This window comes from Pipistrellus hanaki (assembly GCF_964339955.1).
Source record: "Pipistrellus hanaki genome assembly, chromosome: 5".
NCBI classification, from domain to species: Eukaryota; Metazoa; Chordata; class Mammalia; order Chiroptera; family Vespertilionidae; genus Pipistrellus; species Pipistrellus hanaki.
The window spans coordinates 36,502,907-36,574,995 of NC_140507.1; positions in this window are offsets into that span (position 1 = coordinate 36,502,907).

The following is a 72,089-nucleotide window of genomic DNA, read 5'->3' on the forward strand; positions in this document are numbered from 1 at the left end:
TTTTTTTAATTTCAGGATTACTGTTCTACAGTCTTTATCTATCCTTCTTTCTCCAACGCTTTATTCTATCTCAACCCTACCTTTATGCCCTCACCCTCTTTCCAATCTTTTCCTTTGATACCCTGTTTATCTTAACCCTTTCCTGCTCTAGATTTCCCCCATTCCATCTGTCTACCCCCTCCTAAAATTTCACCCTACTTGTATATATCTAATTTCCAACTACCTACTCCAAACCCATTCACACCTCCCTCGCAATTGTCCTAAAAACAAAAAAAAAACCAAAAAAAAACCAAAACAGTCTTACTCTCTAACTCTGAAGTTGTATGTTGAATGTTAACTTTACTGAAGTTGTATGCTTTTCTTTTATAAGATTGATTTGCCTATGCTTTTTGTTTGATTGCATGTTTTTGTTAGCTGGGTTCTAGTCACCCTTATTGGTGGTTATTAATATCGCAAACACATTTCGATTCAGTGCCTTGTGTGTTGTACCTGGTTGTGTTGTATTTTGTGCCTTTAAATCAAAGCAGGAGAGAGAGAACTACACAACCAGACATCATAGATCATGGGGAGACCAAAAAACAGCCCGCATATGAAAGAAAAGCAGGCTTCACCAGAAAAGGAAGTAAACGATATAGAGGCAAGCAACCTACCAGAGCAAGAATTCAGAGTAACGATCTTAAGATGGCTAAAAAGAATGGAAGACAAATTTGACAATTTGAGTAAGACCCAAGAGGAAATGAAAAAAACCCAAGAGGAAATGAAGATGACTCAAGATGAAATGAAAAATGACATCGCTACTATGAAAAACTCAATAGATAGCATCAAGAGCAGACTAGAAGAAGCAGAGGATCGCATCAGTGAGCTAGAAGACAAGATAGAAAAAAATACCCAATTAGAGCAGCTTCTAGAAAAAAAAATTAAAAAGCAGGAGGAGAGCCTACGGGAGCTTTGGGACAATGCAAAACAAAACAATATTCGAATAATAGGGGTTCCGGAAGGAAAGAAAACCGAGGTAGACATGGAAAATGTATTTCAAGAAATAATGACAGAAAATTTTCCTGAGATAGAGAAGAAAAAACCCACACAAATCCAAGATGCTCGCAGAGTCCCAAGCAAAATGGATCCCAGAAGACCGACGCCAAGACATATTATAATTAAATTGGCAAACACCAATGACAAAGTTAGAATCTTAAAAGCAGCCAGAGAGAGACAGAAAGTTACATATAAAGGAACCCCCATCAGACTAACAACTGATTTCTCAACAGAAACTTATCAGGCCAGAAGGGAATGGGATGAAATATACAAAGTCATGCAAAGAAAGGGTCTGAATCCAAGAATACTGTACCCAGCAAGACTATCAATCAAAATTGAAGGGGAAATCAGGAGCTTCACAGACAAAAAAAGACTAAAGGAATTTATCTCCACCAAACCAGCAATGCAAGAAATGCTCAAAGGTCTACTGTAAAAATAAATAAATAGGAAGCGAAGAAGGAACACAGGGGTATAGAATAAAAATGGCATCAAATGAGTACCTATCATTAATAACATTAAATGTAAATGGTTTAAATGCTCCAATCAAAAGACATAGGGTAACAGATTGGATAAGAAAACAAGACCCATACATCTGCTGTCTACAAGAAACCCACCTCAGAAAAAGAGATGCACACAGACTGAGGGTGAAGGGATGGAAAAAGGTTTTCCAGGCAAATGGAAATGAAAAGAAAGCTGGAGTAGCAATACTTATATCTGACAAATTAGATCTCAGAGTGAAGGACATAACAAGAGACAATGAAGGCCACTTCATAATACTAAAGGGAGCAATCAAACAAGAAGAAATAACCCTGGTAAATATATATGCACCCAATACGGGAGCACCCAAATACATAAAAAAACTGCTGGAGGACATTAAGGGAGAGATTAACAGCAATACAATCATAGTAGGAGATTTTAATACCCCACTGTCACCCTTCGACAAATCATCCAAACAAAAAATCAGCAAAGAAATATCAATCCTAAATGACTCACTAGACCAGATGGAATTAATTGACATCTTCAGAACATTCCACCCCAAAGCCACAGAATATACATTCTTCTCAAATGCACATGGGACATTCTCAAAGATAGACCACATTTTGGGACATAGGCAAAGTCTCTTCAAATTCAAGAAGACAGAAATCATATCAAGCATCTTCTCAGACCATAATGGCATAAAACTGGAAATTAACTACAATAAAAATAATCCAAAGAAATCAAACACATGGAGACTAAACAGCATGCTATTAAACAAGGACTGGGTTACCAGAGAAATCAAGGAAGAAATTAAAAACATCCTGGAAACAAATGACAATGAAAACACAACAATCTAAAATCTATGGGACACAGCAAAAGCAGTTTTGAGAGGGAAGTTCATATCCTTACAAGCCTATTGCAAAAAACTAGAAAAAAGTGTAACAAATGATCTAACTCTACAACTCAAAGAGTTAGAAAAAGAGCAACAAGAAAAGCCCAGTGTAAGTAGAAGGAAGGAAATAACAAAAATCAGAGCACAGATAAACGACATAGAGACCAAAGAAACAATACATAAGATCAACAAAACCAAGAGCTGGTTCTTTGAAAGGATAAACAAGATAGATGGACCTCTAGCCAGACTAACCAAGAAACAAAGAGAGAGGACCCAAATAAACAAAATCAGAAATGAAAGAGGTGAAATAACAACAGACCCCACCGAAATACAACGGATTGTTACAAAATACTATGAACAACTCTACTCCAACAAACTGAACAACCTGGAGGAAATGGACATATTCCTAGAAAAATATAATCTTCCAAAACTCAATCAGGAAGAATCTAAAAATCTCAATAAACCAGTGACTTGGGAAGAAATTGAAACCGTCATCAAAAAGCTTCCAGCAAACAAAAGCCCAGGGCCAGATGGCTTCACAGGAGAGTTTTACCAAACATTCAAGGAAGAACTAAAAACTATCCTCCTCAGACTATTCCAAAAAATCCAAGAGGAAGGAACACTTCCAAATTCCTTCTATGAAGCCAGCATCACCCTAATACCAAAACCAGATAAAGACAACTCAATGAAAGAGAATTACAGACCAATATCCCTCATGAACATAGATGCTAAAATCCTCAACAAAATTCTAGCAAATCGACTCCAGAAGAGCATCACAAAGATCATACACCACGACCAAGTAGGATTTATTCCAGGAATGCAAGGATGGTACAATATCCGCAAATCAATAAACGTGATACATCACATAAACAAATTGAAAGATAAAAATCATATAGTCATATCAATTGATGCAGAAAAAGCATTCGATAAAATCCAACACCCTTTTCTGATAAAAACTCTTAACAAGGTGGGAGTACAAGGATCATACCTCAACATAATAAAAGCTATATATGATAAACCCACAGCCAACATTATACTCAATGGGCAAAAACTAAAACCATTCCCTCTAAGAACAGGAACAAGACAGGGATGCCCACTCTCGCCACTCCTGTTTGACATAGTACTGGAAGTACTAGCCATTGCAATTAGACAAGAGGAGGAAATAAAAGGCATCCAAATTGGAAAAGAAGAAGTAAAGTTATCCTTATTTGCCGATGACATGATATTGTACATAAAAAACCCAAAAGACTCCATTAAAAAACTAATTGACTTAATAAATGAATTTGGTAATGTAGCAGGATACAAAATTAATGCCAAGAAATCCATGGCTTTTCTATACACCAACAGAGAAACTGCAGAAACAGAGACTAAAAAAGCAATTCCATTTACCATCGCACCAAAAAAATTAAGATACCTAGGAATAACTTTAACTAAGGAAGTAAAGGACCTATATGGGGAAAACTACACGACACTGAAAAAAGAGATAGAGGAAGATGTAAGGAGATGGAAGAACATACCATGTTCATGGATTGGTAGGATCAACATCATCAAAATGTCCATACTTCCTAAAGCAATCTATAGGTTCAATGCACTCCCCATTAAAATACCAACAACATATTTCACCGACCTAGAAAGAACTCTCCAAAAGTTCATTTGGAACAATAAAAGACCCCGAATAGCCACAGCAATCCTGAGAAAGAAGAGTAAAGTAGGAGGGATCTCAATACCAGACTTCAAACTATATTACAAAGCCACTGTTCTCAAAACAGCCTGGTACTGGCACAAGAACAGATATATAGATCAATGGAATCGAATTGAGAACCCAGAAATCAACCCAAATCACTATGCTCAACTAATATTTGACAAAGGAGGCACGAATATACAATGGAGTCAAGACAGTTTCTTCAATAAATGGTGTTGGGAAAATTGGACAGACACATGCAAAAGAATGAAACTAGATCACCAACTTACACCATTCACAAAAATAAACTCAAAATGGATACAGGACTTAAACATCAGACGGGAAACCATAAAAATACTAGAAGCATCCACAGGCAGCAAAATCTCAGACGTATGCCAAAAGAACTTCTTCACTGATACTACCCCTAGGGCAATGGAAGCTAAAGAGAAAATAAACAAATGGGACTACATCAAAATAAAAAGCTTTTTTACAGCAAAAGAAACCATCAACAAAACAACAAGAAAGCCCACAGTGTGGGAGAACATATTTGCAAATGATACCACTGATAAAGGTTTAATCTCCAACATCTACAAACAGCTTATACAACTAAATAAAAGGAAGATAAATAATCCAATTAAAAAATGGGCAATGGACCTAAATAGAACATTTTCAAAAGAAGACAGAAGGAAGGCCAAAAGGCACATGAAAACATGCTCAAAGTCACTAATTGTCCGAGAGATGCAAATCAAAACAACAATGCGGTACCATCTCACACCTGTCAGAATGGCCAACATCAACAAATCAACAAACGACAAGTGTTGGCGAGGTTGCGGAGAAAAAGGAACCCTCGTGCACTGCTGGTGGGAATGTAGACTGGTGCAACCACTGTGGAGAACAGTGTGGAGTTTCCTCAAAAAACTGAAAATGGAACTCCCATTTGACCCAGTAATCCCACTTCTAGGAATATATCCCAAGAAACTAGAAACACCAATCAGAAAGGATATATGCACCCCTATGTTCATAGCAGCACAATCTACAATAGCCAGAATTTGGAAACAGCCTAAGTGTCCGTCAGCAGATGATTGGATCCAAAAACTTTGGTACATCTACACAATGGAATACTATGCGGCCATAAAAAATAAGGAATTCTCATCATTTGCAGCAAACTGGATGGAACTGGAGAACATCATGCTGAGTGAAATAAGCCAATCAATGAAAGAGAAACACCACATGACCTCACTCATTTGTGGATAACAAAGAGCATTATAAACTGATGAACCAAAAGATAGATATAGAGACAGTAAATCAACAAGTAGACTGTCAAATTACAGCGGGGAGGGGAGGAAGATCTGGGGGAGATAATAGATCAACCGAAGGACTTTTATACATGCATATAAGTATAACCAATGGACACAAAACTCTGGGGAGGGAGGGGATGTGTGGGAGGGAGGGTGGGGGGCAAAAAAAAAAAAAATCAATAAAATATATTAAAAAAATAAATAAATAAATAAAATAAAATAAAATAAAATAAACTTATTCCAGATGGCCAATCTGATATGAAGAGTTGGGAAGGGGAAGAGATACAAAACAATTCAATGGAAATAAATTCAAATATTAGTCACTATAATAAATGTAAATGAACCAAATGTTCTAGTTAAAAGACAAAGAATATAAGACTGGATTTAAAAAACAAAAAACAAAAAACAAAAAACAAACAAAAAAAAAACAACAAAGAATACTGGATTCAGCTGGCTATTCCTAGCTTCTGGGTGCATGGTAAAAGATTCCATTTGGGTGTTCCCTGCACAGATGCTGTGTTTATAAGGAAAGCATTTCAAAATATTAAATTAAAGAAGTCACACCAGAAAAGCCCTGACATAAGCTTCTCACCAGATCATTCTTTCTCGTCTGTCACCACTGAAATCTTCTTTAGAGGTTTCAAAATCTTACTTCTCGTGATACTACAAACCCAGAAAGTGAACATTTTGCTCAGAACCTGGGGTATCACACAGGTGTTCTCACTTTCAAACTATTGTTCATCCTACACAACACACATTCAGCAATATCCTCACAATTACACACAACAAAGCAGATATGATCCACATATAAGAAAATAGCAGCCCAACCAATTAGAATGATCGTATGTATATACTAGAGGCCCAGACACAAATTTGTGCACCAGTGGGGTCTCTGCACCTGGCCTGCAGAATGAGGCTGAAACTGGCTCTCCAACATCCCCAAAGGGTCCAGGATTGCGAGAGGACACAGGCCAGGCCAAGAGAACCCCACCAATGCATGATCAGGGCTGGGGAGGGACATGGCAGGTTGGCCAGCCAGGAGGGACCACAGGAGGGCTCCAGGTCATATCTGGCCCATCTCGTTCAGTCCAGATGAGCCAGACCTCAGCAGCAAGCTAACCTAAAGATACAGTCAGAGTATCTGCCCCCTGATGGTCAATCAATGTCATAGTGAGCAGTTGAGTGGCCTTAGTATATCATTAGCATATTACGCTTTGATTGGTTGAACAACTGACCAGACACTCAGCATATTAGGCTTTTATGATATAGGATCTTTACTGTGGATTTAACTCTGGGAGTAGTTCTAAGGATTTCTAAGGTATTTCATTGAGCATAACTTTTAAAAATCTTTTAGAGACATTTCTTCCATCTCCTAGGTTCTATGACAGGAGCAAAGATGTCCCATTCACATGGCCCCTCACTGCTTTTCCCTTTTACCCCTTCATCTGCTCCTCACTCACAACTCTCCCCTTCCTCCTAAAGGGAAATGCCATCCTTCCCTGAGCCTGACACTTTTACAGCAAGTGACAGCCACCCTCTATAATTAGGGCCATAAAGTCTCCATCATCTTGTTATGTAGACTTATATTTATGGTTATCATATACTAGAGACCCGATGCACAAAGATTTGTGCAAGAATAGGCCTTCTTTCCCCTGGCTGCCGGCACCCGCTTCCCTCCTGCACCCAGGACCCGGGCCTTCCCTCTGACTGCCCGCTTTCGCCTTCGCTCTGACTGCCACCTTCCACCTTCACTCTGACTGGAGTCGCCTCCTGCCTTTGCTCTTGCCCTGCTGCCCTCCTGTAGCTCCCTCCACCTCCCTTCCTCCCCCTCATAGCAGGAGTCCTGCCCTACCCCGGCCACTCTGCGCCTGCACATGTGTGCTGTCCAGAGGTCCTGAGTGGCTGGGGTGGGGCTGAATGCCTGCATCGTCACCATGGCAATGACACAAGCATCCCAGCCCAGCCGCCGCCATCTTTGTCACGTCAATTTGTATATTCCCTCCTTTTTGGCTGTGGGTGCCACCATCTTTTGTCATGGAGTGACAGTCAATTTGCATATTCCATCTTTATTAGATAGGGTTTAAACTCTTTTCTATAAGAAATTAAAATGAAAAATAACACTAGTAACAAGTAACTATTTTCTCAGACAAAAGTCAGAGAATCTCTGCTCATTAACCTGGAGCCACTAAAACCTCATCTGAATTCTTGTTGACAATGAAGTAAAGGATACCACAGAGGACAGAGGGTATAGGCAGGGTCACTAGGGAATGTCTGTCTTGGAGTCAGCATAACTTACTGCATTTTCTCCTTATTTTTTGTTAGTCTTTTTTTACACATTTGTTTCCTCCACTATAGCGATTTTTCAACCTTTTTCATCTCATGGCACATGTAAGCTAATTACTAAAATTCTGCACAAACACACTATATATAGCCAATCTAACACAAAAGAATAGGTCTCATTTTTATCCATTCACACCTGATGGCTATTGTTGTGTAATTTTTTTTTATTTGACAACCTAAGAAAAAGAGGTTAGTGCCCTGATAAATAGTCAGATATTGCATGTTTAAACATTTTTAGTGGCACATTTGTTGAAAATTGCTGCTCTCTAGATTGTGAGATCCTTGGGGCAGAGCATGTCTATGGATGGCTTGTCCCAGGCCTGGCATTTTACCAAGTGTAAAATGGCCACTAGGTGAATGTTCGGAAAAGAATAAATGGATGAACAAAGGCAAATGTCTATGGAATTTTTTTATTTTTATTTATTTTTTGTAAATATCGGATACAGGGAGAGCAAAAGGGGAAAGGATTGCCCAGATGTATCGCCCACTGGCCCAAGATGATGGCACCAGTCTGAGTTGAGCTGCATTCATGATATTCCTCCCTCCAGACTCCACCCACTCCTGCCCCTTTAAAGGTCTGTGCAGGGACTGCAGTCCCAGTAGAGCCGTCTCAATTCGCTGTCTGGGAACATCAGGCAGCTTTCCTTTTGGTCTATTGTTAGAGTTGGTGGAGGCTAGCAGACCTCGTCTGCGTGGCTCAGGGCTGTAAACCCCTTTGCTGGCCTCAGCTGTGAAGACACAGGCTGGGTAGAGAGCCATCACGCCCACTTTCCTAGGCTGCTTGTTCCTGGAAAGCATGCCAGGTCTCCATCATCTCTCCTGTGAATAAATAGCTTGTCTACAGGCACATACCAGGATGTCAAAAGGAGCACAAGTCAGAGTCTCCTGCACCTGAACTTCCTCCTCCTCTACCTCCACCATCACCAACTGACACAGGCTCTTCCTTCACACTGAGAGCTGACGGATGCTTCCCAAGCCACAGGCTCAGGAAGGCAAGAGCTGATTGGCAAGTTGGTCAGTGGCTGGAGCACCTAGATTGTAAATACAGCTTTGAAATCGCAAAGATTCTCTAATAACATAAACAAACACTATAAACTTTTCAAGAATTCCATCTCCCTTATCTGATTGAGATTGTTCCAGGTTATCTCAACAGCTCAAAGGCAATGCATTTCAAATGAAGCTGGGGGCAAATCTAGATACTGAATATGAACACAGGGAGAGAACTGGGAGAAAGAACACTTCCTAAGGCCTTATCTCATATACAGTCCTTAGAAAAAAAGCTTTATTCTCAAAGAAAAATGTTAGCTGACAGAGTGACCAGTTGATAATTCTATGGCTTTTCATAAGTGATGCACCAAATTTTGGCTTTAAAAATATGATGAGATAAATTTGATTGTAAAATTAAGTATAGTTTGAGCTAAGATAAACTGATAAACATAGCAAAATAACTCCAAAGGTGCTCAGAATTGCTTTCCACTAATATAGAATAAAAATGAGATTGAATAAACTAATTTGAATTTAGTTCAACTCACAAAGAAGGGTTCTTCTTTTATATATGAAGGGCTAACTAAGAGCTGCATATTAAGTTGTGATAGATACTGATGCCATTTCAACGGTTTCTCACCTGGATGCATAACAGACATACTTTGCCCCTGGGAATTCTGAAGAAACAGGTTTTCTGTCTCCTATTTTTTTTTTTTCCTAATCTAAAGTTAATGCTACATTTTATACAGAGGCAGTGGTTCAATAAATTAACAATTACCTTCATTCAAAGACAATTGTATGGTAGAATGAAATGCATCGTATAGTTATTATTGAAAAGGCAGAATTCAAAAGCCAATGATTTTTAATTCCAACGTAATTATATTCTAATATAAACTAGTTTATAATCACCTGCTATGATTCGTGGCCATTAAGATAAAAATATTACTTTCCTAATAAAGTTATAAATCATCAAACGGGCCACACAAAGAAAACCTATCTAGTTGAAAGTAGTGTTGCCCGGCTGGTGTGGCTCGGTGGTTGAGTGTCGACCTGTGAACCAGGAGGTCATGGTTCAATTCCCTGTCAGGGCACATGCCCGGGTTGCAGGCTCGATCCCCACTGTGGGGTGTGCAGGAGTCAGCCAATCAATGATCCTCATCATTGATGTTTCTATTTCTTCCTTTCCCTTCCTCTCTGAAATCAATAAAAAAGAAAAAAAGAGTTAATAAAAACCCAGTGTATTTTTTAAATATCGGTTCAAAGAAATTGTGATCATTTTACATTTTTCTAAAGCTCGCTGGAAGCAGAGGTCATTTGTAAAAGCAACTTTGAGCCACACTCAGTGATATGAGTAAAAAAGAAGACTTGATTTGCATACAGCGCAGCTCACTGAGCAGTGTTAGAGAACTGCTGGTCTTTGGTGCAATAAAGAAGTAAGTAGTACAGTTTGGAATAAAATTCACAGAAATAGTCTCAGGATCTTTCATTGCCTACAAATTCTTATAGAGTAGAAAGCATTCCAAAATAGTAAATAACATCATAGAAATGAGTATATAACATGAGCTCTCTATCCAGGAATCTAAAACTGTCCTACTCACAAATCACTGCCATAATTCTCCCATTTTCACATTAACCTAATTCTTTGCTCTCATCTTTGGGTCTTTTATCTTTTCTCTATCTGCTGAAATTTTTTTTTAAGATAGTGTCCCCAACTCATATCTTTGTTTTATTGTCTATGCCAAGTTAAATAACGATATTTACTGCCCAACTGTAGGGCATTCAGTGATGCAGTAGCTCTCTGGACCAGTGTTCCTATAGGCCACTGCCATTCCTAAAACATCAACTGGCAGTTCTATAGCTTCCTGGCAGTATTATTCTTCATCATGATACCCTAGGTGGTATGAGAATCACAAATATTTCCATTCCTTCTCCAGCAATATTTTTATTCAGAATATAACCTGTTAGACTACATTCACTATTTTAAAAAAATATATTTTATTGATTTTTTACAGAGAGAGAGAGGGATAGAGAGTTAGAAACATCAATGAGGGAGAATCATTGATCAGCTGCCTCTTGCACCCCCCCTCCTGGGGATGTGCCCACAACCAAGGTACATGCCCTTGACCGGAATTGAACCTGGGACCTTTCTTTCAGTCCGCAAGCCGACGCTCTATCCACTGAGCCAAACTGATTTTGGCATACATTCACTATTTTTAAGCTATCCTAAACATATTATTCATCAAAGCAGTTACCAAAATAAACAATGTTGCACTGCAATATACTTTTCTCAATCCTTTTCCGAAGATATGTGTATTGGTTTGAGAGAGAGGAAGGGAGTGAGAGAAACATCAATTGTTTGCCTCCAGTATGCTCCCAACTGGGGATCAAACTGTGCAGTCTAGGTATGTGCTCTGACTGGGAATTGGACCTACAGCCCTTTGGTGTACTGGATGGCACTCCAGCCAACTGGCTACTCGGCCAGGACAGTTCACTGCAAAGTTTTATCATTATTAATAACCATTAAATTCAAAAGTTTCTATTCTTTTTTCTTTTCTGTTTCCAGTTTATTTCCCACCAAACAATGAGAACAGTTGCCTCTTTTCATGGGGTTTTCCTTTGTTTCAGAACCATCATGTTCCTCTCCTGGGAACTGCTAACTCTGTTTAGTTTTGGCAGTTAAAAAATATGTTCCCAGGACCCGTGGCCCATGTGCACTGTGAAGTGTCCACAATTCCCAGCTCAAAATAAGACTACAAGCTAACAAGCAGATGCATACAGCTGGCTTTATAAAAGACTTGGCAACGTTCACTCTTTGTTCAGCTTTCTTACGATTAATCCTTACAGGATTTTTCTGAATATTTTACAGTGACCTTATTTTTACAATAACATTTAAATGGAGAAAAATAAATTAAATACATACACATGACACAAATATAAAAATTGTATGTCATGGCTTCTTTTTTTATTTTTATTTTTTAAATTGTGCCATTAAAATCTCAGTGTCGCCATTTCTAGAATTAAATATTGCAGATGCTACCCTTTACAGATTGAGTATTAGGAGGCATTAAGAAATGTCAGAAATGTTTACAAAACATGTGCTAAGTTAATGGAACAAAAAGCAAAAAGTAGATTTGATTTTGGCAGGCCAGCTAGAAAATATGTGAACGGGAAGAAAAGCAAATTTTGCAAAGTTTCCATTTGACTCTATACAAAAAGACTAGCATGTGGTTTTAAATATTACTGTGTTCGAATTTTGTGCTACATCATCAAAAAAAATACCTTTTACTTAAGGATTTATAATCTAATTGGTTATAACTTAAAGAGACAGAAGGGAGGAAAGGAGAAAAGCAAGGAAGGAAGAAGGAAGGAAAAAAGAAAAGAGACACAATGCTAAAATTTTATATTAACATTAGCAAACACATATGAAGGTCAAATAAATGCTAAATTCAAAAATATTATAGATAAATGTATATGTACATATGTATGTAGGTACACATATGAATGCATATATGCATGCATACACACCTGTATGTGTGTGTATACAATTTTATAAGCAAAATCTCTTTGGAAGAACCAAATTTATTTCTATTTCTTTTCATTTGTAGGATATATATACATATATATATGTGTGTGTGAGAGAGAGAGAGAGAGAGAGAGAAATTACTAAAAAGAGTTTCAATATTCAGAAATAATCCAATAAGTATAATTTTGTCAGAATTATATACAGGAGTTGAGTCAATTGATTCTGCACAATTTTTAATGAAAGAATCCATTGAGAAATCATTCACTATGAAGGTAACTCAGTGGTCACCATTTATATCAAGCTAGCTGTGTGACAGTTAAAACTTTTTTAAAACTATGATCAGAAATATAGTTAGAAAAACAATGATACATAAGACAGCAGAGGTTAAAGTTGTAGATTCAGCTCAAATGACCTGTCCCATCCCCTAAAAGACCCATGTTAGCAGTCTGGTCTGCTTCCTCTAAACAAGCCTGGAAGTTGTCTTAAACCTCTGAGAGGACACCTGGGTCTTTTGGCTCACAATTCAATTATTTATATAACATCATATGGCTTATTGCTCCAATCTCCTAACCAGTCTCTCCTCTTCCTCTTTAATCTGTGGTTCTCACGTTTGAGAGGCATGCTGAAGGCAGGAAACCGCATACTGGCGAGTCCCCATCTCCAGAGCTTTTGCTTCAGTAGCCACTAATCTAATATTTTCTCTACCAAGGAGAGAATTTAAAGCGAGGATTTAAAGACAAACACCCAAGGCTGTTTAAAGGGTTCTAATGTCATATATAGTCTCCACTCCCAGGTACTCCCATTCATAACGCAGGTCTCTACTGCACCAATTTCTTACCAGTCTCTTCCTTCAGGCTTCAGAGACACTCATATTAAACTGTGTTTGGGATTCTTAAATGTAATAGGCTTTCTTTCTCTTCAGGACCTTTATGTTTCTTCTTTCTCGAATGCTCATTTTCTCTGCTACCTGGAGTTTCAGGTGTCAGGTATTCCTGTTCAGGAAGCCTTTCTGTTTCTGTGGGAGGTGTTGCTCCTATGCATCCCACAGAACTCTCTTCCTGTGTTAGCCAAGCAATAAGTCATTAGCTCCTCACTCAGTTATAGTCTTTGATGGACAGAGGCAGCATCTGTTGAGATCACTACTATCTATACAGGACTTAATATGTGCCAGCTGCTCAATAAACATTTATTTGTAGAATGAGTGAATAATTTAATGAATGGATCCCTATCTGACTGTAAGCTTATGGAATACTGAATTGGGTGTCTGAATCTCTGTCTCTTTTTTTGTGTGTGTGGTAATATTAGATTTTAAAGATATATTCTTATTGATTTCAGAGATGAAGAGACAGGGAGAGAGAGAAACATCAATGATGAGAGAGAATCATTGATCAACTGTCTCCTGCATGCTCCACACTGGGTATTGAGTCCTCAACCCAGGCATATGCCCTGACTGAGAATGGAACTGTGACTTCCTGGTCCATAGGCCGACACTCAACCCCTGAGCCACTCTGGCTGGGCTCTTTCTCTTTCTTAGCATCGAAAATAATTCCTTGTATGTGGTAAGCACTGATAGTGGTGGTTTTGCTAAAAGAAGAGATAGATCGATGTAGGGAGAGATGGAGAAAGGTTAACAGTTGGATGGAACAGGAAAGCTTGGAAATAAGACACACAGTCAAATACCTAGAATTAGGTACAGTATTTGAAAAAGCTAAATGGAATCTTCTTATATTTACTAAAAGAAGAAGAATAAACGCTCTAAGAGATTCACTGAAGTTGGCCCATAGAAGGAAAGCCATGGCATATATCTATCACACAAAAATTGAAAAAGAAACTTTGGGTGGGTTATTCAGTCCTCTGAAAGTTCAAGATTACAAATCATTAAATCTTACTAGAAAAGTATCCCTGGAAGATGGATAGGGAGAGATGTTCCCAACAGAAACATCCATATTAATAGAGGAAATGGCAATATCGCATGACATTTATGTAAGTAAATGCCTAACATGAGAATATTCAGACGTTGGCTTCAGCTGAGGCTGCCATCTGGTAGGTCACAGTGTGGGAAAAACAAGAGCAGTGGCACAGGGGAATAAATCATGGGCCTGGGAACTGGAAAATCAGAACTCTGTTCTTGATTTTAGCGGCTGAAGGAACTTGAACGTGTTGAGTACTTCAGTTTTTTTCATCGATGAAGTGGGGCTAATAAAATCCTCAGTAAGACAGTCCGGTGATAAACAATATTGGTGCAGGCTGAAAGCCCTCTGGACATATTCCTATTTGGAAGAAACCTCAGACACTGCTTCTCCCTAACCCCAGTTTCTCCCTGTATGCAAGTATGGCTAAACTTCCTGTTATTTTTTAGGTTTAATGGAATCCTGTGTTTTATGTAAAACTGCATTTCCCCAGCTGCTGAGCACAGTGATTATTCTTGCCTTCAGTGAGAAATTCTGCAGATAACAGAAATAATTAGAATGGAGCAGCTGCTAGCTTCCCATTTCTTAAACAATTATGAATGGTTTCATTTTGTGCATTATTTGCTGTTCTTACATTCTCTTTTTCCTGCAGCCTAGAACTAAAGACTTTCTGTTAGAGAGCTATAGAAATTCAGACTGCAATTAAGGAACAACAGAACTTGTAGTTGGCCCAGCCTCCCACAAATATGGCAAAAACAAAATTAAACAAAAAAAAACATTGAGCACGGAAGACAATTTAAACCAGCAACCACCCCAAAATGCAGTGAAAAAATGGGGGAGAGTGGAAGGAAACATGTAGAAAAGCATTTAGCACACAGGAGAGATGGCCCAAGCCTGAGAGGGAAGTGAGCAACAGAAGCAGGCAATAATACATTCGCGCCTCACTCAGTTATGGTGTCTTTGATGGACAGAGGCAGCATCTGTTGAGATGGCTACTATCCATACAGGGCTTACTACCTACCAGCTGCTCAGTAAACATGTGTAGAATGTTTGCTGATAAATAACCTGGGCTTTCCCATAAACCTCTGGCAACTATATGGTTGTCTTTGGCTCCGTGGCTACTCCGGGTGGTGAGTCTCACAGAGCAGAGCGTTTACTCTAAGCCAGGCAGAGCTGCTCAGTGGTGGCTCTGCTCATGTGGTTCCCACAGCCTGGCATGCCTTTTCTTTCCATTTCCTTTACCCGGTATCTTCAGCACCTCGATGGAGATGTCTCAGACCCTTCCCAGGGGGGTGGTAGGGTATCTGTTCTGTCCTCATGTCTATAATCAGGCCAAAACCTCATTATATCAAGAGTCTCTGTTTTATCTCTCCAGGCTCATCTGAGCTTCTTGGCAACAGGGATCTCATTTGCCTTCATTTTCTGCATGGTTCCTCGCCCAGCGTTTCTGCCACCTGGTAGATACTTTGTACATGTTGAGTGGCCTCTCAGCCTTTGGATAGGAAGGCTGTTTTTAAAAAGAGAGAAATGTGTGACTCATGGCCACCTGACGTCGTGCGGTGCCACCATCATTACTTACCATAAGACTGAGTGCGCTTCCGTTTTATTTGGAGCGGCCTCTGTGTTTAGGGGAGCTCGCATGTGGCCTCCTTTAGATTCCTAAGTAGCTCTTCTCTCCTCATATGACTACAAAGTCAGAGCAATAAAAGCATTTCACATCACACACTTAGCATTAGATTAGCCCAGTGAGAACATTTTCCATATAAAGATCAATGAAGAAAAATCCAGAGCCATTACTAATTAAATGGAGAGAAAATGCTTTTCTGAGTCAGAGCCAGTTGATCATTTTCAGTTGTAAGATGTTCCAGCATCTCCATCCAGCAAAGGGGCCTTGATTTTCAGGGAACTAAAGATGTTAAATTTTTAGAAAGTGGTGGGGGTACCCAAATCAAAGGGATGGATTAGGGCAGGAAGATGTCCAATATTTGGCTAGGATAGTGCTTTGCCTAGAGTAGTAGGCATTCAACAGAACCTTAAAAATATAAGATCTAAAGAAGATAGATGTTTTGTAAGAACCTGTTTGGGCTGTACTAACATAGCTGGGTGATTTCAAATTGAAGCTACCAGATACATTCACCCTTTAACCAGGTTTTTATGACAGTGCACCATTTCAATTGCTGAATTGTAGAAGTGAAGATGCTATTTGTGAAATGATACCCACCAAATAACACCCTTGTTTTTTAGAAATAACTAAGTAAACAATAGCATAGGCAAGTTTACCAAAATTGCATCCTATCAACAATTTGTCAACAGAAAGAGGATAGCTAAGATTTTGTTTTTCAACATTTTTCCTACTTGATTATCTCCTCAAAATGCTTTTTGTCCTTTATCCAATGTATTAGGGCCACATCGCTCTCTTTTAAGTAATTGGATTTCAGCTAATGTCTAAAATATATAAGATCTAAAGAAGTTTGTTGTCTCTTTTGGTGCATCCAGAGAAATTCAGAATTCACCAAAACATTTTTAGAGACTCGAGCAAAGCAAGTGAATGGGAATGATGGTCATGCCTATGGGATTAACCCACATCACACTAGTTTCCTGGTGAGGTGAGAGGTGCTTATTTCTTCACTAAGAAGTAGAATGTACAAGGACTGGATTGTAGTTGAGAGATGCCTGGGAAGTACACAAGTAGAATGGAGCATCCTATCTAATAAAAGAATAATATGCAAATTGACCATCACTCCATGACAAAAAAAAAAAATGGTGGTGCCCATAGCCACAAGTCCTCTCATTCCTGCCTGAGTCCCCCAGTCTCAGGGAGGGCTGTGCTGAGAGCCTGCAGAGTAAGCGGCCTGGCGGAATGCTGCCCAGAGGCCCTCCTGACCATTCATAAAAAACAAAAACAAATTCACTTCTCACGGCCCAATCCCATCCCAATGGCAGCAGCCTGGGGTCTCAGCCTGGGAGGGGCGCGCACCCCCGCTGCGATCCTCTGCTGCAGTGGTAGCCTGGGGTCTCAGCCACTGAGTCACACCAGCCAGGCAGATATGGAGAAATCTTAAATGTTTCTTTTTAAATATATATATATATATATATATATATATATATATATATATATATAGTTGATTTTTTAGAGAGAAAGGGAAAGGGATAGAGAGCTAGAAACATTTATGAGAGAGAAACATTGATCAGCTGCCTCCTGCACACTCCCCACTGGGTATGTGCCCCCAAACAAGATAAAACCCCATCTAATAAAGAGGGAATAAGCAGGGGAGGGCATTTGGGGTGATGGAGTTGTCAGGGGAGGGCAGTTGGGGATGATTGGACTGGCAGGGGAGCATTGATCAGGCTGTCAGGGAAGTGGTTAAGTGGTGATCATACTGGCAGGCAGAAGTGGTTAGGGGCAATCAGGCAGGCAGGCAGGCAAGCAGTTAGGAGCCAGCAGTCCTGGATTGTGAAAGATTGACTGCCTGTTTAGGCCCGATCCCACAAGGGTTAAGGGCTATCAGACAGGCAAGTGAGCAGTTGTTTAGGTCCACAGAAATCGGGCCTAAACCAGCAGTCAGACATCCCCCAAGGGGTCCCAGATTAGAGAGGGTGCAGGCTGGGATGAGGGACAAATTTTGTGCACTGGCCCCCTAGTTCTTAAATAACTCTTTAAGGAGAATTCCTAGGAATGTAACTGTGGGAGACCTAGGAAATGCTTACTTGTAAAAAATTTGGTAAATATTCTACTTTTCTCTGCAAAAAAGAGGAATGATATACTCTTTCTATTCAGTTTAGGAATTTCATTTTACTTTTTTCCCCCCCTTTATTTGAATTTATATTTCATTTAAAATTACTTTTATTTATTTATTTTTGTTTGCAAGATGCAAGAAATGGTAGAAAGCTTAAATTTGTTCATGATATTTAGATACTCAGAAAACCTATTCTCCACATATTTGCTAGCTAATTCAAATTATTTTTGTAAAATTTTAATCTTAACATGCAAAAGTAACAATTTAATTGTCATGTATTGAATAGCTATGCCATACACATGTTTTTATATGTCTATGGCATCTTTGTATTTCTTTTCTTGGAAATTTTTGGACTGCCTATTCATCTGTTAGTGCATTCATCTTTTTTTTTTTTTCTGATTGACAGAGCTTCAGTATATTAAAACTATTAATTCTTTGCTACCATCTGTTCAATAAATATTTTACTAGTTTTCCATTTGTTTGTGTTTTTAGTTATCTTTACAGTATTTTTATTTTTTTTAAAGACTTATTGCTAAGTAATACACAACTTTTCCATTAACTTTGCTAACATATTGTATTATTATATACTAGAGGCCCGGTGCATGGAAATTTATGCACTGGAGGGGAGGTCCCTCAACCTGGCCTGCCCCCTCTCACAGTCCTGGAGCCCTCAGGGGCGAGAGGTGACCCGGTGATTGGGGAAAGACGATACCCCCATTACACCTCTGCTGCTAGCCTGCACCTCGGGCCAGCCCTGGGTGGCAGGGGGGCTGAGGGGACTGAGGGACTCTGAAGGCAGGCACGTGGAGCAGCCGGGTCCAGGGCGGGCCTCGCCTTGCCACACACCTGTCACCCCAGTCGGGCTGAGGGGACTGTGCACTGCCATCTTGTGGCTGTGGGTGCTGCCATCTTGGAGGTTGGGACAGTCAATTAGCATATTCCCTCCTTATTGGCTATGGGCACCACCATCTTTGTGATGGTGTAAGGATCAATTAGCATATTCCCTTTTTATTAGCTAGGACTAGCAATACTTAGTTTCACTTCTGGACTTTATGATCTGTTTTATTATCTCTTTGCTTTATGGTAGTGCAATAAAATGGTATTATTTTCTGTTTCTTTTATAGAAAGGTATTAATCTGTTCTAATGATCTTTAGAGTTATGTTTCACTATCAGTACTTTTCCCCCTGCCTTATTACATACTTAAAAATTTTTGGTTATTCTTATTCATTTATTATTTCAAGTAAACTTTTCAATAATTTTGTAAAGACCACCATCACCAAAGTCATATGAACTTGTTAAAATGGTATTAAATTATGAAATAGTTTAAACAGAATTGACACATGTGATATAGTCTTAATTTCTGATAATAAATTATGCTTTCTAGTTTATTCACATAAACTTTTATATCATTGAATATAAAGTTTGGAGTCTAGGATTTTTGTAGATTTCACTTTAATATTTACTTGCAACCAAAGTTTATTATGCTGCATAGCTAGCATAAAATTGAAATAATCTGTGCAAATGCTCAGGCTTCCTTACAAAGTTGACTAGTGTTGATATTGTTTATATGTCTCTGTAAATCCTTTCCTGTTTTTTTCTATTGCCCAGCAAGAATTCAAGAGCTATTAGCAAGTCTAATGTAATTATCACATATGAACATCTGCATATACAAAAAAGCTAAAAAAATCCCCTCTTTATAAAAAACACTTTAAAAATGTCATTGAAAAGCTACTTGTAGATAAATGTTACTTTTTCCCCCCTTTTAATCCTCACCTAAGGATGTGTTTTCACTAATTTTGGAGAGAGAGGAAGGAGGGGAGAGAGAGAGAGAGAGAAACATTCATGTGAAAGATACACATCAGTCAGCCACCCCTACCCCCCCTACAAACACACACACACACACACACACACACACACACACTCCAACCAGAGAACTAACCTGCAACCTTTTGGTCTATGGGAGGATACTCCAACCAACTGTCTCATTTAGGTTTGGGGCTTGCTAACTTAAGGTGCATCACTATTTGTCTTGGAAATCTTCCCCAGTTTATACTTTAATTCAGCACATGCACGGTATGTATGGCAGAACCTAAAGAATATGCTGCCTAACTCTTCACCCCACTGTCCTAAAGCCCCAGTGTCCTTTGATTTGGCTTTTTTTAAAAAACTGTCCCATGGCTACATTAAAACAAAACAAAACTCTGCCCTGCAATCTACTTTCACTTTACAACCAGTGCATCTTCATTTTTCCTTGCTACCAGTGCATCTTCATCTTTACCAGCTCAATAAAAACCTGATGAATATGCAAAATAGTAAGAGGAAAAAAATAAATGAGATGTGTTTCCCCTTTCCACAGAGTGCTAAAGAAGATGCATTGGGAGATTAATTCTTGTTTTCATGTGATCATATCTTTGGGAATCTGCAGTTTAGGAATGAATCACTTCCCCTAACTGTAACGTGAGAAGATTCTGCTGAGAGACACAATGCCACTCTGAGAATGGCAGGGAGCACGGGGTGTCTGGATGAGACCTGTCCAGAATCCTAATGTGTCTGAAAAACCCCAGCGCTATTTGGTGTCCGAGTGGGTGGCTAACCTGGTAGAAAGATTAAAGCCTACATCCTGAAACTCCCAGAAATCACCTTCTGGATGTGCCGTCGTTGAAAGCATTTTCTTTCCATGCTGTCATTTGAAAAAGAGCTGGCAAAGAACACGAAGTACACCATAAATCAAAGCTACGGGCAGGACGCAAGCCAGAGTCAGGCCATTGTGATAAGCATTTCCCCAGCAAAAACCCAGTTCATCAGAATTCAGCTGGATGAATACAATTACTATGAATACTTGAAGACAAAATGCTTCTGATTTCCCAACTAGTGCTGTTACTCGGAATTAGACCTCTGTGAAAATAAGCATCGTATTCCGAGGAACCCCAGGCACAATACAATACATGAATAATCCACTCGGGGAAAGAGGTGGGAACTTGCATCTCGGTGAAGAGCCAGGTTTCTTGTCTTTTTCATCTAAACTCTGTCACTTACTGAAGGAAATTAGCAGAAGCAATTTTCTTCATGTCTCCCCACCCCAAATCATAGGAAAACACAATAATTAAAAATAGCCAAATCTGCCTTATCTCTCAAGGAAATTGAAGAGAAAAAAAAAAGAAAAAAAAACTACCGCATGCTACCTACGGGTTTAGCTTTTCTCAAGAGCAGTAAGAACTCTGTGGACAGCCAGAGAGATTCCAGCAACCCATGGCCCTGGTCAGAATACAGTTTTTAGCAATGAAGGTGGAGGGCCATGCAGGGTGAGGTGCAGAGGGCCTTGGGCACCTGTCTTTCTGTCTGTTCCCTGTAGTCACCTCTGAAGAGGGCCTGGTGGAGCCTTCCATTGTGTAGGCCTGAACCAGAGACCAGAAAATACTGTTCTGTAAGGAGCCAGGTAGTAAATTCAGGCTTTGCGACCCAAATAACAGATAGCAAATGACTCTTCCACATAATTTTCTTTCATGTATTTGAAACCAGAAATATAGCTATCTTGTTTTCCATGACTCTCTTCTCTGGGATAATTATTCCCAGTTTATTCGGGTATTCTTCATTTACTATGGCTTCTCTGGAGACTCTTTACCTTTCCCATCCCTTTCTTCTGGATAGTTGCTAATGTCCCTGGTAAATATAAGACCCCAAACTGAAATTGTTAATAAGAATAAAACTAAGAAATAATAAAATAATATCCTTCATATGTGGATCCTCTGTATGTATTATCAAAAACTAAATTAGATTAGGAGTCAACAGGATGTGTTTGTAAATGGCCAGGCTTTCCATAGGCGAGGCTTTGAGGTCCATGAAGTTCTATTGCGACACTCAGTTCTGTTGTAGCATGAAAGCAGCCAGAGGTAATATGAAAAGGAATAAGCTGTGTTACAAGAAAACTTTACTTACAAAAGCAGACAGTGGGTATTGGTTTGCTAATTCCTGCATTAGATATTTATATGCTTTCAACTCTGAGATTCTTTTCATATCATGCTTCTAAGCGATAGACCTCCATTGTTTACTTTAAAAAGAAGTTGTTTTTACTCCTGTTAAAATATAGTATGATTTCATTTAGCCCATACATCTAATATGCCACAGTTGTTTGGATTCTGACTCTGTTAGTCATTACATGTAAAGAGCCCTCTTCTCTACATCATGCCACTTGCATATCAACACTTATGCCCTTTCTTTATTCTAATGCACACTATTGGTAAAAATTTTAAATGGGACAGGGCCAAGAAAAGAACCTTTTGTAATGAAACACCAAGTTAATAGAAATATATTAATAAACATTATTTGGTCACATTTCTTCAACCAGATATTATATATTAATTTTCCCAACCAGCCTATATTTTCACATCATAATAACAAGAAACTCAAATATCTTTAATGGACTGCAATAACAATATCTATGTCACTCTTCTAATATTATAGTTTATTAACTGAACAAAAGGATCTTAATTGAAGCTTTCTTTGTAACCCAGTATGAAATTGCTCAGTAGTCTGGTATGTACATTTTTCAATTTTCCTCACAATGCAAAACTAAGTGTAATGTTTAAAATTTCAAGAAGTCAAATTGCAGCTTATACAATGAACAAGTTTCTAACAGGTATATAGAATTAGAATGGATTGTGCCATAGGAAATGGGGTTTCCACTCGACTGTATTCAGAAGATGAAGGATTATATTTGAGAATGACTTAGATTCATGTATCAAATAAATAGTGGAATAGATGACAAATAAGACCATGCCTGTGTCTCAGAGTCATGAATCTAAACATTTATTTGGCCAAATAACGATCAAGGACTTAGCAAGGCAACAGTCTATTGTCTCTCTACTGATATCTTCTAGCTGGAAGGAAAGTTAAATACACTGCAGATAGCTACATCTCCTACCTCGCTTTCATTATCAATCCTTTTCATCTACAGCTCCTGAGATTTACTGGCAGTGGCCCCAGAAGATAGGGTATAGAATGAGATTTAATTTCTGACAGTCTGGAAGTCATGAAATATTTATTTTTACACAGGAAAAGAAGTGAAATAATTTATTTATTACTCTTATAAGAAATATAGCCATTTAAATTATGCCCTTTTTCTAAACAGGATTATTCCACAAAGGATACCAGACAATCATTCTTTCTACTTTATGTAGAATATTTCCCTGATTAACACTTGTTTCAAGGATATTGCACTATTTTAATTAATACCACAATTGTCTGTACTGTGTATAACATTAAAATGTGAAAGTTTAACTTACGATTATGTATAAGAATCTAACTTAGACAATTATTTCTCAAAGCTATTTTCATCAAAAACCCATTCATTGGGCGAAAAGAGCTTTTTCTAAAAAGAAAACAAACAAAAATACAATCATTATCTATGCCCTAAAATTATGACAGCATTAAAAAGGGACATAAAGCCCTAGCTGGTTTTGCTCAGTGGATAGAGCATCAGCCTGTGGATTGAAGAATCCTGGGTTTGATTCTGGTCAAGGGCACATGCCTGGGTTGTGGACTCAGTCCCCAGTTGGGGGCATGCATGAGGCAGCCAATCAATGATTCTGCTTCCTCACTGATATTCCTATCTCTCTCTCCTTCTCTAAAGTAAATAAAAATATATATTAAAAAAGAAAAGGAAAAATATCAAAAAACACATAAAAATGACTAACATGAGCAGGAATATAGTTTTATCTGCTTGGTTGCTGTCATTATTTTTATTATCCACAATTAATCATGGTGCACATTTTCTGATGGATAAAATCTTTGTTGCTGTTCTCATTAATATTTTTTCCTCCTCCCACCAGAAACCTGTACCTAACCTCTTCAGTGTTGCTACAGATCAGAGAAATCATTATTCATAAGTTTTATGCATAGAGTTTGGGGTTTGATTCTTGTCATAATGACAATGATGGGGTGGAAATGAGGAAGAAATCATGCAGAATGAGAAGACTATATACCTTCTCTACTGATTTGGCCATGTCTTTAATGAGCAGGACATCACAGTTTCTAAGAATGATGAACATGATTCTGTGAGTGTTTATCATTCTCTAAGCTCAGAACAACCTTACTCTACTTTGGAAAAACTGTTTCACCCTTCTTCTGATCATGTGGCTGTCAGGCACAGTTCCACTGTGGGCACTGTACTTTCTTACCCTCGTGATTATATAGAGCGTGGGTAGATGACTCAGGTTCTACTAATTTGAATTTATTCCAGGTCTTTATGAATGAGGAGGCATCTCTTAAAAAAGAGACCTGTGATCACCACTAAGAGCCATGAATCACAGTTAAGATGCTCTTGACTACAATCCAGAGGAAACATATAATTCAAATTCGTATATGTAAGGTGGCAGATGAGAGGTGACATCAGTGGGAAGGGCAGAATAAGAACCTCCAAATATTATCTGCTCAATGAGAGCAATAAGAATGCTAGCAGAATTTTTAAATCAACTTTTTAGAAATGTAGAAATTGCAACAAAAAAAATCATATAACAATTGGGGAGTTTTTATTTAAGAAGAAGATGCTGGAACCTAAATAACAGCACTGAGCCTTGTGGCTTTTAGCAGTCCAGCAGCCACTGAGAGGGGCGGAATGGAATGAGAGTTCCTTCAAAGCCTTGTTTCCAGATTTCCAGATAAACGGTCATTATTCAATCCATCCGGAAGTTCTGAGGAAAATCCCACCCCAAAGCTTGCCTGTATTTGATCTGAATCTTAATTCATGTCCTATGAACAACCTGATGGAGATCATATGCAGCAATTGTTTAACAGCACAGTTGCCTGATGTAACAATTGGGGCCAACAATACAGTGACCAAAAAACTTTAAAAAATACTAGGGAAGAAAATGCCTATAGGGGGCTTTTTAGAAAGTTCCAACCTATGCCTGGGAATCTAGAAGGCTTTGTGTATGCCCAGGAAAGATGAAGAGGGACCTAATTAGTCACCTCTGGCTGACCTTGAGGCTCTGCATGAGCAGTAAATGATGGCCAAGGAAGGGTTGTAAACTGGTTGATCATTGAGGGTATGCCCCACATGCATACAGAGCCACTCAGCAAAATGAGGGTTCTATTGATTTGTCGCATTTAAGGAAGTCTCTCTACAATCATTAGCTGATCAGCAAACTAACTGTGCAAAGACTTCAGAGATTATGTACAACAACGAATACCAGTGTTAAAGAATTAGTTCAGGAAAGTCACTAGCAAACACATAGCCACAGTCACAATAAGTGGCACTAAGGATAAACATTGGGAATGGGGGCTTATCTAATTTCCAGAGTTGCCAAATCATATTATTTTTAATCTTCAAGCAAAAATTAGGCATGGGGGGAAACACATACACACGAGAAAGAATGGATTATACACAAGAAAAATAAATGACAAGGGAATAGAAACTGTACCTGAGGAAACCAATGCTTTGGATCTACTAAACAAAGATGTTAGATCATTATTTTTAACATTTTCAATGAACTGAAGAAAATCACGTCTAAAGAACTAAAGGAAAATATGAGAATGATATCTCATCAAATTGAGAATAACGTTAAGTGTATAGAAATTTTAAAGATAGATCAAATGAGATTACCCAGTCTGAGTGTCTATTGTGTTTGGGCTGCAACAAAAATAACACAGGCTGAGTAGTACTCGTACAACTCCATAATAAAAATACCAAAAAAAAATGGGTGAAAGGAAAGAATAGATATTTCTCCAGAGGAGATATGCAATGACCAATAAGCATATGAAAAAGATCTCAACAGTATTAGCCACAAGGATATCCCAAACAAAACCCCGAAGAGATACCATCTCGCCCTAGCCAGTTTTTCTTAGTGGATAGAGCATCAACCTGTGAACTGAAGGGTGCCGGGTTTGATTCCAATCTAGAGCATATATTTTGGTTGCAGACATAATCCTCAGCCCTGGTCAGGGCGCATGAGGAGGCAACCATTGAATGTGTCTCTATCATCATTTATGTTTCTATCTCTCACACACTCCCCCTTCCTCTCTGAAATCAATAAAAATATTTTAAATAATAAAAATAAAGGACATATTTTTTAAAAGAGATACCATCTTATACCCACTGGGATAGCTAGAATAAAGATGGACAGTAACAAATGTTAGTGAGGATGTGGAAAATTAGAACCTTCATACATTGCCAAGGGGAATGTAAAATAGTGCAATAGATTTGGAAAAACACTTTGGCAATCCCTCAAAAGTTAAACATAGGATTCCTATGTGATCCAATAATTTGATTTCTTGGTACATAACCCAAAAGAAATGAAAACATACTATGTCCATTCAAAAACTTGTACACAAATATTCGTAGCCATATTGTTCATAATAATACAGAAAAAAATAAGTGTTTTCAGCTAATGAATGGATTAACAAAAGTGGTATATCCATTCAATGGAATATTATTTAGCCATAGAAAAGATTTAATTTTTTTATGCAAGCTGCAATATAGATGAGCACAATTTATAGATGAGCACAATTTATGTGTAAAAACAATTTATACATAAAAGGCCCATGAATCAAGAGGCTGATAGTATAGTCAATCTGCGGGTCCCTGTGTTAGCAAGTATATAATTTTGAATCTAGGGGTAGAGGTTGCAGCTCCAGATCCACATAGATAATCAAGCAAATCTGGAGAGGGTGGCATGGGGTGGGTGAAAACAGGGTCCTAAGAGACTGAAAGAGGACATGCAGCTAGAATCAGCAAAAGGGGGATAGGGAGGAAATGTGAGACTGAGACTGGGCCCAGCTATTGCATTCTTTTCCATGGTTTAGTTTTCAGAGCCAATAAAGTCTCCCTTTTCTACTTAAGCCATCGGGTTGGATTTCTGTCACTTGCTAGTAAAACTCTGGAATAATAGACGTACTTAAAGAAAAACACTACTCCAAGTGGCTTAAGTAATTATAACACTGAAAATAGGAATATATTGCGTGGCGTTGAGTGAAAGTGAAGATACAAGAGTGCTGTGTTTCAATATCATTGGCCAGAAAGTTGTGAATGGATAATTGAAGCTCAAATACTTAATACAGTTTTGAAACTTGAATAAAAATGTCTGATCGGATCAAAGCTTGGAATGTTCAGGAAGAATATGACTGTGAATTATCAAGGCTGATTGACTAATCTCTCTGTTTGAATGCTGTGAGCAAGTTCTTAGATTACAGCTGCTGAATTCTTTTCTAGGCCTCAGAAGAAAGCCCAAACTCTTTTACCCAAACAGAATAAAGCAGCCCAAACAGCAGATATTTTTTCACATGTATAATATTGGCGCTTATGTCAGTTGTTTGAGAAATGAAAATTTATTTTTGCTGACTATTATTTTCTTTACTAAACTTTTCAGATTTGATGTATGTTTAAAAAAATCTTTAGATACTTTTGCTGTTAATAAAATAGTTTAACCTAGTAAAATAATGCTAGGAATTTTCATTACATTTTTTTCAAAAACTATATGGAAGGGGTCATGATTATAAAATTTATTATTTTAGTATCTACTAAAATGTGCTTGAGGAATGTAATTATAAATTATTGACTTATAGAATAATTTCCTTTAGGCTATTATTAATTTTAAAGGATAATTTAATTTAATTGTATGTCTTTACCCTCCAAGAGGAATCCATATATCTTAAATTGACCTGATTAATTTTCTGAATAAATGGGTATATAATAACTTCCTATCCCTACATAAGTAAATAACTAATGAGATGCAAGAGATGAGTAAAGTATCTTAGTTGAGAAAAGAAAATGCACAGCATACACAACCATTGACCTGATTCTAAATTATTGCTAGAATGAGCAATCACTGATAAGTGAATAGATTAATGCATAGATGCACTCAGACACACACAAAACAGGGAAACTTATTGCAGATAAAATTTTAATGAACTATGGAAGTTCTGTGGAAGAAAATTATCATCCAAAAGTATCTGGATTAACTGAAGATCATAATCTAATTCCTAAGATTTGTTTGTATGTGTGTGTTTTAGAGAGAGATAGCAACAGAAAGACTGCTGAGAGCTGCCTCCTCTTGTGGACAAGTGCTCTGAGCAGGGATCCATCTTACCTGGAATTGTACAGCAGTCCCCAGGCTAACAGAGAAGACTCTGTGGTGCATTCATGTTCCAGGACTGCCTCTGGGGTCAGCCTGAAGCTAAAGGCTGGTTAACTCCAAACCCGGCTCAACTTTCTCCTGCCTTCCTGCTTCCCTCACTTTCTTTCTCCTGAGTCAGTTTCCCCAATAAAACCCCCCCAAATCATCTGTTTTTAGACTGTGCTTCTAGAGAACCAGCATAGGCATCATTTTCTGTCTGTCTCTGCACCTTTTCACCCAATAATAGTGTGAAATGCCTAAAATGTTCTTAGTTGGTCCTCACTGTGCCCAGCCAGTGCTTTCTGAGTTCTTGCCTCCCCTTGGCTGCATCCCTTGAATGCTTTTCCCACAAAAATGCATGGATCTTTTATAGTTTTGTTTTTTGTTTGTTTTGTTTTGTTTTTTGTTACCTGGTCTTTGACTTGGCTTTCACATTGCATTGGATTGGGACTGAGAGGGACACTATCTGTCCTCATGGACCTGGATAGGAATTTCAGAGATAACTTCATGCCCATTTCTTGGATTTAGGTCTGGTCTTTTGTGGACATAAAGAATAGCTCCTAAAAAAAAAAAAATAAAAAGATCAGCTCCTTAGCAAGTTTCTCACAAACAAAGACTGCTCAAATCATCTAAAACAGTGAAAACTGACCCACTCACACTGTGTCTGGCTCATTTTGCTGGAATCCAGTTCTTCAAAAGCCAGTTCACCAAACAGGCAATCTCCAAATGATGAATTTGACCAAGTACTTGTTTCTATCACTATTTGGTTTTAATTGGCTGGTTCTCATTTGGTATTCAAAGCAGGCCTAGGGGCACAAATAAAATATTCCTTATGCAATTATTATAAGGAAAAATGCAAAACAGTTCACTAAAATTGAATGCTTAGAAGAAATGAGTAATTTTTATAATTCCAAGGATTATACATGGCTCCTGGGAAAGTTTTGGCTAATTGACTTACATCTGTTAGATATCTAGGCTATATATTATTTATTTTTGTATTTTTTAATATTTTTGAACTAATTTCCGCCCATTCATAATCATTTAAATGTCCTTAATGTTGAAAACATTGGGACTTAATCCACCCTCAAATAGGTTCAATTTCCTGTCATTTTCTCTAATTATTAATATAAAAATCACTTCCAAATTAAATTTTTGGACATCCTGTAAGTAACTACTTGAGAAATCCAAAATAAATATTTTGTTTTATCCCTTAAGAATTTTTTTTCTTCTTAGATTTGGGAATTGCATTATTGTCCACTAATGATGGAACTAAAAATTACTATCAACTATCTTAAAAACAGGTTTGGAATATGTATCAAAATATTTTTTAAAATTACCTTGCCCTTTAAGACATTAACCCATTTTTTTAAAGAAATAATCAGACATGAGGACAAAGACAAATGCAGCATTTTTATGAAAATTTAAATGAGAAGAGCAGAAGTAGGCTCGTTTCAGAAATAGATGAACTCAGAATCTGATAATTGTCCTCAAGAATTCAGCCTTTCTTTGCCTCTAGAATTCTGTTCTGCTTCTTGCTTTTTCATATGGTGGCTCCCAGGACACTATTCCTGTCTTCAGTTCACTGACTCAATTGTGTTCAGATGCTCTTCCCTGAACAATTCCATGGCCACAGAGCAGAGATCTTGATTAAACTAAGTAGGATCTTCCTCTAGCACATAAAACAGAAACAATTCCACCCAATTCGTGAGTTGAGAGTAAAAGAGAATTGGTGGTTAAAAAGAAATGTTTCATAAGAAGGGAGAATGTCTTCTAGATGACAGAAACTGGAGATAACCACTCAATGATCATTTTTTAAATGTAATAAATTACTAGGTAGACATTAAAAGTCATACTGTTAAAAATATTTAATTACATGAGAAGATGGTTAGGTTAAAATGTTACATTTAGAAAGCTGGGAGAATAGCAAGTGTGACTGCCTGAAGCATTTGACCTGTGAAGAAGGAAGAGTTATATGGACTCTAGCAAAATGAAGGAGGGGGAAAATCTTTAGAAACAAAACTTGATAGATAGACAGAAACAAAACTGGATAGATAATGAAGGGTCTTATAGATCACAGAACTCATTTTAAGTCTTTTTTCTGAATTTAATAAAAGGTGGCATGGCATGATAGGGGTTTTAGCAAGCATTTAGCATGATGCAGTAAATTTTTTTAAAGAATCATAAGATGGATGTGTAGAGAATGGAGTAAGAGAGGAGAAAATATAGAAGCAGGAATTAAAAATACATCCTTGGAAAATCAGCACACTGGTATCTGTTGAGTTCTATAGTTAATCCATACGTGGTGCTCTTACTGCCCGTTATTACCTACATCCTGCTGTTTGGCGTTCACCAAAGACACATCAATTCCTGTAGGGATTGCATCCTTTTCTGTATCTAATATATTCTAGGCAACATGTGCTTGTGAAATTTTAATGTGTGTGAGCTTCAAGAAAAAGTTCAAGATTGCAAACACTTTGTAAGCATTCTATGTTCTGTTAAAACCACATCACTATATCTGAATTTTTTTCTCTCTTAACAAATACTCCATTAAATAACAGTGATTCCATCTTATTAAACAGACCCTTTGGGTCTTAAACTATTAATTCTATATTTCTTGAGAAATTTACTGAGCCCAGAGTATATTTATGAGAATGCCATCAGGAACAGTCTAAAAATAATAGCGCTCAAGTGAAATTGACTTGAATTACAATGTTCTCCCTGGAGTTTTACTATGATTCACAATTTTCTATAGACAGATCCAACATCATATCACTAAGAAGATAAATGAAACAGTTCATCTTCCACTGGTTCTCATAATGCTTAGGTTATTTTCCTGATATTTAAGTATATCTATAGTTAACATTTATATCTCTAAATACAATTTTGAGCACAAAAAAATATATTGAGATTATTTTTCTAAGTGAAAGCCAGTGGGGACCTAATATTTAGCAAAATGTTTTTATAATAGATACTGTTATTCCTATTTTTAAAAACAACAATGTAAGAGATGAGGAAATTGTTCAAGGTTATCTGCTAATTGATGGATTTAACCTTCATCTGTATATACATTGACAAATCATCATTTAAAATTTTAGTGTGCCTGCTGTGGTTTCAAGTATTTTCAGTGAGCATTAAGCATCTTTTATTCTCTAACAATAGATTAAATGCTTCTCTTCTGAACTCTTACAGCACTTTGTTTAAACCTCTGTCTTCTACTCGTTCGTTCTACCACATTTTAACAACCTATTTACTTTCTGTCTCCCTACAAAGTCATATTTTCCTTGAGAACAGGGATAGTATCTTGTTTCTTTTGTTTATACACATATATTTATTGATCTTTTACAGAGAGGAAGAGAGAGGGATAGAGAGTTAGAAACATCGATGAGAATCATAGCTGCCTCTTGCACACCCCCTACTGGGGATGTGCCTGCAACCAAGGTACATGACCTTGACCGGAATCGAACCCGGGACCTTTCAGTCTGTAGGCTGACCCTCTATCCACTGAGCCAAACCGGTTTCGGCAGTATCTTGTTTCTTAGGCACATAGTAGACCCTTAATAAATGTTTTTTTTAAAATGAATATTTATCCCTGGCTATTGTCACTTAGTAGTTATAGATTTGGCCCTCATACCTAAGGGTCTTGGGTTGGATTCCCAGTCAAGGGCATGTGCCTAGGTTGCAGGTTCTCCATCCCCACTAGTTAGGATGTGTGTGTGGGAGGCAACTAATTGTTGTTTTTCTTACGTAGATATCTTTCTATATATATCCTTTCCTCCTTCCTTCTCACTCTCTCTAAAAATCAATGGGAAAATATCCTTGGGTGAGGATTAACAACAATATATAAGACATAAATGAATGAATGAATTGATATTTAAAATTATTTATTTTTCCCTTGTAGTCAAAGGGAACAGCAAAGCCTTGTCACTATGGAAAACAGTGAACTAGAATAACATAATTTGCTAGTAATACTTCATGGAAAGAAGAATTGGGACTATTTCAACATAGACATATACAATGTTTGGAAACATGACCATTATTGTACTACTCTAAGGGACTGATCTCAAGCACATGATTTTGAAAGGAACAAAGTGGGGGTCGGGAGGAATGATGTGCCTATAGGCAAATTGGCATCATTTGTCTGGGATAACATTTCAGCCAGAAGAGACTCAGAACTGTGTTGACATAGCCAAATATTATTTAATGCCACTTGTGGGCAATTCAGAAATGTCATAGAAAATACAGTGCTCAGGTTTCTTATTTAATAGCATGGGAAGTTTCCAGTGATGAGAAAATGCCAAACCTATTTCAATTTTGAGGTTTCAAAATCTAATTTACTCAAAATCTTATATTCCTTAAAAATAGTTGCTACTTAAGACTTACTTCATACACGCATTTATACAAATAGTGCTAAAAACATTATCTACATAGGTAACCCCAACAACTCATTTTAATCTGAGTATTGTTTTGCATATACAACCAAATTTAATTTAGATGGGTTTGGTTCTTTGGGAAAAAATGTCATCTGTAGAAAATGAAAAATGGATTTATTATTGGGATCCTAGAAAACTCGGGTTTTGATGTTGAAGGCACAAAATTCAATTCAGCCAACAAAATACTGCACAACAGTGTAAGTTCAACACTTACTCAATTGTTGCATTTCTAATTTAGTCAACAAATGCCTTCTAAGTACTCACCTGAAAATTTGAGTACTCAACAGGTGTTGTGATCATAGAACCATGTAGTCCTTTTTTCACCTCGTGGTGATTTTGGTTAGATTTTATTTTGATCTGTTAGAATAAAATTGGATAATTGGTTGTTATATGGATGTAATACATTTCCTTACACAATAGCAATCGATCATTTTTTTATTCTACTGCTCCAAGTGACAGAGAAATGTCATCTAAGGTTTTTCTAGTAGCCACTGAGGAAGTAATTGGCATTCAACCTCTGCCAACACTCAACTTACTCTTTCCCTTTTACTCCCCTTTCTTCTCCTAGCCTTTGAAGGTTATTTGTTCATTTACCACTTTTCTATTTCTCTATAGATTATGATTTCTGGGGAATCTTGGATTAATATAATGGACTGTTTTCTATTAAGTATTATACACAGCATGGGTTGATCAAAATCATGAAGACATTCACTAGGCAAAGTCTGTTTCTAGTATTCTTCAGTTTCCTCAATATTTTCATGAGCTATCAGTCCTGGGGTTGGACCTCATGGTTCTCATGTTTTCTGTCCTTTGTCATCTCTGGGAGTTTCTCTGAGCTAATCCCACTTACAATTGCATATTACTCCGTTAGCTAGTATTGTTTCATGTATTTTACAGACTCAATCTCAGAACAGATCTCTTTTGTGCTGACTGACATGAGCAAAGGCTAGTGAGGAGAAAATTACAGGAAACAAAGCCAACACCACAGCTCCCTTTCTCTCCCTCTCCCTCCCTCCCACAGTTACTCTTCAAGATGCAACAATCCTCTTCACCTTTTGTGCAGAGCTGGCCTCAAATTTTCTCTAGACTCATCCTAAAATGAGCACTGTTTTGACTAAATAACTTAATTTTTGTCAAATCAGGTCACTTTGTCAAAGCAAAAGGCTCCTAGTAGGACACAATTTCTACTCCCTTTAATAATGTGTTTACCTCTGCACCACACACACACACACACACACACACACCTACCTCCTAATGTTTTAATGTTTTTACTGGTAAGGCAACCTGCCACTGCAAAGATAGGTAACTAAAGTTTCTTGTAATCCTAAGCAATGGTCTGTGATTCCCCTGAAATATCAGGGGAACAGAATCTTTGGAGGGACAGGGATTCTCTGGGTTCTCCTAAACTTCTTTCAAGGTATGTTTGCGCAGCCCTTGGAGGTTGCCACACACATTCATCCTTATTTGTTCAGTGGTTCCGTCTGTCAGCTTCCATAGCACCAGCCACAGTCCTGCATATTACTACATGAACTAGTATTGTTTAATGTATCTTAACTGTTGCTTTTTGGAGAGAGGCATCTCAGTTTAGATTTTGAAGACAAAAGAGAAGTTAATTTTTTTTAAATTTAGTAATCAGAAGTTAAATTTAAAGTAAACAAAATTCATCTCTATCTCTTTAAATCACATTATTGTAGGTATAATTCAGGTCAGCAATCAATGTAATAAGCACATTAATTATTATTTTTAGTTTTCTTTTAAAGGTTAAAAAAGAGTAATATGACAACTAGGAGTAAAATTACTGAGTTGCCAAATGGAACATCTCTAAGATGGATGCTGTCGCAGTTGGCTCTTATTAGTTTTCAAAATTAAATTGCTTATGTTCTCAGAGCCTCAGCATGCTTAACTGTAAAGGAAGAGGATGGTTCTGATGATTCGAAGAAATAATTTGTATTAAAGGCCCCTATAAAACTAATATTAGTTGTTATTTAGCAGATAATTTTAAATGACTAATAAATGGAAAGTACGGTGCTAGCCCTGCTAGCAAACAGAATGGTAGAAAGACATCAAGCCCCTTCTCCATTTATATATTGTATTCACGCTAGTGGAAGAGACAGAGGACATGAAATTTCTCAAACATAATGCAAGATAAATAATAAGAGGAGCTCTTTCAGAGGTACCATAAGCTGCTATGGTAACCAAGGCTTGGAGAGAGTAATATTTTAGGGGTTTCATGAAGGAGCTAATTTTTTTCTCCGTATTAAAGGGGAAGGAGTTATGGGGCAGGATAATAAATGTGACAATTACAGCCAGCAAGCCAATAATATCAGATTGATAGGAGACCACAGCTGACTGGCTCTCAGCAGCCAACATATCCTCTATTGTTATTTTCAGGATAATGCTGAGACTAGCATAAAGGAAAAGTTGAAGTGAGAAAAGTGTTCACTCATAGCATAGGTATATATTGAATTGTTAAAGGCTCAGTGAGTTCTGATAGAGTTGGTAGAAATTAGGTTTCCAGATTTAAAAGACTATTCTTACAAAAATTATTTGCCTTAATATATAGGATGCCATGAGGCATACAATATATTAATTAAAGCAAGGACACAGCAGCCTAAATTATATCTTTGGACACAGAGCAGAGGCTAGAAATAGATCTATTATAATCACATGATCACACACAAAAAATCATTAGTTTATTCACTAATGCTGCTTTGGTTATTTAAACAAATTTTTCAATCGTAGCATGTGTATACAATGATTTATTTTCATTCGTACTGAATTTTTGTCTCAGCTCTTTGCTAAGAAGCAACCTTATTTCTAATTCTCTAAAAGCCCCGTCTGACTTACACAACATCTCCCTGAACAGTCCTCCGGATCAGGCCATTTGAATCCCACGTGTGGAGAAAACCTTTCTATGTGACACTGACCTGCCCCTACCCAACCCAAGAGCGCAGGCAACATCCTCAGGGGCCGAGATCAGGGCTGAGCCGGAAATGTGGAGGTGGGGCTCCAGGATGCTGTTTCCGCTCCTGCTGCCTGTTGGTTCCGGAATGTATAGATGCAATCGTTGCTCACTATCATCTTAGGTCAGTGTACCCAGCATGCATCTGTGCGTATTGCACGAACAGGTGAAACTGGACACCCCAAAAGACTATCCTCAATTAAGAGCACTTCTAACTTTGGGGGGAGAGGAAATGCTGCCATGTAAAGTCAGACCATTGTCCCAGCCAGGTGGGGTGGAAGTGCAAATGGAGTCAGGTATTTGCTGCGTACAAACCTCTCTTCTTCCATTTGTGATGTTGGTCAGATTATGGAAAATGTTCAAATCTCAGTGGTCTTAGGTTATCATGGGCATGATATTTCCCCAGTAAAAGAGGGCTATTGCAAATAGGAAATGGTGCAATAAGGGGAAAGCAGAGCGCCTGTTACAATGCATTTAAGTTGGCGTGGGGAAAACCAAATATAAGTGTAAATACCCTTTTGAGGACAGTGATAACTGTAGGAAACACAGGACAAGAGATGACTTCAGGGAAGTTATCTGGGGAATGACAAATGGGGGAGATGCCCATTTGAAGTGGACAGTATTTTACCCAGATGTAGGCATTGCTTTAATGTTCTCTTCTCATCACAAAATTTACATAAACTTTTTATTGCCAACTAAAAGAATAATTCTATTTACAAAGCCTTTTAAAATAAATTCTAGTGAAATAAGAACATCCCTGGCAATGAGTGTAGAGATGAAGCCAACTTTCTCTTTGACCTTGAGAAAATAACTATCTTCCAGTTTCTTAAATTATGTAGATCCATGACTAATTCTAATTCATAAGAATAATTTCATTACTTGAATACTTTTTGCCATTGTTCTTGGTTAAAAGTATGAAGTGTCTTCAAATAGGGATGAGTTATTAAAAGCTTTGGACTTCTCCATATATTTCCTGCAAACACACACACAGACACACAGACACACACACACACAGACACACACACACACACACACACACACATCGCAATATGCTCAGAATGAAAATGTTAATGCAATCAGCATCAACATCTAAGAGTCTTCATTGACAATTCAGAGAGACAGTGCGTTGAAAATATATTAACCAGATATATCTCACTCCTTGTTGCTCAAAATACATCTCGTGGGGTGGGGGGAACCGTGACAAGAGAACTGGTTGACTAAAACCCTGAGAGAAATCATGCACAGCGGAAGTGTTCAATTTTCTTTGTTCTTCATGTGTTCTATAAATATTTCATGTATTTATTAAAGCTGTGTTTTTGCTGGAAGCTAGCCTTCTCCCTTATTTAGTTCTTCCCTCATCCTCGAAGGCTGGAAATGTTTGAAATATAGAGTCTGCATTCCATGTGCATATTTCCATGTTTTGTTAATAGACAACACATGAAAATGAGAAATGAAAATTTCTTAAAGGGAAGGGAAAGGGAAATATTTAGGATGACTGGGAAGAAAAAAAGTCTTACAATCCGGGGGGGTTGGGGAGTGGCTGTGATCTTGAAGCACTGGCCTTTATCAAAATTCTGTTGAAACTGAGTGGTTCTAATAGGAGCGGTAGTCAGCTTTTTCTTCTCACAGCTCTGTTTGTCTCTTTGGCCCATGTGGCAGGAAAGTCATGGTCGGAGAGGCTGCAGCAGAGAGCTGCCTGGGGGGGTTCATCACCAGTTGTATTTACTTCACTACTCAAAGGTCAGGTTTCCTGTTTAAATAGTATGCATCTCTGAGGGCAGGGGACCACTCTTGGAAACATCAACAAAACCACCCTGTTCACTAACAATTGAAACCCAGGAGCTGGAATAATGCAAGGAATCAATAAACCAGAAGTCAGCATGACTTTTCTTCCTTTTGGGAGCCCAATGACCCTGTTGTTTCCATCTTGTCTGAGCTGCGCAATGAACAGAAACAAGTGGAGACACTCCATCAGGTCTTTGGAGGACACAGCTGGCAGCTTCTCTGTTTCACTTATGCACATAACAGAGACTCTCTGCCATCTCATTTCCTCTTGACATAATGCCACATGTGATCTAGGACAGAGCACTGATAAGTTGAAAAGTTCCCATTTGCTTCACTTAGGGGGAGGGGGAGTGCAATACAAAAGTGGATACCAAAAACAACCTACACAAATTAAAAAGTGCAAAAATTGATGAATTTCAAGCTGTGTCAGGTCTGCTGTAGAAAGGACCCCTGCTGTTTAATAGGTGCCAGCAATGTGATAGGCATTGAGCGTAATTTATCTCGTTTTACCCACAAGCAATTTATGAAGGAAACTTGGGCTCAGAAAGGTTGAGTCCTTGTCCAAGTTCACAGAGCCAGCCTGAATTCCAACCTCTGCTTGTCCGATTTGGCACTGAAGCATTTAGCCACCATACATTCTCCAATTAGAAATTATATGGCTTTACTTGTTTGTGAACAAACCTGGTTCAGCCCCTGTTACCAGAGTTCTACTAAACATTTGTCTTCACTGATTGACACACTAATGTCCTGGAATCATAGAATCGCAGACGGTCTAGGGTACTTATTGCTAGTATTGTAGTCCAACGCCCAGTCTTCCAGACTGAATGCTTTGTGAATTGAAGAATGTACTAAGATTTTGCTAGGAAAACAGGTATAAACTAGGACTAGTCCCACAAACTGAAGTACATAATACATGACAGTCATACTTCAGCATGGTTTAGATACAAAAACATGTCATCTTAAAAGCTAATTTCCTACCAGTGACTAAAACTAGGGATGGCATATAGCCGAGACCTGGCCCCAGAGTTACAGGTGAGAGTCTTCTGGGCATGTCTAGGAAAGGTTGCTTTTCAATGTAGGCATCACATTGAACAGTGTTTCCAATGTAGGCTTTCCTCCCCCTTTGTTCCATCCCCATGCTTCCTTCCTGGCATGATGATGTGAAACAAGAATGATCAGCCATGGTATGGCTCTGAGACACCTGTTCATTTTCTCATAGTTAATCTTGGCCAGTCATCTTTTATGACTGAATTTTCTAGCATTATACTAATATTAAGAACTATAATTTAATGCTTGCTTCTAAAATCCAAATTTGTTCTATACATTGTCTCTATCAGCTGTACCAATTATTCAGGTAAGAATTATTATCTCCACTTTATAGATGAGACAACAAAGAAGACAGGTGAGTTGCAAAAGAGCCTTTAATTGTTAACAGGCAAAACTGGGATTCCATCCGGCTTTGAACGTTATCCATTATTACTTTACTTTTGTGTTCCTTGTATCCTATACCCCTAGGAAAAGCTGTAAGCAAATTGCTGTGCAACCTGTTTCTCAACTGCAGTCATGTCAAATTCATCAGTTCTCTAGGGAAACGTTAGTAGATAATCCATTTAAAACATTGTCTCAAGATGGCAGAATAATCAAATATGAGTATCTCCCATCCCACTTCAATTCTTAGAAATGACAGAACGTAGTTCTTTAAAGGGAATAGAAAAATGTTATCACTGGCAAACTATAAATAGTGCCACTAGCAGAATAAAAATTTGAGGAGTTATGAAAAACATACAGAGTAGATGGGATCCGATTGTTAAAAGAGCCACAACTCAAACCATTTTGGGGAAGGGCTGCTGCAGAGGTTGGGGTGACTTGGTACACGATACTCAGAGGCAAGAAGCCTAGCAGAGGGTTTTTTGGCAATTGTCAGAATGAGTCATTGGGGCTCTCATTCAGGAAAACGAATAGGCTGGTGCCTCCCTATGTGTTTTTGCTGATTCAAAGACAGCAGAGCCTCCCTTCCAGGTTAAGCAGTGAGGATGTGGCCACCTTGGAGGAAGGACAGAGGCAGGGCTGAGTTGCAGCTGGTACGGACCTTCCAAGCCAGTTGTTAAAATAGTGTAGGACTTCTCTTCACAGGTGTCTCAGAGCCATACCATGGCTGATCATTCTTGTTTCACATCATCATGCCAGGAAGGAAGCATGGGGATGGAACAAAGGGGGAGGAAAGCCTACATTGGAAACACTGTTCAATGTGATGCCTACATTGAAAAGCAACCTTTCCTAGACATGCCCAGAAGACTCTCACCTGTAACTCTGGGGCCAGGTCTCGGCTATATGCCATCCCTAGTTTTAGTCACTGGTAGGAAATTAGCTTTTAAGATGACATGTTTTTGTATCTAAACCATGCTGAAGTATGACTGTCATGTATTATGTACTTGTGTGATTGGACTTTTTGCTTATAAATACCAAACTTTTTAATCTAACCCTCTTAATTTCTTTTCTTCTTTCTTTTCTTTTCTTTTCTTTTCTTTTTTTTTTTTTTTTTTTTTTTTTTTTTTTTTTTTGCATAGTATGCTTGCCACAGGTAGAGCTTCATATGCTTTAGAACTCACAGCACCCTGTCAGGTCTGTACTTGATGAGAATGCTCTGTATATGTATTGTACATCCAAGTTCCTGGCAGGAACAGTGAGCAAGGCAGGGCCAAGGAAAGAGCCTGGTAGCTTTCTCCAGGAGAGAGGTGTGTTATTTCAGCACTTACCTTTATGAGTATTCTTATAAGAATATTCACATTGGATTTGGATTTTTGTGTTTCTTTTTCTAATAATAGAAGAGCAACTCAGAAAGCTTAAAATGCTGGATTTTAGTATGATTTCTGTCCCAAGATAATGACATGTCAGGTTTTATCAGATAAGGTGTTTTGGGAGAGTATTCAGCTCTAAATTGATGGTAACCTTAAGACTTAGGCTTACCTATTTTATATTATTCTACTTCTTTAAATTTTAAAATACTGATTAAAAATGAATCTAAAATTTTAATGGCATTTTCCCAATTATTTGAGAAAAACTGATTGGAACTTTTTACTTACCTGAATCAGAGAAATTCTGTCAACTGTTAAAAAACAATCACTATATCAATTTTATTTTGTATTTTTAATAATTAGTTATTTTAATATTGTATAGGTTTAGCTAGATTACCTTATGTGTACATTTGGAGTGCTTAATATAATGAAATAGTTGTATGCTTTATTTTGTTTCATCCTCAAAACACGTGCAATGAAGCAAATAACTCAGTAAGATAAAGTACTTTATCTAGAATCACACAAACTTATCTTATCATTATTACATCTAGGAGACCTTCTACAAGACTGAAATTCCAATCTCCAATTCCACAGCAAGAAAAATGTGTCTGTGTATATAAGATATAGTATGAACCCAATAACTTAATAATTCTGTTTATTAAAGCTGTCTGGGAGTTAATCCTATTATAGCTATCTTGTGCCCTGGAATCCAGAGAAGATTACTAAAACAGAATGTGTGTAGTTTTTCTCAAATTTTTTTTTCTTCCTTCTAATTTTCTCAGCTTAAAAATTTAGTAAGCTGCAAATCTTCACTTTCTTTCACATCCTAAATGTAGCAAGGTTAGCAATAACTCTCGATATAAGGGCTTATCTTTCCCTCTTACAACCACCAGGCAGAATTTCATCTCTCTCCCTGTGTCTGAAAAAAAAAAAAATGTGTGTGTGTGTTCCAAACAAAACAGGCAAGCACTTCACATCTGGGCTAAGCTGCTTTTGCTCTAGTAGAAAACGGTGCCACATGGAGGAAATCCTCAGAAAGAGGGCAATCATTTTCAACCTGATGCTTTCTTTCGGACAAGCCCAGCCTCATAGGAATGTATGTATCCCATTTGAAAGGATGCTATAATTTTTTTTTCATGCTCCAAAGCTAAATGTGAAGGATGGGACACCCAGGAATAGTCTTTAATAGTACATTGTAATTGCATCATTTACATACTTTAATGCAGAGCTAATCACCGAGCATCATACACCAAATGTTTTTTAAGTTGTTTATTTTAGAAATTGGGACATGGTTTTATTCTTTTATATTCTAAGTTCATGTTTTAATTTTAACAGAATGCCAAAGTAAGCATTTCCATGTCTATCTAATTGTGTGTAACTTTGAATATGTTTTAAATGGGTATACATATTTCTTCTATCATTTCATATTTTTTATTCTTTTTTTCTTATTTTTTTTTAAATTCTCACCCAAAGATATGTGTTTTTTTTAATATATTTAATTGATTTTTTATTGAGAGAAAGGGACTAGGATAGAGAGCTAGAAACATCAATGAGAAACATCTATCAACTGCCTCCTGTAAACTCCCTACTGGGGATTGAGCCTATAACCGAGGTACATGCCCTTGACTGGAATTGAACATAGGACCCTTAAGTTTGAGGACTGACACTCTATCCACTGAGCCAAACATGTTATGGCCAAGAATATGTGAGGGTTTTTTTTGTTTGTTTGTTTTGTTTGTTGTTTGTTTTCATTGATTCTAGAGAGAGAGGAAGGGAGACAGAAAAAAAAAAGAATTAATGTGAGAGGAAACATCAATCAATTGCCTCCCATATATGCCCTGACTGGGGATCGAACCCACAACCTGGGCATGTACCCTGACTGGGAATTGAACCCACAACCCTTTGGTGCACAGAATAATGCTCTAACCACTTAGAAATACCAGCCGGGGTTACATTTCATTTATTTTTACAATCACCAGTAAGGCAAAGCTTATACATATATAGCTTATTAAACCAAGCTAATATAAATTATTTAAAATATTAATCTTCATAAAGCAACTGTAAAACACATTGTGTAATATTCCTAAAATAGTCTTTAGTCTCTTTTGTGACCTTGAAGAATAACTCTGTTTACAGTGTGTTTAAAAATATACAAAGTGCTTTTCCATTGATTTTCTCATTTCATTCTAACAACTATATAAGCTGTGTGTTGACTGTTTTATTTTTATTTAAATGGTATTATCATTTGAGAAGGCAATGCCTAGAGAGGTTATGCTGCATTCCTCTTCAAGAGGGCCCTTGTGGGGATTGAGTGGAAGAAGAGAGGCAACGAATGGCAGAGCCAGGACTTAAATCCATTATTTTGAAGTAGACCAGATGTCCTTCTGGATGACCTCCCAGACGAAGCCCAGGCTGCGAGGGAAGCCTGGGTCCTAGGTGCCTGCTGGCTGATGGAGGGGAGCCCTGGTCCCAGGTGCCAGAGGGAAGCAGTGCTGGCAGCTTGAGGAAGGCCTACTCTTGCATGAATTTCATGCATTGGGCTTCTAATATATAAATGAGGAGCTAGACAGAGACATTTAAAAGCCTAAATGACTGGTCCACCAAATGACCAGTTGACTGGTCGCAATGACATGCACTGACCAACAGAGGACAGACGCTTCAACGCACAGGATCAGACTCCTTCCTGTCTGGATCGTGTCTGTGGGGATCAAGACAAAACCGGCTATCCTACATCCCCCGAGGGATCCCGGATTGTGAGAGGGCACAGGCCAGGCCAAAGGACCCCATCGGTGCGCAAATCTGTGCACTAGGCCTCTAGTGTTCTAATTTTACCCTTCAGGTATTTTGTCTGCTTTTTGTTGTTTTCATACTGTGCTTTCCCTTCCTCCTAAGCAGTGTGGAGCTTACTTTAGTGACCTTAGTTTCTGTGCTCATAGAGAACAGTGAAAAGTAAAAGCCTTCCATCTATTTAGATCAGATCTTATTACTTTTTAAAGAGGAATACTGAAGGCTAATTTGTAAGGCTGGATTTACCTGACTCAGTGAAATAATTTATGCGCCAGAAAACTGATATTTTATTAAAAGGTGGTATTTTAAAAATAGACATAGTGACCTTGGAACTGCTTCTGACTTTATAATAAAACAAAGCACAAAATGACTTAAGACAAAACAACTCTTTCCCTCAATTTATTTGGATGAGTGATGCAATTTTTTTTTTTTTTTTTTGCCATTATTTAAGGAAAGTCACATCAATGCCTGGAGCATATAAATGTAAGGGCGGTTGCTTTCCTATTAGGCCATTGAGGTATGAAGTTGCTTTGGTTTTTTAAATAGCTTCAGATTAGAGGTTAAGCATAATTGTGCAGGAGTTCAATAGGATTTCATATTTAACTTCAGATGAATCTGGCAAACAGGTATAGAGATAATAGGGATGATTTTTTTTATTCCTGGGAAAATGGTTTTCTTAGCGTGTCTATCCCTATAAACTAGCCAGGATTATACTTTTTTAATTTATATTCCTGGAGGTTGAAGAGGATATAGTGGGGGTTAAAGGTGATAGGAGACTCAACTTGGGTTGGTGAACACACAATACATATAAAAAGGATGTCTTATATAGCTGTACACCTGAAACCTGTATAATTTTATTAACCAATGTCACCCCAATAAACTCGATTAAAAAAGAAAAAAATGAATCTTCATGCGACATATGTGAAATACCAAATTTTACGTTTATATTATCTTTTCACAGAATCTTCAGGGGGGAAAAAACATATAAATCCTTTTCAGAAGAATAACATGGAATCAGAAAGTATTTCCTTCCTTAAGGAAGAAAACAGCAATCAACAGATTACCTCAATGCTTAGATCTATGACAGCCAAGGGTAAAAAGGTAAGGAACTTCAAATGGCATAGAACATATCTACCTAATGTGAGGTACACATTTAAATCATCTATACTAACTTGAAAAAATTGTTTTAGATGATTATTAGTTTAAGATGAAAATTATTTATAACTTATATATTGATTTTCTGAGACACAAAACCTTCCTAGGCTCCAGTTTTCTTATTTATAACATAAAACCTTGAGCTAGATCGTCTGTTCACACCTTTCCAGTTCCAAACTACAGTGTTTTAGCTCTCTTCCAAAAGAGGCAAGATAATCTCAGGTAAGTTATTTTCTTCGACAGTGTCTAAAGTACTTCCATGAAAGTGTCTCATGTACTCATGAAGCCTGTCATTCATAGAATAATCAGTAAATATTAGTAGTGCATTAATGATGTACAAGACACTGCAAGCTGTGAAAGACCCAAAGAAAAATAAGAAATCCTTAATAACTTTAAGGAGCCTACATTCTAATTTGAAAGATAACAACGAATACAGAGAGTCAAGTAACACCACACAATCATCAGGTAACTGATGTCATGTGGAAGTTAATAAGTACTGTCTGATTTAATTATATGTGCAACAAGAACTGAGCTCATAAGGTGAGCTATTTGGGGCTGACTAGAACTAGGGATTCTTATGAAAAAGTGATTTGATCTGTATCTTGAAAGATGGAGAGAATTTGAATAGGTGAAGGAAAGAGCCTGGCAATTATACTGGTAGCTACTGTACTAGGCTTAAAGCTTTACAATGTGGTGGGTCCTTTTGCACAGTAACTTGACAAGATGTTCTGATCAGCAGTCTTCTTCCTGTTTCAAATAGAGAAAACATAACTCTAGGACCCAAAACTTGTATTCTAGTCTCTTTATTTCCAGCCTTCTGTTCTTACCTCTACTTTAATTGGAATACTGGAATAGTATTTTTAAATTCTACTATGTTTTCCCCCTTGGTTAAGGGATTAGAGCATTAATTAGCATTTGAATTGCTACCTCTTATCTGCATTATCTTTTTCATATGAAAACCTATATTGAAATGGAAGGTGATGGGTATTATTTTTACCTAACATAAGAGGAAGCTAAACCCAGTGAGGTTGTAGGTGGGGATAAAAATCAGGAATGTGGAAAATACAAAACATTGTTTGACTGTGAATTTTGTCTTAAATAATTTATAGCAGGAAAAACTTCCAGAACTGTTGATTGCATAGTTTCTCTTTCACATGTGGACAATTATTTTCCTTTTGACCCCAAAGAGTTCATGAACCTTTATAAATTCCTAACATGCAGGCAGGAACTGATGTTACCAAACTAGGAACTCTAATTGCTCTTATTATATGGAAATCAATGAGTAGTTTTTAAACCATGTGCCAGGTTTCAAGCCCACTGTTCTCACGTCATCAAGGAAAAATCAAGAGTGGAATATGTTTTATAATTATTTATCCACATGTGCTATAATTACTTGGAAACTTCCGCTTTAAACATCAGGTATATAATAGGAAGGAAGAAAAACCTTTAAATAACAGACAATTCTCTTGTACATTATCTAGGAATTCTAAAGTTTAAGTTGCTGGTTTAGTGTCTGCCTTCCTCCCGGAAAACGTTTAGGTCCAGAGGAGGATGTGTGGCAGCTATTGTTTACATTTACAGGAAAATACAGGGAAGGAATTCCATGAAATCAATAGCTGAGCTCCTTGAAAACCCTAATGAAGGGCTAATGAAATTTCCAGACATCTCCTCAATAAAATAAATAAATAAATAAATAAATAAATAAATAAATAAATAAATAATAAAAATAAAAAAACAAGAGAAGTGACATTCCAAAGCAGCTTCTATATCCTTGAAGTCGTTTTCTTAAAAAGAACACAAAGCAGGAAATGAAAGGGAGGCTGGGGAAATGGATAACAAAGTTTGTGTGGAAGCATGTGATCCACTTTAACCATTCCAGGTATTTATGATGCCAAATTTCATAACAGGTTGCTTCTCTGATACTAAAAATTCCATAATGTACTTTTATAGTTTAACATTGAATAATTTGTTCATAGTATAAATGTTCTTTCTTAAATCAACCATTTATTTTTCCAATAGGGAAACACATTTTGTCCTGCCCACGGTCCTATCAATAAAAGCTTTCGTCAATGTTTAATCAGATGGTAAAGAAGACCCAACACAAAGTGGATTAGCCAATGAGAAAGGATATTGTGTTCAAGGAGCTTTCTTATACTTCACTTTATTTTAGCAGCACAGAATTTGGTATACAGGACCTCAATACTTTACAATGGGCAGAAATAAGAACAGAGTCTCCTTTTTGTGCCATTGTATCAGCATTATGGGGCAGTACTTACCCACTCATGCTAGCTTGAAGAGAGACCTTTTCAATAAAGCACTTTTCACACTATGTACTCTATCTCCCTTGCAAAACATACTTGAGTGTCAATATGAATTTTTAAATAGACTAAATAGATTTCTCCCTCCATATGGTTCAGCCGTGCTGCCTGAACTATTTATTTGACTATGACAACAATTTAACCTACTGGTCTCAGCACCCTTTTATACTCTTAAATACTAGGTGTACGGGTTAATAATGCCAGATTTTGTAACCAAAGAAAATATGATAATTTCAAGAGAAACATCAAAAGTGCTTTATTTAAAGTAATATTCATCGCTAGCTACACATTTTCCCCATCTTTCAGCTAATTTGTGGATACCGTCCCAATAGAACTTTTCTTGTTTTGAGGCAAACCATTCAGTGACCCAATTTACCACTTCTTTGTACGTTTTGAAGTACTGCTCAGAAAGTGCACGTGTCATCATTGGGAACAATCTGAAGGAGCAAGGTCTGGTGAATAAGGCAAGTGGGTTAATAGTTCTCAAGCAAGATCTTTTAATATGTCTTTATCTGAATTTGAAGTGTGTGATGAGGCGTTATCATGAAGCAAAATTACTTTGCCATGTCTTCTGGAACATTCTGGTTGTTTCATGAACAAAGTGTGGTTTAAATTGATTATTTGTTGTTGGTAGTGATCAGTATTAACTGTTTCACCTGGTTTTAGAAGCTCATAATCCACCACACCTTCCTGATCCCACCAAATGCAGAGCATTGTCTTCTTTCTGAAGTGATTTGGCCTTGCAGTTGATATTGATGGTTGACCTGGATCAACCCATGATTTTGTGCATTTGGGATTCTCAAAATAAATCTACTTTTCATTGCCAGTCATAATTTGATGCAAAAAAAGACTTTCTTTCTTGCCATTGAAGCAACATTTTACTGATGACTTTTTGGTTTTCCATTTGTCTTTTGTTCAGTTGATGTGGCACCCATTTTCCTTCCTTCAAAGTATTTCCCATTGCTTGTAAAGGATCAGAAATTGTTTGTTAAGCAACATTTAATCTTTCTGCAAGTTGTTCTTGAGTTTGACATGCAATCTTCATCCAATAATTATTGTAATTGTTGATCTTCAAACTTTTTTGGTTGACCTGAATGTTCTTTGTCTTTCACACCGAAATCATTACTTTTAAAGTGTTTAAACCAGCATTCACAAGTATGTTGAGATGGATCATGTTCACCATAAATAAAAGCTTCCCAAAGTATACAATAACTTTTTCTTCAAAATAAAGTAATGAATTAAAACTTCCCATAAATGCTCTAAAATATCTATGATGTTAACACCTTCAGCAAATTTGACATATGAAGTTTTGAAGCTTGCTGTCAATACAACAAAATAACATACATATCAAATCGCATACATATCAACACATGTGTAACTCCATCTATTGAAAAAAATCCACATTATTAACTGATACAGCTAGTTAATTGAATGTCCCCAAAGAGCTTTTGTTTATGTGGATTTTATCTGTTAATATTTAGCATGTTAGAAATTAAAAGAGAAATGTTAATTAAAATAATAAAAACCCCACTATAAGTAAATATAAATAACATAGTTTTGTGGAAAATATCTATATGCTCCCAAAACAAAAAAAGAATATTTGGCAAAAATAGTGACTTTTTGGAATTATTGTTTTGATTGAAGTATGTGAAGAAAACATGACCTAATATAGAATGTTAGTTGGAAAACAAAGGTATGTTTTAACAGTCTTTTAAGATAATTGCATATATTCTTCTTTGCAACTTCACCAGTACTCAACAAGTGGTAATTTCTTAAAAGTTAGTTGCACTATGAAATCTGCAATCATGTCAATCAACTTTTTGTACCCTGTTACATTAAATTTCATTAGTTTAACTTTTACTTTGAATGACTATTTTACCATACATGATTTTATAAAATGATATATTTGTCATACAGAAAATTTACTGAGTTATACAGATCTTCCTGATATTGACACATTTCATTATATAATATTAGAAAATTGTTTATTAATATTATCACCAACCTCATCAGAAAAGTCTTCATGTATTGAAAGCTGTGGAGCTAATAGTGGTGAAAACGAGTTTTCCAAAGTTCTAAATTTCACTTGGTAACTTGAATTTCTTCACTGGCAACAAGTCCAATGAGTTTTTTCTTTGAAGTAACTAGTTCACATCATTCATTTTTTTAAAGAAAATGTCTACCAGATACACATACGTAAGTGTGAATAATCATAGTTTGTTTTCCTGTCTTTCATTCAAGAAAAAATAGTGTTCCATCATAAAAGCGGCTGGCTGGTTTTTGTGCTAGGACTTGAACTTATCCAACTATTTCTTTATATGCACCCAACAGAAGTGTGCTTTATACATATTCCAACTTTAGCACACAAATATTTTACAAATTATGTTTTCATGGATGAAGATCCAATGAAAACTCATTCCATATACTGTTTCATTAAGGACTTCCTTAAGTGAAACTGGCATTTTAAAAAAACTGTGACTGTATGTGATGAAGAACACAATGATAGTAGTACCAGTTGGTGCCACTGCGTTGATTTGCTCCAAGGCATAGCACTTTAACACATCATTGCATTTTTACCATCAGTGCAAATATAAACACAGTTAAATTGGAAAATGTTATCATATTACTGGCTAAGTAGTTTTCAACTCACTTTTGAAAGTATCTCAGGAGCTCCTAAAGGTTCACAGATTATACTTTGAGTTTGCTGACTTTAACATGAAACTATTATAATTTTAAACCTTATCACTCAATGTTCATTCAAAGAAGTATATGAGTTATACATGAGTGAGGAGTTTTATGTTTATACCTACATAAAGATATATAATACCTACATTAAAAATAGCTCACAAATTGTATAGGTATTGAAAATTTTATGAACCTAAATACAGCTAGACTTATGTATGTATGAATATATTTATTTATTATTTTATTAGGATGACTTTTACCTACAGACTAGTGGCCTGGTGCATGAAATTCATGCACAGCGTGGGTGGTGTTTCTCAGCCCGGCCTACACCCTCTCCAATCTGGGACCTCTCCAATCTGGGACACCTTAGAGGATGTCCCTCTCGCAATCTGGGACCACTGGCTCCTAACCACTTACCTGCCTGCCTGCCTGCCTGATTGCTTCTAACCACTCTGCCTGCAGCCCTGCTTGCCCCCAACTGCCCCCCAACCAGCCTGATCACCCCAACTGCCCTCCCCTCCTGGCCTGATCACCCCTAACCAACTCTGCCTCAACCCCGCCACCATGGATTTATCCAGAAAGACATCCGGAAGGTCTTCTAGAAGATCACTTGGTCTAATTAGCATATCACCTTTTTATTAGTATAGATAATTGTTCATACTAGAGAATTAAATAGAATATTATTTAATGCTAATTAAGCATAATTTCTTTAGCTACTGACTGACTATCTGGAAGAACTAAATCATTCCATATTAAAGATATATTTATTTATCAGTTATCAAAGATAACTTGTTTTATAATCCCTTTTTAATTCATTCATTCAACATTTTTTTGAGACTCTGAGCCGGTAGAAGGGAGTGTGGTTCATGTACAAAGATAAGGTACACAAACTGTACCTTATTTCAATATAGTGTTAGATATAATTTAAGATGGTAGTATACTATCATTAAACTAAACTATAAAGAACTGTGGAGCCAAAACCGGTTTGGCTCAGTAGTAGAGCGTCAGTCTGCAAACTGAAAGGTCCCAGGTTCCATTCCGGTCAAGGGCATGTATATTGGTTGCGGGCACATCCCGGTAGGGGGTGTGCAAGAGGCAGCTGGTCGATGTTTCTCTCTCATCGACGTTTCTAGCTCTCTATCTCTCTCTCTTCCTCTCTAAAAAAATCAATAAAATAATATATATATATATATATATATATATATATATATATATATATATGTGTGTGTGTGTGTGTGTGTGTGTGTGTGTGTGTGTGTGTATATATATATATATATATATATATATATATATATATATAAAACAAAGTTATGTAAAAAGCATATAAAAAAAACTGTGGAATTATGAAAGTAGAGCAACTGATGTAATTCCATGTGGAGAATCAGAGACAGCTCCCTAGAAGAGTATAAACTTGGAGTTGATTTCTTGAAAAACAAGTAATTAAAATAATAATAAGCATCATTGCACTTATTATGTGCTAGGCCCTGTTCCAAGCAGTCTACAATTATTTACTCACTTAGTCCTCATAATAACCCAATGAGTAGGAATAATTATTATCTTGGTTTTACAGATGAGTCTGAGTCACAAGTGATTAAAAAAATCTGCTCAAATGGCAAACAAATATTTGGAACTACATTTGAACCCAAGAGGTCCAGCTGTAGAGTTTGTGCCTTTGGTCACTGTACTTCTCTGGAATCTAAAAAGCCCATACAATGTTTACTTAGTACTGGAATTTGTGTATTCTACATTAACACCCATTGTGTGTGCAGGAAACAAGGGCGTGCTAAACAAGAACTATGTAGAGTCTGGTGAGAGTGCACCATATTCTTTCTATTTCCTCTCTGAAGTAGGAAGCAATTTCAGTCAACTTCCTCCGGAGGGAGAGGTGGAAAGATGGCAAGTGTTGGACTTGAGTAGATACTTGAAGACTAATATTAGCCACAGCATTGTGTGCAGGCAGGAAATAACTACTGCTCATAAATACAGCTTAAAACCTCCTGTTTGTAGTGGTTCAACTCCACATTGTTGTTCATCTCTTCCCAGCAGATTTCAGAAATTAAGATACAAGAACATATTTGAATTGGTCCAGGGTTAACAATAAAATAGGGTTTTAGAATTTTTTCAGAGGACTAGCTAAAATCATGTACTTTGGGCTTAGACTAAATAGGGAAAAGTCCTGGCAGAGAAAAGGTATAGTTCTATTATTTTTCTGGCTTTTCTACCTATGAGAAGGATATTCAGTTTGGAATTAGTAGAATAACATTGATAAAAATATATGGAAGCCCAAGATGAAGGGGAAGATTGTTTTGAGTGCTTAGAGATTTTAAATGAATTGTATGTTGCCTGTTCCAAAAAGGAACATAAAATTAGAATCAGTTCATATCAGTCTGACTGCCTGTGTTGCAATGCTAGTTTTTGTGATAGTGGACAAATTTCTTAAACTCTTTGTGTCTGTGCTTCCCTATCTATAAAATGAAGATGATAATTCTGGTATTGTAAGGATTAACTGAGTTAAACCAAGAGATGAACACAGATCAGTACTTGTCCAGAATAAGTACTTAAGTGCTATAAAAGAAAAAGTTGATAAATTAGGCTTCATCAAAATTAAGAATTTTTCTGTTTTAAAGATGCTGTTGCCTGCTGATGTGGTTCAGTGGTTGAGTGTCAACCCATGTACCAGGAGGTCACAGTTTGAGTCCCAGTCAGGGCACATGCCTGGATTGTGGACTCAATCCCTAGTAGAGGGTATGCTGGAGGCAGCAGATCAATGTTTCTCTCTCATCATTGATGTTTCTTTTTCTCTTTTCCTCTTCCTACCTCTCTCTGAAATCAATAAAAACATGTATTTTTTAAAAAGACCCTATTAGTCTTAACAGGATTTGTCTTCAAAAGACAAGCCACAGGGTGGGGGGAAATATGTGTAAATTATGTAGCTGATAAAGGATTTATATCCAGAATACATAAAGAGCCCCCGAGTCTCAATAATAAGGAAATAAACATATGGAATATTTAATATATGTAAAGAAATATATGTGTGTATCTATAAATTAAAGGGTATAACATTTGAAAGACACTTAGACTTGTCAGTGGTAAATTATCACATAAGAGATATCAGCCATTGAGGAAATACAAATAAAACCACAAGAAGATATCACTACACACCTATTAAATGGCTAAAAATAAGTGAAAAAGAAAAAGTCATGCCCTCACCAGTTTGGTTCAGTGGATAGAGTGTCAACCTGCAGACTAAAGGGTCCCAGGATCAATTCCAGTCAAGGACATGTACTTTAGTTGTGGGCACATCCCCAGAATGAGATGTGCAGGAGGTGGCTGATGGATATTTCTCTCTCATTGATGTTTCTAACTCTCTATCCCTCTCCCTTCCTCTGTGTAAAACATCAATAATATATATATATATATATATATATATATATATATATATATATATATATATATATATATTGAAGAAAAAGTCATTACCAGAAGGAAATGGGGTGAGAATAGGCAGGAGATGGTAAAGAGAGGATAAATAGTGATAGAAAGAGACATGAATTGGAGTGATGAACACACAATTCTATATACAAATGATGTATGATAGAATTGTACCCTTGAAACCTATATAATTTTATTAACCAATGTAACCTCAATAAATTCAATTTTTTAAAAAGGAGAGAAAGGAAGGCAATATACTAAGGGTACTGGAAAGGATGAAGAGCATTACATTGCTGTTTGGAAAGCAAAATGTATAGAAACTTCAGCAACTCCTTTTGAAATGAAATATGCCATTATCTTGTGACCAACTAATACAGTCACCAATAAAGTATTCTTTCCTGAGGAAGAATCATCCTTAATAATCTCCTCTTTCTGTTTCTTTTCTTATTCAACCTTTTACTCTCTCGGTCTGTCTTGTAGTTTCCCTTGTTATAAAGATAGGAGGAGCTGAAAGACTGCTCCTTCTGACTACAGAAGACAAAGCTAAATCATCTTCAGTATTTCCAAAAGGCATTTGCCAGCAGTCTTGAAAATCTAATCTAAGTAGTAATATTTTTTTAAAAAATTGCTGGAATTACATCAACTCAGAGTGATTGTCATAATGATAGGAGACTACATTGACAGTGAAAAGGTTTGTCTTTAAAAAGAAAAATGAGAAAACTCAGTTTAATATATAAAGACATTTTATTAGGTAGACCAGATCTTCCAACACATGGAGTACATGCGGGAAAACAAAATAATAAAACTATTACTGATGGCGAAAAGTTTGGGAGTCCATAGTAGGCCATTTTCCTCTTCCAGAGAGGAGGCGTCTGGAGGTGGAGTGGGTAATATTGAACAGAGAGGGCTAAGGAAGGAAACTTTAAACTTCTATGCTTTTAATTCAGCAGGTTTGTGGGAAATTTAGCTTGTACTATTATATTTTAAAAGTTTGTTGCATTATCTCAAATTTGACAAAATCAGGAAAGGGCTTAATTATACTAATTATTTTTAAGGAGTTTAAGGCTTTTGGTGTAATTTGGGTATTTCAATTGCATCTATGTGATAGGTTTAATGCCATTTTGTAAGTTATAGATAGGTTAGAAATGTCATTAATCAAATCATCTAAAACATATTTTATAAAAAGTAAAATGACATGTTCCTATGTATTTTAGGCAGAAGTGGGATATATCATCAGTAATTATATATTAGATGTTTTCTTTTAGCTTTAAAAATAAACAATATGCATATGTTCTTTCTGACATATGCTCTTAAATTTATTTTTTTTTTCAAACAAATGCTAAAATATATGTTAGTAATATTTTTAACATCTCCATTGAGGTGAAAGCAGCTTTCAATAAACTACACAATATTTAAAGTGTAAACTTGGATACGTTTTGCTATATGTATGACACCATGGTTAAATTTTAAATTCACTCTATGGCTCCAGGGTTTCTCATGCCTCTGAAATCCCTCCTACCCACTAGTTCTGTGCCATCCCTATGAAATCACTGATCAGATTCAGGGCCAGCTGAAAAATAGAAATGTGAGATTCCTTGCGCTTTGTTTGGGGCATCGTTATTTTAGAAGTTTTATCTCTTTGAGTCTTGCCTTTAAATTTTGTTAAGCAGGACCAGAGTTTATTCTAAGTTTAAGTGTTTTGCCGCTATTGAAGCGATACCCTTTTTTTGTACTATACCCGTTACCTCTGATTTTTAAAGTTGCCTGTTCTGCTTGTTGGGCAGCCCTGTGTGAGTTATAGGCGCTTGTTCTGACAGTTTTGTTGGGTGGCTTTTTCTTTGTCCTCAGATAGCGATCCCACACGCCTGTGCTAATCAGCACTCAACGGAATGCTCAGAGGGGACCTCTGCAGCTCTCCCAGCTTCTCTCTTCCTGACGTTTCTCCTGCCGGCATTCTGCCCTGTGATCTCCATGTCCAAGGAGCCTGTCAGCCTCTGCCTGGGCTCCTCCCCGCTGTGCGGCGCCTGGAAACTTTCTCTGTGCAGAACGCGAGGGCAATGAGAGGGCTCATGTCAGCACTCAGAGTCGCTGTCCTTTTTCTGATGACTAATGTCTTAGATACCATAGTTTCACATATTTTGTGTGTTTGGGGTTTTTGTTGTTGTTGTTTTTCCACTGTTATAAGCAGGAAGTCATATCAGGTCCCTGTTACTTCATCTTGACTAGAAGCTGAAATTCAGGCGATGTTGACGTTTTAATTCATAAAGAATATTTTTGTTGTTTCTTAATTTACTAATAGACGTATGACAAATTATAGTTGTGATTTCTTAAGCTTATAAAAATTAACTGACGTTTTATGAAATTTTAAGTTTATTATTTTTATTCTGTCTTGCCTTTCTTTGTTTAGAAGAAACCTTAATGTTCAGCATAGTCTTGTGACTAAATGCATTGGGATTACTAGGGAGGGTATTGCAAAGGCAGAATCTTAGGCTGCATTCAGACCTACTGAAGAAAAACTTTCATTTCAACAAGATCCCCTGCTTAAACATGTTCAATTTCAAGAAGCACGACACTGCCAAAACCGGTTTGGCTCAGTGGATAGAGCATCGGACTGTGGACTGAAAGGTCCCAGGTTCGATTCCGGTCAAGGGCATGTACGTTGGTTGCGGGCACATCCCCAGTAGGGGGTGTGCAAGAGGCAGCTGGTTGATGTCTCTCTCTCATCGATGTTTCTAATTATCCCTCTACCTTCCTCTCTGTAAAAAAATCAATTTAAAAAATTAAAAGAAGAAGAAGAAGAAGAAGAAGAAGAAGAAGCAGCAGCAGCAGCACAACATGATGGGGTACATCTTCAGAAAGCACTTAGATCTCTTTTAGTTCCTTGATGGGAGTTCCTACTCAAGGCCAAGGACTTAACCTTACCCACCAGTCCCTTGGTTAACATTGCAAAAGATGCCACTTTTGAGTGTTTCCAAGCCATGCATACACATAAATGAATGAGGTATGAATGAAGGAGAAATGAGAGACAGAGAAAGCACCTGTTTTTTCCTTCAAAAGCAAACTCTGACCATATCCTAATAACAGTAAACATAGAAATGTATTATCATTATGATACACTGTTAATGGTTTAAAAATTACACATTTTCTGAACTGCAGCAGGCTACCTCTCACTCATGGTTTCATTTTGATGCTTTGACTGCATATAAAATGTGCAGTTTTATAGGCCTTTGTAATATTAAATATAGAAATGACTCCAAACCCCAAATATTGACACTCTGCCTTCACTGAATACATAGAACTGGAGATTTTTATTATCTAGTCCAAGAATCAAAAAATATTTTCAGTAAAGGGCCAGATAATAAATGTTTTAGTTCTACAGCCTGTGTGCAAATTCTTAACTCTTCTATTGTAGTTCAGAAGCAGCCAAAGTGAGCATGGCTTCCTTCCAATAAAATTTTATACACAAAAATTGACAGTGAGAGGATTTAGCTAGTTTTACCGGACCCTCGTTGTGCCAGTAAAACCAAGGCCTTGAGAACTTTAAGAGTGTTGCTTATGGTCTCAAAGCTTGTTAAAGACTAATAGCTATGAGGACATGTGTCTATAAAACCCTAGTCCAGTGTTCCTTCTACATCCTGAAATATTAGCTTTGATTTTTTTTTTGTCCTTCCCCAGTTTTAATGGCATGCTATCAAAAAAACCTATAACTGTACATTTTTATTTCTCATATTTGATTCATTTTTGAATCAAATATTATTTCTCATATTTGATTTATCAATTCTGTTTTCAAAATATACTTAGAACTACTTTTCAGCATCTCTCCTGTTACCACTGTGATCCGAATCACCCTCATTAGTCACGTGGATAACTGCAGTTGTTTCACATCTGCTGTCTCTGCATCAGCCTTTGACCCCTTCTGTCTAAATTTGACAAAGAAACAAGTGACCCTTTGCCAGATGAGTCAGGGCACTCCTAAACTGAATCAGTCTTTATCGTTGTGCTAAGGCTCTCCGTGATCTGGCCTTCTATTGCCTCTGATGTCATCTCTTTTCCAGCTGCCTTAATTTATCTACAGCAACCCTGGTCACCTGGCCCTCCCCCCAAACATTGGGGCATGCCTTCCTCAAGGGCAGGTATCCACAGCTCCCTTTTAGTACCTCTCCAAAGGGGAATTCAGATGCCTCGTCCTTAGTCAGATCTTTTCTGATTGCCAGAGCAACACCTCTACACACAACACACACCGAAACTTTTTGTATCTCCCCTTTTGCTTAATTTACTCCGTTTGCACTTATATCAGTACTTTTTTTAGATATGTACCCCCACCCACCAGATTATAAATTCTGTGAGTGCAGGGATTTTTATATTTTATTCACCACTTATCCCCAAGACTTCAACCAGCCTAATGGGGTACAGTGATTGCTTTGTACCTAATTGTATTGTGAATGAATAAATATAAACGTCTGGATGATCCACAACTAACCTTGAGTGCTGAGCATACTGAATTTAAAGTTCAAAGGAATGTTGTGTCTGTTTCTCTTAATGGTCTAAAACAAATTAGAATTTGAAACAACTGTATATTTATATATCCTGGAAAGGTGAGGGAACGAGGGCTGTGCATAGCTCCTCTTGAGGCAGGTGTGCCTGAGTGTTTGAGGGCAGAGCCAGGTGACCAGGATTGTGGGGCAGTGTTAAGGAGACTGTGGTAGGAGATAGGGTCAGAGGGCAATAAAAGGCCTGATCATGGAGGACCTTAATGCAATTATAAAGATATATTTGATATATATATACCAGTGATATTTATATTTGTAATATTTATAATATTTGAAAAAAGTCTCCAATGTCAGCTATTTCTTCCTTAAAAATAACTAAAATGGTTAGGATGAATGGCAAATTCATTCTGAATTCCCAATAAACTTGAATTCTTGAGCACACATACATAATCCTTAAGAAAACTTATCTGAGAAGCAAAGACTAGTACTCCTTAACTTTTTAAGCTACCTTTCTGCAGATCTAAACACTAACGATTAATTGAAGGGGTATAGGAATCTTGAACTTAGATTTGGAAAATAGTTTCTGAAACATGAACTGGAACATTCCACTAATCAAACACAAGTTGGCCCTTGGGATGGAGGGAGAGAGGAGCGCTTAGGAACCAGCCTGCAGTCCACACCCGCCCTGGGGGTTTTGCCACATTTAATTTTGAAGGCATTTTTTGGCACCCCTCTCAGATTCTTCCACGCACCATATTTACATTAATTACACTAAAAGACATAATTATAACTCATGGCTAATTTGTTTTTAAAAAGAAGAGAAGGAGCCCACAACAAGAAGCATGCTAAAAATAACACTGAGAATATAATTTAAGTATTAGACTTAAACCACTTAGTGTCAAAATACAGGCTTGCATCCTAAACAGCTTTAAAATCTACATCATACAACATGACTTGGTTTGCCTGAACAATAAAAGACTAAACTTTCACAGGAAGTGACCCTTTAAAAATGAATCAGTATTTTCCTATATGCCTTTTATTGTATTTATGGAAAACAATGAACTGCATTTGAGTGTTTTCTAACTATATTGCACTTGTGAAAAAAGATTCATCATTGATTAAGCTATGCTCATTCTAAAATAAACTAGTTAGCCTGGCCAGTGTTGCTCAGTGGTTGAGCATCAACCTATGAATCAGGAAGTTATGGTTCAATTCCCTGTCAGTGCACATGCCCAGATTGTGGACTCAATCCCCAGTGGAGAGGTTGGAGGAGGCAGAAGATCATTCTCTCTCATTATTGATTGATGTTTCTATCTCTCTCCCTCTCCTTTCCTCTCTAAAATCAATAAAAATATATTTTTTTAAATATTAAAATAAATTATTCAGCAGCTTTCTGAGATTAATAGGTGAATTTTCATATATGGAAATAGAATAGCTTTTTACCAGATGCACTGTACAAAAATATACTAGTCATGGATGTTTTTAAAATTGCTCCAGATTTTGAAGTTTAAAAAAATGTAGTATGTAAAATATAAAATAAATTTTTAACTTTAAACTGGTCTACTAATAAATTTTTTAAATCTTGACTTAAATGTCATTGTGCTATATTTATGGAGATTAAAATACTCAGTATATTTTTCAGTTATCAAAGTTTTCTATGTTCACATTTAACATTTAAAAATTTTAATTTGATTAAGTTATTTTTTCTAGTTTCTGAAATCCAGAATAAGGGACTCAGGATACCAAGTGATCAATGATGAGAAAGAATGATCAACATTACAGCAGTTGAAGTGTTAAAAATTATAGGTAATAGGGGGGAAATTTTAAGACAAACTTAAAAACATTCTTAACTGAGATGCAAGGGCAATAAAGGCACATGGCTTGAGTTCAATGCTATTAGGTTACAAAGTACAATAAAGTTCAACTACGTAAAGGTTACCATGACCCTAACTGGGGTGGGGGAGAACATTTTGTGTGCAATAGAACATTCTCAAAGCCAAACAGTTAGGAGGGGAGGTCATGGGTGTCGGGGAGCTGAACGCTGCTGTTGAGAGTACACGTTGAGAGCGCTCCCTCCACATCCACTCTGCACGTTGCTCTCTGGCTAGTCCAGATGGTGTTTGAAGAGCTAATATCAGCTCAAGAGATAAACTTGATTGATCTAAGGACAAATGTTTCTCCCCACACTCACCCGTCATTGATTCATTTAGGTTTGTGTCCCAATTCGGATTAAGGAGATATGAGAAAAACTTTTCTGCAAGTTTCTGGAAATGTGTTTCCTCAATGGTAACAGTGGGAAGCCAGGCACTTCCTCCCACTGGACAGAAAGAACAAGTTTCAGACCCTGTTGCCATTGGCAACATAGCCCCAAGGTTATACAGCAATAGGATAAAACCAACATCGGCAGGTAGACAAAGCACAAAGCAAAAAAGAATCTGGCATCATTTACATTTGAACTGAAGAACCAGCTAACCCTAAAGCCAGGCCTTCTTCTAGTACTAGTTATAAAAGATTTTACTATTTTTCAGTTTGATTTCTGTATTACTTGCAGTTTTGGGTGTTGTAACTGATACAGAACTTGAAAGATATTTGACTCAAGGATAGAACTAAGCATGATGTTGCTAATGCTATAACCCATGAAAGAGAACGTCATAGTAATAATTTCAAAATGTCTTGAACCTCTAAAATAAAGTCATCCTGTTTTGTAGACAATATTGGAAAGCTACTTAAAGCAAGTTTGCCATTTGATACCTAAGAGATCACCAACTCTGTGTTACCTCTAACCTGGGATTAGGTTGCAGATTCAAGCTCTCATCGGGATTGTGGCAAGAATTCCACGGTTTAAATTTTGGGTTCTGTTTGCAAGCCTCTGTGCAGATCAACCGGAATGTTATTGTGGTCACATAGCCTGCAGGTATTTACAGCCGATGCCTGTTGTTTGTGCTGAGCAAGCAGTCATTTTCCCAATGTGATAAAATCAATTCCATTGAACATCACTTCTGCAGGTTATTATATCCTCATACCCATGGTACATCATCTTCTCTAATTTTTCTGATTTTCACAGCTGAGGAATGCAGAAAGTATAGTTTCCTCTCATGCAGTGTACCTGATGGTTGCTAAGAACAAAGTGTTCTTTCTTTTGTGGGCAGCAACCAAAATAAATGGTTCTGCAACACTGCATTGGCTATTTTGTTTTGCCTTATGTAGAGATGACTGGCTATAATATAATTTTTATTAAATATAAGTCTTATAATGACTTCTTTAAGGAAGTATCATACATTTTTTTTGTTGGCCCAAATTTGAAAATGTGTTGCTTTCAAAGTGAATAAAAATGCATTTTTATTAAGGCATGCTTACTGTTTTATGAATACAAACTTCTTCAAAAATTGCTCTATTTCTAAAGCTGAGATTGTTTGAGTGCAGGAAAGTACTGAATAGCCACAGTGGGACATGATTAACAAGTGAAATTTAGAGTAATTTAAGTGTAATTAAATGAAAACAGATCATAATTAAGGGCAATAAGAAATTAAACTTCCAAGTAATTTCAGGTACCAAGAGGAACATCCCCTCATCTTGTATTCCATATGAAAAACCGAGTTAGTTCCTTCAATTTCTGTTATAAAATAAAAAGTAGCCAATTAAAAATTAGTGGCACTTGCTCTTAACAATCCAAATATCACAATAATAATCCCCTTAAAAATGAACTATTTATTTTCATAAAAGTATTTATTTTATGCACACATGCATGGTTCAGTGACAGGAATTAATATATTTCTATTTGTGCTTTATCTGAAAAATAGGTTATGAAAGACCAAATTAACAAAAATGACTGTGAGTAAGAAAGGTCAACGAAAGCATTTAATTACATTTGTTCTTATTATACAGCTCCTAGTTTTTCCTCTCTCTCTTTCTCCTCTCCTTCCTCTCTCTCTCTCTCTCTCTCTCTCTCTCTCTCTCTCTCTCTCTTTCTTTTCTCTCACAGCAACAAACAAGGGACTTCATTAAATCTCAGCATTTATAGATACTCATGCACTTTGTAAAATACTTGGACATTGTCTCTCTTCTATTAGAATAAATTTTTATAAAATTCTACATTATCAGTACTACTGGAGGCCCAGTGCATGAAAATTTGTGCACTCAGGGGGTCCCTCAGCCCAGCCTGCACCCTCTCGCAGTTGGGGACCCCTTGTGGGATGTCTGACTGCCAGGGGGAGTGGGTCTAAGCTGCAGTCGGACATCCTTAGGGCTGCCAAGGAGGCGGAGAGGCTCCTGCCACAGCAGTTGCTCTCAGCCATCAGCCTGGCTTTGTGGCTGAGTGGAGCACCCACTGTGGGAATGCACAGACCATCAGGGGGCCTCTCCTGCATTGGGTGACTGCCCCCTGGTGGTCAGTGTGCATCATAGCAACCGGTCGTTCCTGGTTGTTCCACCTTTAGGGTCAACTTGCATATTATCCTTTTATTATAGTGGATTATCTCCAATCTATTAAACACTGGGGGGAAATTGCCTGAAGAGCTGTTTTGCATTGTAATATTTACCTTTAATGTGTAGAAACACAGATTCTACAGATATGAAAAATAAATATTAACAATAAATTTTATGTTGCCTTTTTTATAAATCAATTAAGAACTTTTCATATATCAAAAAATAATTTACATTAGGAAAATTGAGCTTTATGGATTAAAATGAACTGAAATAATACAATTTTATAGGGTATTATTTATTATATTGTTAGACCTTATAAGAATAAAAAATAATTTTCTTTTATGGGAGGCCAATGTTACTTAACCTCAGGTGCTGTATCTTGTTCTGCCAATATATGTCATGGATTTCATACATCATTTCCCACAGGGACACCCCTACTCACCTGCAGGCAGGATGGCCGGAAGTGCTCGTATTATCTAGCTCAGGGGTCCTCAAACTTTTTAAAGTGGGGGCCAGATCACGGTCCCTCAGAGAGCTGGAGGGCCGGACTATATGAACTACTAATTCCTACTGTAACACCTCGGCTGCGCTCACTGCCCAAAAAACCTGGTGGGCCGGATCAGACCCCTCTGCGGGCCGCATGTGGCCCACGGGCCGTAGTTTGAAGACCCCTGAAGTTTCTCCAGGTGAAGCAAATTACTTCATACTATTATCAAATCTATATTTACCACAGTAATACCACACACTAAGCAAATGATTGAAGCAGTTTTAGAGTTACACACACATATTTCCAGCCACATCAACAAATAAAGTGCACTACTTAATCATTAGACATTTGTTAAAACAAAAAACATATGGGTACTGTGAAGACAATATGCATAATTGTCAGCTATTGCCAAAACCGGTTTGGCTCATTGGTTAGAGTGTCGGCCTGCAGACTGAGAGATCCTGGGTTTGATTCCCATCAATCGCATGTACCTTGGTTGTATGCACATCCCCAGTGGGGGGTGTGCAGGAGGTAGCTGTTTGATATTTCTTTCTCATCGATGTTTCTAACTCTCCCTTCCTCTCTGTAAAAAATCAATAAAATATATTTAAAAAGGAAAAACATCAGCTATTTATAGGGTAATGGATATAAAGAGACATTTTGAGACAGGAAAAAGAATTAGGTGTCCAATAGGCATATGAAAAGATGTTCAATCTTATTCTGTTAAGAAATAAAATACTGTTAACCAGTGGCACTCCAGTAAATATTAGCAAGAATTTTAAAAGTTTACATAATATCCAGTATTGGTCAGAATATTGGTCAACAGTCATTAACACAAGCTGTTGGTGAGAGTGGAAACCAGTGCCATATATTGGAGCAGACTTTTGCCTCTATAATTAAAATAGTAGAGATTCCTTTATCATGTATCTCTGTTATGCCTAAATGCATGTAATAAGTATACTCATTTCAAATTTTTTTTAAATAGAAAAAAATGGCAAAACAACTGGTTAAATTTTCTCTTTTTAAAAATTCTTTCTTGTTTAAAATATTACATAAGTCTCCTTTTTCCCCCATTGACCTCTCCACAGCTGCTCTCCCCCCCTCTCCCCATGTCTGTGTCCATTGGGTTATGCTCATATACATGCATACAAGTCCTTTGGTTGATCTCTTACCCTTAATCCCTCCCTTCCTTGAGTGTAAACTCTGCCTTCCCTCCTTTCATTATCAAATATTTAGCATAATGTTTACTCTGTGTCAGGTATAATATAAACTCATAAGGAGTCTTTGCAGAGTTTTAGTAGTGCCCTAGCATTTTTTATTTTGAATTTATTAAATTTTGTAAATACCACTTTGGCTACAGTGTGCATAATAGCTTTGAGGAAGCTGCTAATGGCAATTAGAGAAATAACAGACATAAGCAGAGCAGTTGCACACAATCACACCTTGGGAAACTATGTAGATAATAAAAAGAATCAAGTTTCTCTCTGTGTGTTGATTTGGACAAAGAGCTGCATTATAATAATATTTAAAAGCAAAGAATAAATGCACATAAGTGCATTGGAAATATACAAGCCTTTCAATTCAGGAAAGGTAACAAAAATTTAACATTAATTACCGTTGGTGAATGGAAGTAAAAAATTAAAGATACTGGACAAAAGTAGATATTTTATTTTTTTTAGTTTCAAATATTTCTGAACATCTTACAAGGTGTTTGTATAACTTACACTTTATAAACAGAATTAACTAGTTTAGAATTTTAGACCATTTGTTTTCTATATATATTATATGTTAACCTGCTAACCCGGGAGTTCCCTTTTTAATTACGCAACGTACAACGGGCGCATACTCTTTCACTAGGACGTGTCAGTACGTCACGCCCAGTGGACTTAATTTTATATTATTATTTTTTTAAATTTATACTTAATTAAAATAAATGAAATATATATTTTTTCGTTTATTTATATATAAAGCACAAAGGAAAATACAAAATTACGAACAAATAGAAAAGAATACCAACAAAAAAATGGAAACATCAAATTAAAAAATTATATATTTTACAAACAATTATAAAGATTACAAATAATATATACCGTCTTTCTCAGGGCGCAACATATATTTCCAGGACGTATTCATACGTCCTACCCATTCCCGATAGTGTTTACGTTTGACGTATTTATACGTCCCACTCAGTTAACAGGTTTAAAGTAATTATAATTAGCATTTAACATCTTTTTTTATTGAATTTATTGGGGTGACACTGGTTAACAAAATTATAAAGTTTCAGGTTGTACAATTCTATAACACATCATCTGTACATTGTATTGTGTGTTCACTACCCTAAGTCAAGTCTCTGTCCATCATCTTCTATCCCCTCTGTACTCTCTTTCACCTCCCTCTGCCCCCTGACCCCTGCAGTCACCTGTCATTCATGTCTATCAGTTTTTTCTGTTTTTTTCTCAACCTCTCTACCTTCCACCAAGTCCCCCTCCAAATGTTTTATCTAATTTATGTTGTTCTTATACTTTGTCTCAAAATATCTTATAATTTTTCAAATGCTGTGAGAATATTTCATTAGGCTATTTTTGGTAACTTTTCTTTCCTTAGTAAATAAGGATTAATAACAACAGTTTAGAAAACATGAGTTAACCTGGGGAGGGGGAGGGGGGAAGGAGGACCTAAAAATCTGGAATTTTTATTTCAGTTCATTTAAAGTTTATTGAGTTATCTAAGTCTGTGGAATATTTGCTCTCAAAATGGGGCATCTTTTTGCAAGCATTAGATTTTGCATAGTTCTCTATTTCAAATGCACAATTTAAGTTTTCTTGCAAATCTAAGACAATACAATATCAACCTTTAGCATATTCTGTTACACTAGAATAGAGGGGCTTGAACCAAGATGGTTTGGCTGAAAAGGAATTTCATGTTTAGAAAAATGAGAAAATCCTCTTCCATTTCTGATTTTATTTATTTGAATCTTCTCTCTCTCTCTTTTTTTTTTTCTTTTCTTAGTTAGTTTAGCTGAAAGTTTGTCAATGTTGTTTATCTTTGCAAAGAACCAGCTCTTAGTTTTATTGATCTTGTCAATTGTCTTTTCAGTCTCTGGTTTGTACTATTTCCTTCCTGACTTTGGCCTTCATCTGTTCCTTTTTTACTGGCTCTGGCCTTCATCTGGTCCTTTTCTAAAGTGTAAAGTTAGATTGTTTATTTGAGATTTTCTTTGTCTTTTGAGGTTGGCCTGTATTGCTAAAAACTTTCCCCTTAAGTACTTTTTTGGCTGTATCCCAGATATGTAGGTCTGTTGTGTTTTCTTTTTCATTTGTCTCTACATATGTTTATTTATTTTTAAATTTTCTTTATTGACCCAATAATTGTTCAGTAGCATGTTGTTTATTCTCCACATATTCGGGACCTTTTTCAGCTTTGTTCTCGTATTTGATTTCTGGTTTCATACCATTGTGGTTGGAAAAGATGCTTGATATGGTTTCAGTCTTATTAAGTTTTTTTTTGAAACTTGTTTTGTGTTCCCATATAAGGTCTTTCCTTAAGAATGCCTCTTGTGCCCTTGAAAATAAGGCATATTATGTTGGTTTTGGATGGTGTGTTCTGTAAGTAACTATCAAGTCCATCTGGTATATGTCATTTAAGGCCGATATTCCTTATTGACTCTGGATAATCTACCTTTTGGAGTAAGGAGTATGTTAAGGTCTCCTACTAGTATTGTTACTCTGTCTATTCTCTCTTTAGGTCTGTTAATAAAAAGAATAAGGCCATCTGAAAGAACCTTTGAAGATCATTTGTGGCTTCGTTTTTTACTATTCTAAAATTAATTTCGTATAATATGTGCTCTTTTATGATTGGCTAGTTCGTTCAGTATAATGTCTTCAAGTTTCCTCCACGTTGTAGCATGTGTCAGATTTACTTCCTCATTAAATCTGCGTAATATCCCATTGCATGTATATACCACATTTTACTTATCTGTTTACTGTTGATGGGCACTTGGGTTGCTTCTGCTTTTTGGCCATTGTAACTAATGCTCCTAAAAATGTGACTGTACAAAATACCTGTCTGAATCCCGGCTTTTATTTCTTTAAGGTATCAGTACAGCAAGTGGAATCATGGGGTCACATGACAATTCTAATCTTTTGAGGAATCTGATGGTAAAAAGGCAAATGTTGTATCATGTATATTTTACCACAATAAAAACAAAAACAATTCATTTCAGCTGGCTAGAAAGAGTCTTGCCTCATGGAAAGCTCCCAAACTCTGTGCATGAGGGAGACTCTGACAACTCAGCCAACCTATCTACGCTTCTCCCGCAGTCTCCATTAGCTCTTCCCTATCCTGGCTTGTACGTCTGTCTCTCAGTTCCATAATCTTTGCAGTACGCCAGCCCTCCCCTTCCCACAGGACGTGTCCAGTGCACATTCCGCAGTCATTGACATAGATGAGGGTTCCACCTCCTCAGTCCAGGTGGTTTGCTATTGTTTTTTTTGCTTTGTTTTGTTTTGTTTGTTCAGATTCAGAATAGTTTGGAAACCAGAAAGCCTGAATCCATTTGCTATCTTTGCCATTTACTCAAATTGTGATTTTTCAAAAAGCATTTAACTTTTTGAGCCACTATTTTTGCTCATTTGTTTATATTTTAAAATGTATGGAGACCAACAATTTTCTAAGATTCATGTTCAGTGATAAAAATGCAAAGATATCATGACATACCTCCTCTGTCAAGATGTTTACAGTTACTAAGGCAAAAATAGCTGCTTAATAGCCTTCACAGGGATAAAGTAGGGGAATTTTAAGAAATAATTCATGATGAAGGGCTTGTATGTTTTTAAGCATTAAATGCATGAGGCATGATTAATAATATTCACACTGGCTCCCTGTCACACTTTATTTTTTAAAAATATATTTTTATTGATTTTTTACAGAGAGGAAGGGAGAGGGATAGAGAGCTAGAAACATCCATGAGAGAGAAACATTAATCAGCTGTCTCCTACACACTCCCCACTGGGGATATGCCTGCAACCAAGGCACATGCCCTTGGCCGGAATCGAACCTGGGACCCTTCAGTCGGAGGCCGAAGCTCTATCCACCGAGCCAACCGGATTCGGCCCTGTCACACTTTAGATACTCTCCAGTCCACATAAGAAATTAGAGTAGTAGGTTTTAGCTGTAAAGTAAGATGATAACATTCTTTAATTTTGCAGAAAAAAAACACACCAACAAACACACACACACACACACACACACACACACACACACACACGCTTTAACTAGGACTTTATATTCTTTAAGTATTAAAAAGCTAACTCAGTTTAAATGGCTTATCCAAATTCTTATTTCCTTTCCATGAGTCACATACTTATATTTATTGATGACTCTCAATGTGTGTTGACATAAAAGGGAGGGCTGCATAGCTTTCTTTCATTAAAAATTAAAATAGCAATTATAAAAAATAATAGAGGAAATATTCCTTGCCTTATGAGGGCATTTAACATGCCAGAAGAGGTACTTTAGGCATCCATATGTGGATATTGCCTTAACTGACCTTATACATCAAAGAGCAGAATAAATAGGATGCTTGATAATAATGTTGATGGAATCAGCCAAGATTCCTCATTCTTTATTAATTTCTAATAAATAAATGTTCTTGCTATTTCCTCTATGCAGTCCTAGGTGAATGGGAATATCAGTTGCATGGTTATATCCACTATCAACTCACAATTAGATTTGCCGGTTATCTCAGTTACTCTATTAAACAATGCAAAAATAAACCAGCACTGGTCAGCAATAAAAAAGGCATTAGTAGTGCCCAAGGTCAAAATTTATTCTCATTCATTGAACAAATGTCTCCTGAATGCCAGCCCTATACCAGAATGAGTGTCACATAGGCTGCTGTGGAAGCACAAAACCAGGCACACAGTCAAATCTCTATTGTCATAACGTTTCACCATCCCATGGAGGTGGTCCTGTCAGAGGTAAGGTGTTTGGAAGCTGGGTCTTCCCCTACAAAATAACAGAATCTGCATCAGAAAATAAATCCCTCCTCCCACCACTCAAGGAGACGGGAAGAAACTGCAGGATTAACAAGCAACCAGGTCTGACATAAACTTAGTATTTAAAAAGAAGCCACAGAAGGGCAGCAATATATTTCCAGACATATGTGCTGGCACGTGGTAGGTGTTTAATGGGTACTTGCTCGCTGAAGACTGCACGGGTACAGCCTGTGGAAAGGAGAAATTACAGAGGAGACAGTGAATGCTGTATCATACAATCAGGTTGTAAAGGCTAAAGGAACGGTTTTAAGAGAAGGAAAATAGAGGAAAACAAAGGAGTGCCAAAAGAGATCTGGAGAGAAAAGAAATGTATAATTGAGATTTATTTTTTAGAGGAGCAAAGTCCTAGCTAGGCAGAGAAGATTGCATATGTTTTAGAGAGGCGGCCCACCAGCTGCAGCTCACGTCAGAGGCATGAAATAAAGGCACGGAGCCCTGAGGAACAAGACTGGCTCACCTGAAAACTTATAGCAAAGGGATGAGAGCTCAAAATGAAGCAAACAGGGTAATATCGTTATTTATTTGGGTTTAATAAAGTATGGAGAAAGTCTGCTTTGCAATTTTTCCATGAGAGATTAAATTTATGTCAAATAATGGATTTTGGTTGGAAGTCCAAATTTTAGAATCCTAATCAGAATTTTTTCTCAAGTCAAAATATTTCACACTGGAAAGATTTTCTAGGCAGATTGACTTCATATTTTATGGGGAAGCAGCCTAGCCTGGCTACTCAGAGATACCACAAAGACCGCCTGCACTGTTGGTTTTGACTCTGAGAGTGAGGAACTCCACTTGTCATCTGTGTAGAGATGACTGACTGCAGAGGACTGACGGGGGAATGGGGCAAGAGTAATGCATTTTCTGAATAAGGGTAATTCTTGAGAACCATTAAAAAAAAACTCATATTTTAATTTTATAATGTGAAAATCATTTCTGTATCTATAATAAATTAGCAAGTCTAAATGACTTGTCAAATCGATTTTTTTCTCTCCAGATAATTTTGTGCTATGTTATTCTCAGGGAAATTCAAATGTTGTTACCACTGTTTCTGTTATGATCCTTTACCAACTAAAATTTTTCAAGGATGTACTACATTATAAATTCACAGTTCAAACCATGTTGTTCAAAGGTCCACTGGCGATTGGGAGTGGGCCAACTGAAATTGCACCCACAGTTTTGATTGTGCAGGCGAGCTATGCTTTAACCCCCATATAGCTCGAGGGTCAGCTATATTTTGCTTAAAAATCCCACGGGAACTATTGGTGTATATATTTTCTCCCAAATTTTTATCACATTTGTTTCTGTGGCATATAAAAAAAAAAAATCATTGCTTAATATCATAACTCCACCCATATCCATTGATTAAATTTGTCCATTTTTAATGTTTTTAACACATGTTGTCCACACTCTGAGACTATGTCATCCTCCATAGTTACCAGATGTATGTATTTATTTTACATCCCACCTTGCTGCGTATGAAGTGGACAGAGCACAAAACTTCAGACAAAGAAACAATATAAGAGTTATGAAGAGTTGACAAGACAAAGAGTTTTGGGTGAGGGGTGGTAAATGGTGAAATAGTAATTAGGAAGATAAAGGTTTGTTTGTACTGATTTCTCGATCCCAAGTTTCTCATCTCCAGTGAATGTCTTCGTTCCTCAGGTAGAGGGAGGGTCACGACCTATTTCAGGGAGGAAGAAGGAAGAGGGGAGGTGAGAGTGACCTTTCTCCTTCTTGCATTTGGTTTTTCGAATTCCTACCTATTAGATACCAGGACCAACCCTCTCCATCCTGGTCAGGAAAATCAAAAATGTCTGCAGACATTGCCAAATGTTCCCTGAGGGACGTAATGGCCCACAGTGAAGGATCACTGGTCTAAAATAGTCACTGTCAACCTTTGACTTTCACTGCCATCCCATATCATAGCTCCTCTGACAATAGCACAAGCACGTAATTCTAAATTAAACTTCTTATTTCTGGCTTACACAGAGTAGCTTGTGTTTTCCAAACCAAACCTAACACAGATGTGTGATATAATGGATAAATTCTTTTTTTTGTATATGAGTAACCCAAAATGTATTTAATTTGGTCACATATAATATTTAAGTAGAAGAAGTTAAAAATTCCCATGGTTTATGGTATAATCTCTTCCTTTCCCAGAGATACTTATTCAATAAAATATAATCCTTACTTTTAAAAAATTAATAATATTTTCATTTTTGGAAAACTAGCCAGCTTCTACCATCAATTGCATTTTTTTTTTTTTAAAGGAAACATGACCTATTTGGCAAAGTTCTTTCTTGGGAGATAACTGCCATATTATATTTTTAGAATGTGTTTAGAAGAGTTAGATTATAAGTTACCAAAATATACAGTATAAAGAGGCCAGCCAAAAATAAAAGGACTTGATGTGGTTGCGGTGCATATCATTTTGTACTAGGAGGCATTTGTAAGACATACGAGAGAGAAAGTAGTATTTTTCCTTAATTGTCCCTGGCCTAACTGGGCGAGAGCCAAGAAGAAGTAAGCGAAAGAACTGAGGCTTTGATGCTTTCTAAACTGGGTGAAGTCTATTTGACATGAGATCTTACAGACAAAACAAACAAACAAACAAACAAACAAACAAAGGGCTCCTTTCTTTTGTTTATTATCTAATTTCACCTACTATGCAGTTTGATTAATCTTCTCACAGATAATAGCCTTGATACATTTACATCTTATACAGTTGTGAGGTTCCACAGGCTTTGAGATTCTCCCATGAAGGGTATTAGAGAGGCACCAGGTAACCAGAGATACAATATAAATCTTGATTGAATATTTTAAAGTATAGAATTTCATGCCTTTCTTCTTCCATCTGTGCTCCAATCCTGCCTCTGAGAAACGAAGCAGCAGGGGCCCTTCACAGTATGGTACCGAAAATATAAATAAAACTTAAAAACAGCCTCTTCTCTGTAAGTCAGCCCCCACTGAAGTCATGCCAGCCTGTGACTCACAGTTTGCTGAAGCTTCAGAAATGAAGATAGAATTGCAGGAAATTATGTCCCATGTGAAATGAAGCAGTGCTTTTCCTTGTATATGTCGTATAACACAACCATCCTCTGACCTGAATTGATTCGCTCTCTAAAATACTGAGTGTTTTTCGGCCTCCAGGATCTTCCCTCCATATTCATCAGGTTGCTGGGCAAGTTCTAGGCCACTCCAGCCATGGGCTGAACACAGTGCCAACCTCAGCTCTGGGTGTGGCTCCAGCCCGACCCGGGAACAGATGCTCTTTCAGCTTGAGAAGGAGAATAATTACAGTATATAGAAATTTACAAATTTATTTTGTTCCTGGAACCTGTTCATATCCTAGTATTAGTGGCTAAATGCATGTTGTAGGTCTTACCAATACTAAACGTGTATGAATGATGTAAAAACACCGCAACATGAAATCTCTAATGGTATATAAGCAATTTCTTGACCTTTGATAAATGAAATTATAAAATCACATTCTGCTAGGTAACTGGCTTTGTTCCTGGGGTTTATAAAGAAAAATAAGCTATAGCCCCTGCTGTAGAAGAACTTACACGGAAGAATAGGGCATGAAGAGTTGGCAGGATACTATTTTGGTGTATCAGCCATGGAACGTCGGGGCGGGCCCAGCTCCAGGTCCCTGCTTAGAGCCCTCTCATCCACTCAGTTCAAAATCGCCTAAGGTGGACATCCTGAGTTCCTTTCTGAAGCGAGCCTTTCCATTTGAAACTCTTTTGTAGAAAAAGGTGAGAGCCAAAGTGCCCTCTAAGTCTTTTCTTTCTTAATAACCAGCTTAAAGTCGACCTCTGAAAAGGCACAGTTTTTAGAGTGGTAGAACTTAACTTTCCTTCTTGTGCATATAACCCAGCAACCCCATTCCTAGGGGCTCACCATCTAAATCGAAATTGTATGCCCACATAAAAGCCTGTTTATAGCAGTTTTATTTATACTATCCCAAACTCAAAACAACCCACTTGGGTTTCAACAGGGAAATAAATTAACTGTGGAACGTCTGAATAATTGAGTTCTACTCAATCATGGAAAAGAAAGAATTATTGTTATGGTTGGTAATATGAATGTATAGCCCATGCATTTTGCTAAGTGGAAAAGTCCGATGCAAATGGCTACCTACTACATAATTTCACACTATACGGCATTCAGAAAAAGGTAAAACTGTAGGGTAGAATTTATGTCATTTGTTGCTAGGGACTGTGTGAGTGGATGCTGGGCAGGCAGTGTGACAACGAAGAGGAATAGGGGAACTTGGAGGGCGAGGGAGAGAGTGAAAC